A 72,089-nucleotide genomic window follows, 5' to 3' on the forward strand; every position below is an offset into this window, starting at 1 on the left:
AAGGGGGAAGAAATGAAGAACTTTCGCAATGAGGTTGTGTTGAAACAGGGAATTGTTGATAAATTTTGTAATTTGGATCTCATTATAATTAGGTTATGATATTGGCTTTCTTCCCATTTAGATGGGGTTTTGGTTGGCTTACAGTTTTCAGATTGGTGCCTTTGTTCCTGAGAATTAATGCATTAAGTAACATCGTTAATTTTTGCATGCTTGTCTAGGAAATAAATCCTCAATATATTTATAATGCATTAGAATATCCTTGTATTCTTTTATTAATTAAATTTTTGCTTATAATGTGACATTTGACTATTATATATACACACTGCATAAAAGATGTTGAGGAGATAAATGCACATCCAACAAGTAACAAAAATGGGAGAGAAACACCTAGAACTTTTTTTTCCTATTAAAATGAAAATAGCACTTTCATTAAAAGAAAATGATAATAGATGAATAAAAAATGCATCTTTGTTTTAATTATAATTTATCATATTATGGAATCTAAAAGTACATTTTCTGTATTTTCTACTTTTCCCTCATTTTCTCTCCATGCCTAACAAAGCATTAAGGTTACTAGTAAATGTTTCTTTAGATTTTAAGCACTTCCGTGTTCTTGTAAAGTAGGAATTAGATAATGCTTATCATGGACCTTAAAAATAAGGTATATGAGGTAAAAAAAAGATAGATAAAAAAAGAAAACAAAAATATATTAAGTAATGTACTATAATAAAAAAAATATTATGTAAATATATAATTATTGGTAAGATTTTCGCCTCCTCATAAAGGCAACCCAAGGGGTGTGATAGTGTGTAATGTGCTTTGGGAGCTAAGTGAGTCGTACAAATACAGCCTTGTATTTTATTTTAATAACAAATGAAACAAAAAGAAATTGAAGTCCAAAGCTTGTGCAAAGGTAAATTAAAATACAAGTAATCGGGTGCTTGCACTTTTATTATATCATAAATTAAAAAGAAAGTACAAGTAAATGGACATGGAAAAAAAAATCATACATGAACAAATCCGATTACAAAATAAATCAAATAATGTTATTATAGATTACTTGCTTCTACCTACACACAAAAGTGACCGGGTAATTAATATTCATTTTCTTACATCATGTCTGGTAAAAAAAAAAAAAAAAAAAACTCCTTAAAGTGTTTTGTTTGATTATTTGGAAAATTATTTTCAAAATATAACTTGAAAAATATAATATTTTCATGTTTATTTTAAGATTTAATAATATGTTTTCCTGTCTTTTATTTATAGAAAATTATTATTTCATTCTTTTAATAAGTAATAAATACGTTATTTTTAGCTTCAATATATTTTTTATTGTCATGTTTTTATGATTTTTTTTATTTGATCCATTTAACTAACGTGATTTCATAATTAAAAAAAATAGTAACAACTTTAGTAAGTCATATAATTATTCAAGAGTTATCAAGAATTAAAATGTCAAATTAAAAAAAAAAATCAAGGATCAAAATTGACGTGATTAAATTACAAAATTAATACATGATGATTTTTTAGTAGTCAGGTAATCATTTAAGAGTTGTGGAGAGTCAAAAGTGCTGAATTAAAAAAAAAAAACAAAAATCATTAAAAATATGAAAGAAACTAAAATAAAAGATTAAAAATATAAAAAATAAAATATATTTAAGTTTCTATTTTTATAAAAAAAATAAAAAATATCATATAAACTTAACTTGTAGATTTCAATTTCAATAACTCAATTTCTATTTTAAACTTTTCTAGCTATCATTTCCATTTTTTAAAAACGTTTTTATAAATAATGAGTTATAACCAAATATTTTTTTTAATCTACTAAAAAATAATATTTTTAATCATAGTACATTTCTTAAAATGTTATCCTTGTTAAATTGATTACATTCCATGTGAGAATTGCCTATTTAATATCATAAACAAACAATCTTAAAGGTTTAAAATGAACAGTAAAGATTATTTATATTAATATATCACTAAGATATTCCCTAAAGCAAATTATTTTTATTTAAGGGTGTGCGTTTATATAATAATTTAATTAAATATTTTTAATACATAAACTGATAGTTTAATATACTGTATTAAAAAAATTGTTAAAATAAATTTTAAAAATGAGTGATAAAAATTTTCATGCAATTTTTATTAATATTTACAAACACATTTTAAAATGACAAACGAACTCTATATTATTTCTTTAAAAAATTATGAATCGTGACATAAGTCATGTATTAATAATATATATATTATGTGTGTGTGAAAATCTTAAAGTAAAGATATGTGGTATATATTTATTTTTATAACATCTAATAGTTCGCAAATGTCTACACTCATATTTTTTTCGCGAACCTCTCTGCGAAGATGAGACACGCGGAATCTTAATTGAGTAATATTCAAGCATCATATAATCTTTGAAATCACAAACATGTTATATAAAAAATGAAAAATAAAAATTCTTAACACCTACTTTCGTTAAGCGTTTGATTCCAATTTTTTAAATAAAGATGGTTTAAAATCAACTCTAAAAATTAATATACTAATATTTTTAAAAGAAAAATTAATTAATCTTCATTATCATTTATCTATTTATATAAAAATTAAAATAATATTAATTATTATATTTTATTAGTATTTTTAATTTATAAAAAAATTTAAGTATAATAAATAAAATATTTACAATATTAAAATAATGAATTATTTTTTTATATATATTATTTAAAAATAATATATACTGAAATATAGTAGTTTTGAAAAAAATTTAAAATATAAATTAGTGTAAGTATAAAAATTTAAAGATAAAATAAAAAGAAGTAAAATATAATTTTTAAAAAATATTAAAAAATAAAATTGTTGATGATAAATTATAAAATAATATTAAATATTTAAAAATATAAAATTTTTATTGATAAATTTAAAATTTTCTCATACATTTGTAAATTTTCTAAAATTATCATATTTTGGTAATTTTTTAATAAAAAAAAAGTATTGGAAGGCGGTTTCTTTTTTTTTTTTTTATAATCTCAAAGGCAATTAATTGTCCCAATGCTTGAGGAGTAATGCAAGTGCACACACTTTTTGTTTAGATTAAATGACGAAAATGACCTCCACGGACAAGGCGAAGATGTTTCCGCCTTTGTGACTTTGTCAAGGGATGTCTCCTTTTCATTGGCTAAGGAAACGTCAGATTTAGCTCTCACCTAATAACGACACGTGTCAGTCATTCTCGTGATGTTGCCCACCTGATTCCGCTTTTACAGTACCCACGTGAGTCGGAACCGCAATACGTCACGTGACTAATGTCGTTGTAAGGGTCCCATCCAACTGAAGTGCGCCACGTTGCTTGGTTCTAGATCTCAATCACGTGTTCTTGACCGACTATTCAGTTAATTCTTTTTTTTATTAATTATTTAGTTTAATATTAAAAATTAAGATTAATATATTTATTATCTGTCTCTACAATCAGGCAATAACATAAAATATCAATATTATATAATATTTAATTTTAAAAATTTACTAAAATGCATATAATATTTTTGCATAATGTAAAACAATTATTATATTAAATTATAAAAATATTCTTTAATAAATTATTATTAAATTCAACCTAAACTGAGGTTAAAACTTTCGAATAATAACAAAATCTCGTTAACTTTAATGCAGGACAATATTGCTACTAGTTCCGAAACGCTCAGAATTCAGAAAATCTGACGCTAATAGAAAAGTAATAATATCTCAGCATAGTTTGGAACTTTTAGTTTATTTTTTAAAAATAAAGATAGATAGACATCGATCACTCTTCTCTCTACTTTGATAAGTTGTGTTTCCTCTAAGTTTATTATATTGGAGCATCTTCCCCCTTCCCCCTTCCCCCTTCCCCCTTCCCCTCGATTGCCCATCTTTGATTATTCCCATCTTTTTGCAAGGTTCTGGTTAAAAGACTCAAAATATTTTTTTCTGAAATATATTTTTAATATATTTTAATGAGATTTTTAATAATTTTTATTTCAACTTTTTGATCAGTAAGACATTAGTTAGTATATTTAAAAGTATAAAAATATAAATTAATACATTAAAATATATATTTATATATTATATATGTATATAAAAATTAAAGATGATTTGTCATTTTTAATGTCCAACAATTTGGCAGGTCAGGAAATATGATTTCCATTTTGAAATATATCGACAACTATTTTTGGTTCTCATTTCAATCAATCTTATGAGAAAACCAAATCTCCAAAACTTGAATTTTAAACTAGACAGTCATATCAGATATCATTAAATAACTAAAAAAAATAATTCAGAATTATGTAATTTGATTTTTCACAAAAAGAAAAGGATTTTGAATTCTTCAAAATATATTTCTTACACTAGAAGAGTTACATCTACAATGTTACTGCGTGCTTCTAAATTTTGGGAATAACATCTGGCGTTGTCAACTTTCTGGTATGTTATGTTTTTGTGTTTTATCTTTTTTAAAAAGTGGTTTTATCTGCGTTTCATAAACATATATGTGATTTGTATTTGCAGCAACAAATAGAAACTAAGAAGATGAATCTAGGTAATTGATTTTACCAGTGTTTATAGCAAATAATTTTTAAATTATAAAGAATTACAATTTATTATTATTAAAACCTTACGTTTAAATGATTAAAACATTTATAGCATAACACTAAACCTACTTCAAATCACAGAACATGAAAAATTAATGAATAAACTAGTTCAGATTTTGAAAAGGAAATATTCCTTCCCACTTCATAAGGAAATTATCACTATTTGTCAAACAACAATTTTTGTTCTTAAAAAATTCTCTATGATAGTAACGAACAAAGCAAAGTATCAGGGAACGAATGAAGTTCTTACCTTCGTTCAGTAAGCTTGGAAATAGTACGTCTTTGATCCGGGTTTGGTATGCATGAAGACCTGGCGACAGAGAAACAAAATAATATATACTTTAATGTGTTATATATATATAACCTAAGCAGAACAATCAGTATATAACCAAGTTTTAATACATTAATAATTGTCGTAGATAAGATTCGTTTATGTTTCTGAGCAATTAATGAGGTGCAGATGAGACACATAGAAGGACTAAGCCAACTGTGCGCGTAGACTCACTTTGTAATCCCAATTATTTTATTTTATTACCAAGCACTAATGTGTTTTGTATAACCCTCTCGTTTTTAATACATTGTATATAATTTTTTGTTACCTCAATTTATTTCAGTACTGAAAAAATGTGCCCAAGTTAATAAGTGTTCATTTATTTTAAAATTGAGTAAAATTAATTTTAAATCTTTAAATATAATTGAAAAGTATAATTTTTTTAAACTTTTAAAGAAACCAGATTCATGCTCATGCAACTTGGGGAACCTTTCTGGCTGGGTCACTGTCCATCATCTCTTCGGCTCTTTATTCTTTAAGCATATCAACTTTTTATCCTAAATATTCAAAAAATGAAAAAAAAAATCATGGATAATATGCATATGTCTTTGTCAAGGATACCAAGCCCACATTATGTGCTCAAAGCAAAACGAAAAAATAAAATAAAAATCACAAAACCTTTTTAAGTGTTTGCATGGTTACTTTCTTGAAAACTTGGTGCAATATATTCCGACATTAAAATAATTCACAATATATAAGTGATTAACGCTAAGTGCAAATAGAAAGCTCACTGGTTTCTTTCTGCTAAATTATACTTAACATAGAAGTTGTAATTGGGCACACATCAAGTTGTAGTAGCAATTGTGTCCACTGGATTCAGCATAAGATCAATTGCATGGAAGAACATCAACGCGTGTAAAAGGGATGGTTTCCAAGGCACATATTCTGCACTGGAGTAGGGAATAAGTGTATGTGTTTAGGTTTTATTTTTTGAGAAAAATAATTATTTACTTTTAAAATACACTTTACAAAAAAATTGGTAAAAATATTATCACTTTAGACTAAATTAAATCAAATATGGACTAAATTTTTATTTGTATCCACTTCTTATCATTTAAAGATCTAGAATATGTTTGGTTTTTCAAAAGATAATGAAGAATATGGTAATATCACATCATAGAAAAGTCTTAACATAATTATATTAATAAAAAAAATATGTTTTTAATCAGAAAGCAATACTATAAGGTGTGTTGATTGAAATTTGGTCTTTGATTTGAGAACATGAGAGGAGGCATATTTGTGAAAGGAAGATGGTTCATTAATGGGGTGTGAAGAAGAGAGATAGAGATTGGGATGGAGGGCATTGATGTCATGGGAAGAAACAGTTACTGAAGTATCATTAAATTAAGGATGGTCCCGACAGGGACGGTTTGGTAATATGGTATTATAAAACTGGGCGGTTAGGAAGTCTTCTCACTTGTATTGTTCAACTTCCCTTACCTGCAAAGACACAAATACATACCAGAGAGAGAGAGAGAGAGAGAGCACAAAGCAAAGCATAGCGTGGCAGAGGATAAAGAAAGGAACAGACTAGAACTGAAAGAAGAAAAAAAGAAAAACAGAGTACCACTCTGTTCTGATTCTTTCTCTGTCTACACCTCTCTGTTCATCCACCTACCCCAAATCTTCTTCTTTTCAAAGGACCCCGATTTCATATTTGCTTCTTTTTTTGACCCTTCACTCTGTTCCTCAGTTTCTTCAATTTGGTTCATATTTTATTTTCATGGTTTTTACTTGCTGAGAGTGCCAACTTGGAAGATTGGTTTGAAAAATACATAAAACAATGACTTGGAAAAGCAGGGGAGAGTTGCTTCCTAGAAGCGTCATGTCACAGAAATGGGTGATTTTCCTGTGTATCGGAAGCTTCTGTGCTGGGATGGTTTTCACCAACAGGTACATGAACACGAGTTCTCTGTTTTTCCCCTGTCCCCTATTGTTCTCCTATTTCTGATTGATAGTTGCTTCAGAGCTTTCTAGATTCTGTTTATACCATTCTTATTATATTTCATGTTTCAGATCTTTATAATACACGTACAAATTCAGCTAGTTTTCAAGTTCTTAATTCATTGTGAACATGTTCCAATCTTATGTTCATCAAAACTCAAAGAAGAAGTGGAATGGATCTGAATTGGATAAGCTTGAATGATCCTAACCATTTCAATTTTCGTTTTAAGTTGACTTCTAATGTCAAGTCGATTTTGTGAACAATTAATTCCTGGTTCAATTTTCATCGTTGATGTTTACAAATCCATCAGCAAGTTTATTTGAATGTTTTTAAAGGTTAAAAAAATAAATACTGTTTTATCTTAGTTACTGCGCTTATCATACCTTATAGTACCATTCTAACTAATCAATGGTGAAGAAGAGCTCTGACATGTAATAATTGATTGGCACTCTTAGTCTATCCTATGGTAGTTGCAACTGAAGCACTTACTTTTATATTTACTAGTTGTTGAAACGTTGAAATATGGTTCTTTTATTTTGGGATCTGCATTGTTAATAAATAGTGATGGTCCAACGTATTTGGGGGTCCTCAATTTTTTTATTTGCATATATTTTTGTCCTCGCTTATCATACCAAACACAGGATGGCACAATGAAAGCGTTGTAACTAAAGAAATATAATTCAACGTTCATAGTTTCTCTAACAACTTGACATATTTAATTATTCTCAGATTCTGATTTGGGTATCATGTAGCATGTTTGTGTACCTACTGTGGTACTTGATTGACATGGTAACTTGTGACACAGTTATAGTGTTGTTTTACTTATGAGAATTTTAAATTTGTAACAGAATGTGGATTATGCCTGAACCTAAAGGACTAGCACGGACAACAGCCATGGAAGCTGAAAAATTGAATGTAGTTTCAGAGGGTTGTAATTCGAGAATTGTAAGCACTGTCACATTTTTTCCGTGGTTGATTAATCTTAATAATCACGTGGTTGTTATGAAAAACAGTATACTTGGAATTCGATATTTCATAATCATGTCACATGATGAAATTCTTATATTTGTGTTCTGATCTCCTTTAGTTGCAAGAGAAGGAAGTGAAGCGTGACACTAAGGGCATCTATAGGGAAGTTTTCAAGTCACAAAATGCTATACAGTAAGTTATAGACATATTTATATACCATTGTGCTATTGTTGTTTTATTTTAAAATTTTAGTTGTTTTTAATGCTAAATATGTGTAATTGTTTTGAATGTAGAACCTTGGACAAGACCATTTCAAACTTGGAGATGGAATTGGCTGCTGCAAAGGCAGCTCAAGAGTCTATAAGAAGTGGGGCTCCTGTGCCTGAAGATATCAAGATGAATGAATCGTCTGGTAGGAGAAGGTACCTAATGGTTGTAGGAATTAATACTGCTTTCAGCAGCAGAAAAAGAAGAGACTCAGTTCGTGAGACATGGATGCCACAAGGTTCATAATTTGATCCTTGCTTCCTAGTTATTTTTGGTTATGATTTTTTTATATTGGTGGGGGTTTATGACGATGGTTCTTGTGGTAACTTGGAAAATAGGGGAGAAAAGAAAGAAGCTAGAGGAAGAGAAGGGCATCATTATCCGCTTTGTAATTGGTCATAGGTAAGCTATCTAATATTTTGCTACTATTTTATTGCATGGTTGCCGTGCCCACACTATTTTGTTTTGATTTTAATTTTCTACCGGGTATTCAAGGGCATATAATAAAAAAATATATGTAGTAAACAACATTCAATGCATTAAAAGTTACCCGATAATATTAAATATTATATTTTTTAATAAAATTATACTATTGATTAATTTCTAATTATGTGCTTAATCATACATCTTAGAAAAATTGTTGATTTTAATCTCAGTTGGCAATGCTTACATTAGATCATTTAATTGTCTTTATGAATCCAATAAGCATAGTACACTATTTGCTGCGGATATTTATATCAGGTGAATAGTAGATTGAACTTTTTTGTGTTTTTCCCTCCTCTCCTCAGTGCCACATCTGGGGGTATTCTAGACAGAGCTATTGAAGCAGAAGATAAGAAGCACGGAGATTTCCTGAGACTGGTAATACTTTCTTCTCTCATTTTGTCACGACTTGAATAATTACTTAACTAGATAACATGATCACATTAATTTAAAAGGGAAAAATATGCAACATGTTTTCAATCTTAATGCTTTGATTCTGCAGGATCATGTTGAAGGGTACCTTGAATTGTCGGCAAAGACAAAGACCTACTTTGCCACTGCTGTTAACTTGTGGGTTGCTGACTTCTATATCAAAGTTGATGACGATGTTCATGTAAATATAGGTATCCAAATATCTCAATCTCTAATAATCTACATGCTAACTATATAAATCCTCATTCACAGACATCTTAGATCTTTACCTAATGCCAGAGATGGGTTTATGAGTTTCCAATTTCCATGCTGATTATGCATAGTGTCATTTTTGTTGTAATATTAGTCTTCATATCCTATTCAATCTATTTCCAGCTACACTGGGACAAACTCTAGTTAGACACCGATCAAAACGACGTGTATACATTGGGTGTATGAAATCTGGGCCTGTTCTGTCTCAAAAGTGAGAATCATTTCTTTCATCCTTGTTCTGTTCAATGGAAGGGTTCTAAATTTGTAACATTTACACTTCTAGCTTCTTACTTGTTCACTTTCTTGCAGAGGGGTAAGGTACCATGAACCAGAATACTGGAAATTTGGAGAGGCTGGAAACAAGTACTTTCGTCATGCCACGGGACAGTTGTATGCCATTTCCAAAGATCTAGCCACATATATTTCAACAAACCAGTGAGTACTTCTTCATCTCACTTATGGACTATTTGATGATGCTAATATTGTGTTCCCTATGATGGCTTATGGTATGAGTTTGTCTCAGGCACGTTCTTCACAAGTATGCTAATGAAGATGTCTCACTAGGGTCTTGGTTTATCGGACTTGATGTGGACCACATAGATGATAGGAGACTATGTTGTGGTACACCACCAGGTGAAGATATTACCTGTATTTATAGATGATATTCACATATATATGTGAACCATTTATGTTATAAATCAATTATTTATTTGGGTATTATTGTTATTATCAATGGTAAACAATTTCAAATTCTTGAATTGGTCACTCTTGCAGATTGTGAATGGAAAGCACAAGCAGGCAATGTTTGTGTTGCTTCATTTGACTGGACATGCAGTGGAATTTGTAGATCTGCTGAGAGGATCAAAGAGGTACACAAGAGATGTGGAGAAGGTGAGAAAGCTTTGTGGAATGCCTCTTTCTAAGTGGCAGCTTGGACTTCTTCCTAACTCAGGAGGAAATAACCACATCGATGAAATTAGGCTTCAAGTTTTTCTTTTTCTTTTTTTCCATAATTTTGAGAAGTATAGATAAGTTTAATTTTACATGAGCAAGGAAAGAGAAAGGAAGAAGAAGAAAAAAGAAAAAAGGACTTGTCCTGCTGGCCCTTCTTCCTTCTAATGAAGGAGATTGACCATGGTGGCTCCCAGAATTGGAAGCATGGGATAGTCCTTCCCACACATTCTTTTATGCTTGAAGGCCCAATCTATATGTTAATAGTTCCCTGCCTATCAAGCTTCTAATAAATATAGATGTAGATTTGGTTAGATGTTATTGCCTTTCCTTTCATTTAAATCTTAGTTTTCTGTTTGGCAAAGCCTATATTACTCTTAAGTCATTTCTTCATATGGCACGGTATAGATTATGTAATGTAATTCCATAAGAGAAAATAATTCATGATAGCTTCAGCCTACAAATTGTAGGTCACTGAACACATTTTTTAATTGTTCTATTAATTAAATATCTAATGAACTCCAAATGCAGTGATCTAACATCAGAAGCCAATTGTTAATTTTTGTCAAATACCAATTCTACTGGAGCAATATGCAGCTACCCAAAATTAATAAATTAATTGATCCCTATTCCCAAACCAATGTAAAAAGGGAAAAGCTAAAAATGTTCCAAGCTTCAATTTGTCCATTGCCAGTTAAAGTCTTTAAATTCTCATGGGGGAAGTCAGCGTTTCCTAAATTGACCGTACCATTTTCTGCGGTGGTGCATGTTTTATAAGTCACTTAAGACTTTTTGAGATTCTTATGGTGTTGAAAAATTGCAAACTAATGATTTAAAACCAATAAAATAATATGAGATGGAGTTAGGTACCTAAATTGGACCGAATTTAATTTAATTTTTGTTTTTAGTCAACAATTTAGAAAAGTCCAAAGTGCGCAAATTGTAAGTTTAGGGATTAGCTATCTACTCGATCAACTACCCTAGCCATGGTACAAGAACTATAATAGTTATATTTTTTATACTTATTTTTTATAATTATTTTTATTTCCCTTTAAAAAATTTTAATTAATAATAATTTTAAAATTTTAATTTTTTATCAAAGTCAATGATGATACGTGATCGTAAATGAAATAAGACTGAGTTGTTATTATTTTTCTTTCCATTTCTCAGTTATTTATTGTGTGTAAAAATATAAGAACTCTAGGAAATAATGGTGGAGTATTAATTAATCAAATTAAAACCAGCGTAGATCAGGAAAAAGAAAAAGAAAAAAGAAAATACAATGGCTGGAAGGAGTACAAGAAATGTTGAAGTTGCAACTATCATTTTCCTTCTCGGAAACATGTAGGAATAAGGTAAAGGGAAAATAAATATAGAAGTGAGTAAATTGCTGTTTGCATTGATTGTTATGGTACTGCTTCGCTGCAGTGAGAAGTAGAACACATGTGCAGAACTTAATATTAATTACTACTACTAAATAATGCTGCTACAAGATTCCTCAACAACTTGAGCTTTTTGTCCCACTAACTCTTAAGCAATGTTTCAGAAAGAAGATTAGAAGGGGAAAATTAGCACATGCTTTACAAAAAACATGCACAGGCCCAACTAAAATGACCCAGACTAGCCAGAAGGGACACCACTAGATTTGTTGAAGAAAATATAAGATTTTTTTAAAATCGATTCTTTAAAATAATGAGTCACTATATTATTTTTTTTAAAAAATATTTGATCATTAAATTAGCCTTTTAAAAATTATTTTTATCATTATTTTAATCCTCCATAATAAATACTACAGTAACGTTTTACATTTTTTTAAAATTGATTTGTTCCTATATTAGATCTTTAAAAATGATTTATTTCACCACTTCAGTTCTCCAGATAGGTTAATGTGGTGATTTTTAAATTTTGGAGGAACAAATTTAATAACACTTTAGTTCTTAGAATATTAATTTGGTGACAAAATATTTAAAATATTAATATTGTGATGGTTTTTAATATTTGAGGGATAAATTTGTTGACTGAAATTAAAGAACAAGTAAAGTAATGATGCATATAATTATGAAAAGATTCACTTAAGTGTTTTGAAAAAACAAAATGAAGTTGGGTAGAGATGGGTACTACTCATCTACAATTTATAAGGATGGTGTTTGCGAGAAAGAAAAAAAGAGACGAGGCAAATGGTAACAATTTATTTGGCTAACATTTAAGTTGCTTCAGCTCTGCAGACTGAGGAAACTCAGTGAAGTCAACTGCCAAATGAAGTAATTTCAGGTGAAGTTAATGACATATAATAGTTGTTCTTTCATTAGGCACAAAGTGTTTGGCAATTGGTCAAAATGAAGGTAAAATATTGAAGTGACCATAAAGTTTTCTTTCAATTATTACTTCCACACCTAACTAACAATTTGTTTTGAATAGTTGTTCCTCATTCATTTGAAACTAAAATCAAGAAAAAAATACAATACAGATCTTATCCCAATTTTTGTGTTCTGTTCCTCCAGACTAACAGGAAAAGCAGTTTCCCAAATTAACACTAGAATAAGTACAAGAAGAATGTTATCAAGACACTTTCTCATGCACCTATTGTTAAAATTAGTAGTACTTTTTTTAAATAAAAAATAAAAAATCTTGCAGTAAGTTTGGGCTTCATTCTTGAGAGGGCCTTCTTTAGCTAATATGGGATTTTAAAACTTAAAGCCAACTCACGACCCAAAAAAAAATAAAAATAAAACTTTAAAGCCAGCCTCCATTATATTCGGTTTACATTATATATGAATTTTATATATGGTAAATTATATTTAATTTGCCTAATTTTTTGTATAATAAAACAAACACAGAGAAAATATAAAAGAGAAATGCTATCATTGTTGTTATTAATGTTTCTGAATTAATTTTAAATATTTAAAGTATTTATTAAATAAAATATTTAAATAAATAAATAATATATTAACACTTTTCTGGTTAAATATGAAATTTTAATACTCTAAAATATTTATTGCGGTAAATGAGTTTTTTTTTTTCTGCTTTTCAACTCAGAAGGTACTTTAAAAAAAGGAGAGTACGAAAATAACCCCATATCCTTGAAAACGGTTGAGTTTTTTTAGCCGTTTGCTACCGACATTCAAACTTGATTATAATTTTGAAGTATCCTTACTTCAATTTGTTTTATGTTAATTAATAAGTTCGTATCATACTTTAAGAAAGCAAGAACCAAATTTTTGGTACGTAAAATCAAACCTGAGTATTCAAAGAAACAGAGGGGAATTAATTCATCATAAGAAGAAAAAGAAAAAAGAAAATGAAAGAAGAGTGAGGAAGAGAGAAACAATGCTTAAATAACTGCATAAGGCGTGTTCTATTATTACACAGTCTACATCAAACTTCAATAGCTATGGAAAGCATGGATGCATGATACAGAACATGCATAATACATGTATACATGTTCCAATGATCAATCTTCCATACCCTTTATTTCTATCCCTTCAGATTCTTTGTAGGACCCTGATTCATCATAACTCAAAATACATAATTGAATGAAAAATGGAACATACTATTTCGTTTCTAATACATGCAGAAAGAGAAAAATGCGACGTAAAGAAAACAAGTGTAAAAAGAAAAGGACAACCTACAAAGCTTCTTATAAATAAAAAAGAAAACAAAAGAACTCTATACCTCAAAACCTTTGACAAAGCTTCTTCGAGGGGTTTTAGGAGCAGTGGCACGTGATATTGGCACGGCTCAATCGAAAAGCAATGCTCAAAACATTTTGAGCATTGCTTTCTCATTGAACCGAACCAATATCCCGTTAAACCGGTCCACTCTTTCCTTCATCGCTATGCACCCCATCTGGTGTAAATAAGATAATCATAGACATACATAACCAACATAGTATCCATGAAAAAAATTTGAAATTGTTAATCAATATAACAAAAAATAAAAATAAAAGGGCCCTTCATGTTAGGTGTGTGAATGTAACCATTCATATATATAACCATTGATTTGAATGAGTACAAGAGAGTGGGGAAGGAAGTGAAAGTGATCTATGAATAATGGAGAAGAAACATGAGATGGGGGGTCAACATATATTGGGTAGATGTGTTAATGGGCAAAATAGTGAAGAGAGATACACTAAAGTAAATTAAAGAAGGTATAGAGCCATATGAGAGAGCAAGAAACATGGCTGGTAGTGGTAACATTGAAAAGCTGCATTAAATTTTCAACAACTCATCAACTGAGGAAGTTGGAATATTAATTTAAGGAGGTACAGGAATCGTGATAAAGCTTAGAGGAGACAAATCTGTAGCTTTTAATTGGGGCATTTATGGATTATGGGGCAGAGGGAGAGGGATGTTGGTTCTGTTCAATCAGCATTTATGTATCAAACAGTAAAAAAGAACCTTTTGGTTTTGCCTTCTGCTACTTATTTCTATCATACCGAACCTCTCATTAGGCACTTCGTAGGTTCAGTGTTTCCATATCTTATGCAACTGATGCATCTGTATGGTTTTCTCACATGGATACCTTTAGATGCCTCCGGTTCTTATCTGGAAATAAGAATACAAGGATGGTTTACAAGTGAGTAGTTCATAGGTGTTCAAGAACTACATTAAAAATTACAGAAGAAGTACACTGTTATACTCTTTAATCAATATATTGATTTATATTTTACTTATATTAATTTATCAAAGCTAATTGTTAGCTCAAGTAAAGTGGCAAAGAGTTTAATTATTTTAAGTAAGATATTAAATTTTAATCCAATAAATAAACAAAAAAAACAGGTATTAAAAGAAATGGATCTATTCGACTTATTTACTTAGATTGGTTAGGATTCCATATGACTTTTAAATAGTGAGAGTCTTAGGTAAAATTATATTTGTTTAATCAAATTGAAAAAAAAATTTGTTGGATTAATTGTTTTAAATAGTGAGAGTCTTAGGTAACTTATTTACTTCTTTTTAAGAATTTTTCTACTAAATTAATTTCAAGTCATCTTTAGTTCTTTTTTTTTTCTGGATTTTAATATATATTAACGTACGAACAATTAAATTTATGGTTAATTTGAATGTACATTCAGATTTTAAAACAATGTATGGTTTAATAAATCTGTTTGAACTTATTATATTCAATATATTTAAATGAGTTAGTTTATATTTATATTTAATGTATTTTGAAAAGATTTATTTGTTATCTGTTTAAATGAATTTATGCTTTAAAACTATTAAAATTATATTAAATTCATCTATTGTTTGAGTTAAATTGATAGTATAATATTATACAAATAATTAAATTAATTATTATTTTTAAATGTAGAAATCTATTCAGTCCCAATCTGCGATTAATATCTCACAAGTGATCCAGTTTACCAAAACTGGCAAAGCAATTTTATTAGTTATAAACTAGGAAACGTAGCGTCCACGTAATAATGTGGTAATCTACAAAACAAATATTTTAATATAAAATTTGCTGCAAAAATTAAATTAAACACTCGTTTTAAATTTTAATTATATTCAACTATCAAAATTAATTTTGTTAAAATATAAAATAAACATAAGCAGTAACCTAACCTAACCAAATGATTAATGATACATCAATTTACTACATAGGTTTGGCTAAACAATTGTCTCTTTTTGGAAGGCAACTTTTTTTAACCACAAATGGTTGCATTTGTGTGCTAGATGGCAAAAAGGTGCGCAATTAAACTTAATATATCACTCAAGAATACTGCCATTGATTTTTATAGCTAGAAAGGTAGCCTTTACCATACAGAAGCTTTGAAGTTTTAGCGTGGAAGTTTAATTGTAGAAATAGCAGACCCAAGTTAAAAAAAATGGTGAGCGTATATAGTTTTCACGGTTATTAATTTTCACCCAAAATATACATAAAGTGAGTGCGTCTAACTATTATTTTTGCTCATTCATGATATTAAATTTGTGCGGCTGCGGATGGAGTATTCAAGAACAATTAATCTGAAGTTTAAAAAAATAGACTTAAATATTATATTTAATCAAAATTCTTAAAACTATTGAACTGTGAGTGATTCATATATAATTTAATTTTTTTATTCAATCTGAAATGTTACATACTTGCTACCTCAACTATAAGTTTTGTTGACCATTCTTCCTTGCATACACATCCCGCATCAGACATATAGTTATGGCAACTGAACCATAAACAGTAGACTTTAAGTTGATATTTTGGAACCATGTGACATGAGAGATGGATATATGCATAAGATATAGTAGGGTAAGCACTACATGTGAGAATGACACTCTACACTAACTACACTACTAAACAATGCTGCGAGCTAGCATGCATACATCACGTGAATGAGAAGGGGGATGGGAATAAAACTTTCCAACCTTCAAAATTGTGATCATAAAGCACCATATATATATATATATATATAAAATAATAATAATGAGTCATCCATATTTGTGCCAGCAGAGTAACATGACCAAGCACTTTCTCATTATGTAAAACCTGCCTCTATACTCTTTCAAAGTGGCAGAGCATCTCCTTCCAAAGCAAGAACATTGCTTAGCTTTCTCAAATGTTGATGAGTGGTACTGACTCATTTTTTTCTTTTGCCCAAAAAGGGTTCTCAAATCTCACTTGTTTACCTCTCCTACCTATCTTGTGTGTATGCTTAATTGCTTGCATGACATAGTTACCATTTCCTTTTTATAGAGAGAACACATCAAGGACTATGGACTAAGAACAAACGTTCAGATCTTTTGAAATACCGTGAAGCAAGCCACAAAAGTAGAAGGCCCCACAAGCCACAAAGCAAAAAAAATAAAAATCGTTAAAGTTACTAAAATTGTGGCATATTTCATTTCAACGTTAATTATGTCTATTAATTCCAGCTAGCAATGACATGGAAATAAAGTATTATGATTATGAAAAATTTTAAAAAAAGTGACGTAACAAGTTTTGATACAGAAATAATGGAAACAAAAAAGAAAAATAAAAAAAAGTGCTGCAAAGTACTAGGATGAGGTGTAGGGTGGAGGATTTTAGAGTGATGACCATACGAAAACATTAGTGAACACTTGTCATCCTTGTACTCGTATTTGCAGAGAAACGATCAACGATGCACAAGTTTGAATATCGTCCCCCACCGGCAGCTTCTTTCACAGTTGCTTCCGAGCATGATGGACTATTCTTTCATGGCCGCACAAGTGGCATGTTCCGATAGCCTCTTGTCGTGAAATTAACTAAAACTATATTAGCATTTCGAGGAGCAAGAAAATTGGAAAATATTTTTATTCATTATTATTGTTGTAGTTATAAATACTATATTATTTTTATTTTTTAAGATTAGTATACAGAAGTAGTGAAATCAATAAACAGTTGTTTTCATATTTTCTTTTGTAAAATTTTTAAAAACTACAATATATAAATAAAAAGAAGGTAATAGTTTTATTATTAAAAATAAAAACCATAAATAAAACATCATTTTCTCAAAGTAAACAAGTATACTTAATATATGTAAATTGTGTATCTCTTAAAATTATATATATATATATATATATATATAAATTTTAAATTATAAAAATTAAGGATTGTCATTTATATGATAATGTATGAGTAAATAATATATATATATATATATATATATATATATATATATATAGTCGATGTATTTTTATTAATTTTTTAAAAATAAATTAATAAACTCGTTTTTTTTATGAAATGTCATAATAGCTTCACTCACCCTAAAGCCATGCAAGCATGCATCTAGGTATTGCCTATTGTTTGATATATTTATCAATCACACAATAAATTTTGTTAAACATTAAGTTACCTCCATTCATGAAAAAAATTGCACATTCAGCTGACTATAATTTCAATTAAAAAATTTGAAATAACTATTTCAAAATATACATTTTATTTAAAATGTTATATAAAATTTGAATTCTATTTCTATTGTACGGTGAGAATGGGGTCACGAACATGACAAGCCAACAATACTAACGCAACAATATCAATGAGACTAACGGTGAGAGTTTGAACCTTGTGGTGTCCCATTTCGAGAATAACATTTTATGAAACACAAAGAATAGCTTTAAACATGACATATGATCATAAATATAGAATAAATTTTATGTTATATTTAAATACATAGATTAGAATGTCCGATTGTTTGAAATCATAAAAAAAAAATTATATTCTAAATATATTAAAATCATGGTATATCTGTTTGCTTCAAATCCCTTTCCTTGTCCTTAACGAAAATATTTGTCATTGATAATGTATTTTCCCGTATTTTAACATGTATAAAATGAACAAATTATAAATTCTTTGTAAGTTAAAACGATAGAGAAATATAAGAAACGGAATATAAATTTTGGACTTTTTTACATAAATAAAACATTTTAAAAATAAAATTACGCATATATCCTTAAAATTTTTTTACATAAATGTCTTAAATCTTATGCATTAAAGTCGATTAAAAACGACTTACTTACCATAATTCTATTTTAGAAGTCGATTGAAATCAACTCCCATTTTCACTATTGTTATTCCAACAGAAGTCGATTAAAGTCAACTTTCTTGCTGTGAAGAAGATGATTGTAGTTGACTTTCATGCTCCAAAGAAGTCGACTTCCATTTATTGATTTCTGGTTCTTAGAAGTCGATTATAATCGACTTGCATGGTAAAAGAAATTCATTAAAATTGACTTCAGTGTGATTCTGGGAGCCAGTATAATCGACTACTTCATATATATCATTCAGCCTCTTACAACCATAGAGAATGGAAACTAGAGAAAGTGAGATAGAAGAAAAGCAGATACAAACGGATGAAAATGGATAACGATCTATATCAGCTTAATTTTATTGATCATATTGCAAGCAAGTTTAACACACAGGTAAATTAATTTTTAAATATATTTAATTAAATTATAATTAATTATTTTTATATTTAATTTAATGTATTATTAATTATGTAATTATTATTTAGAAAGATGTGTAAATGTTAATTATTATATTGTAAATTTAATTTAATTGTTTGTTATAATTATAATTATTATACTAAGGAATGTAAATTAAAAATCTATTATATATTTTTAATTATTATGATAAATTAGTTTTGTGTTGTAGTAATTTATAATTTATAATAATTTTGTATATATTATTTTATTATTATACATGAACCTTGTATTTTAAAAAGTAGGCGTTATAATATGATGGTCACTCCAGATTCAAGAATGGAACCATTTCTTAGGGAGATTAGTTTTTGGCATGTTGCACAGATGGTTTCAATATTTGATTATTATAAGACACTCATAAGTACACTTGTAGAACGTTGGAGACCCGAAACACACACATTTCATCTTTCATATGGAGAATGTACAATCACTTTGGAGGATGTTGTGTTTCAGTTTGGCTTACGTGTAAATGGAGTCCCTGTGAGTGGTTGTATTTGAGCGTGAGAGAAATTTTATGATATGAATATATGGACATTGTGTGAAAGTTTACTTGGAGTAGTTTCTGATGAAAGTAACATAAATTTTTTTTTCGTAAATTTACAGTAGTTCATAGATACATTTGGAGCATTACCTCACAATGCTGATAGACAGACTATTATCCGTTATATTAGAGCGTACATAATGGTAATATTGGTGGAGTATTGTATCTAGATAAATCAGGATTTAGGATTCATATGAAGTGACTATCTCTTTTAACTAATTTTACTGATATTTCAAACTATATTAGGGTTCTGATATTCTAGCATCCCTTTATCGTGAGGTTTGTCATGCGGTGAAATATAATGTCACCAAGATTGTAAGTTGTTTGCCTCTTCTACAGTCTTGGGCATGGTATAGAATACCTCAATTAGCCCTTAGGCACCATCATCCTCTTACTTTTCTACTAGCATTGAGGTACATATATTTATTAATATATTATTTTTTGTTATTTATATATGTTAAATTTGCAAGTAAAAATTAATTATGCCTATTTCAGGTGAAAAAATTATAGGTCATCGACAAGATCAGATACAGATAAGTTATTGTGATATAGGAAGATCATTGATTCAATTGCCATTACTGAGATAAGATCAAATAACATGTATGTTACTGAATTTTGTTTTAAATAATTATATTTTTTTGTCTAATATTTGTTATTTATTATTTCAATTTAGGTGGATGCCCTACAGCAACAATAAGGTCAAAAATATTACACCTCCTTTCGTGTATGATGAGGCTAATGTTTGAAAATTTGTGATTGCTCTTATATAGTTTACTGTGATTGAGTGACACCCTGTTGATCACGTAGTTCGACAATTTGGTGGAACACAACACATACCAATCAGCCCGATAAATATTGATTGGTTGCATGCTAAAGATAGGAGGGGTGATCTAGATATATGGTTGTTTGATTATCGTGTGACATGACATGCTACATGAGAGGCACGTAGGGACTAACGAGTTCCATATCCTCTAGCTAATGATGATCGTTCCTCTGTCAAGTACTTTCAGTGGTCAGTCGCTAATAGATTTTTGTCGTTGGATAGAGCCCCACAAGATGCAGAGCTTAGGAACTTACCTGATGGTGTACCACTACATGCCCTCAGCACCTAACGTAACACACCCTGATGACATTCCAGATAGACGCTCTTTCATGCGTTGTTTGTGTGCATGTACACATGCTAGTAGATGTCAGTACCATGATGAGGCGCATATATCAGCCAACCTCTCAGCACACGATGTAGAACTTGATGCAAATCCAACTATATAGCATGCCTCACACTACGTATACTACCCGACACCCACATACTCTAGCCACCACGTCATGTCAGGATCTAGCCAACAACAGTACATGGCTGGTCTTTCTCAGCACCAGTTCATGTCGGGCCCTAGCAAACCATGTATGACCCCTAGTTAGCATTTTATGGCAAGTCCTAGTCATCAATTTATGTTAGATTCTTTTCTTTCTCCTAGTCCTATGCAACAGGGTGATATTGCACGACATATATCTTTCAGTCCACCTTTCATGTCAGATGCTGATGTTATGACTTGGCTAAAATTGACCGGTACAAGCAGATCTATGCCACCACTAGATAATCTATATAGATCATCACTAACACATATTCGATCTCCTTCCTTTAATGGTTTATCGGAGGAGGAAGAGTATCAAACGAATGTTCAACAGTAGGAAGCAGATGACCAGTACATGCATGACTAAAATCAGTAGGAGGAGGAACATACACATTGCAGACTTGTACGACAGATTGTATATCGTCGTTGTGCAATAAGAGTCACTTTGCTGGACCCAGACGCAACAGACGTGGCCCATATTCACATATGCTGCATATTTTCTGTACTTTAGAATTTTATTTTTATGTACTTTAGAATTTGAATTTTATACAGTTTATAATTTAAATTTTATGTCTTTTAAAATATTATTTTTATATTGATATCAATAATTTATAAAATTATTATACAAAAATATTAACAAATTTAATTAAAATTATTATTTTTCTTTAATTTAGATAAAAAATTTAAAATATATATATAACTTAAAGCACAATATATGTAACACCAAAATGCGAAATCTAAAAATGCATTACAAAATTTGATTATAATCGATTCTTTTCTAACATAAAATTTGATTATAATTGACTTTTTTTATTGAACTATAAAAAATAATTATAATTAACTTCTGTATTCATGTTTGAAATCAGTTTTAATCAACTTTTATATAATTTAAATTAGGATATTTATGTAAAAAAAAAATTTGAAAATATATACGTAATTTTATATTTAAATTGTTTTATTTACTAAAAAAGCCGTAAATTTTGCCTAATCATGAAATATACATTTCCTGTTGTCATCAATAGTATATATTGGCTTATTAGCATTTTGGCAAAAGTTTTAAGAAACGACGTCGTTATATTCAGCTTTATCTGTTTTCTAATTCCCAATCCTTTCTCTCTCCTCTCCCCCCTTTGCTAAGAAAACTCTTTTATCCGTTTTCATTTTCTAATTTCTTTCCTTTTTTCGTTCCCAATTCGATTCATTTCGTTGCTGAATCGATCCCCTTGCCCTCGTTGCAAACGCTAACTCCTTGATTAGGCCTTTCTTCATCCCTGTTTTTTGTTACATAATAAATGCAATGACTAAGAGTTCATTTAAGATGGAACATCCCCTTGGTTCGTTTCTACCTTTTTTCCCACCATTTTCTTCTGTTCCTCTAATTTTCCTTTGTGGGTTACGCTGAATGGTTTATTTTATGCGACAATTCATTGATTTTATGTTTCCTATATGGTAATAGTCCAGGGCATTTGATATTTGTGTAATCAGAGCAATATAAGACATTTTATTTTTAATTTTGGGATACGAAAAATGGGTGTTGTCCATTACTATCATCGTCTGAACTCTATTCCATAAGGTTGGAAACTTGTTAAACAAAAATAGTATTTAGATCCATATTTTTCATCCGCCCTAAGAAAAGATGGGGAAAAAAAGGACATAAGGTTACACAATTAAGATTATATGCTTTGTTTTAATCTCTCCATTTAGCTTAGTACAAACAATGTGTTATAATATGCTTTGAAATCACCACAACGCAGAAGTTACAGCTAATAATAACATTGAAATAAGTGTGGATCCGTGATCAAACATGAATTCAAACAAATACATATCTTAAATCTAATTTTTTTACTAGTTGGTTGATCAAACGTGATACTTGTTGTGAAAGGTGGTTAGTTGTTGATGTGTGAATGATAACAATGTTTTTCCTTCATGTATGATGTGTTTTGCTTTATCATGTCAAAATGTATGCACTAAACATCGTACCTAAGTGCACATAGACAAGTACTTTCTTTCTATTACTACCAACTTATGTTCTATGATTTGTGCCAGAAAGGAGGCAGGCTGAAGCTGCTCGTATAAGAGAAAAGTATCCTGATAGAATTCCAGTAAGAGTCTTTTCTTTTTTTTTTTCCTGTTCTTGTTGTATGCATATTCATAATAATCTCACTTCATTATTATTGATTTGGTTGATCTTTTGGGTGTAGGTAATTGTTGAAAGGGCTGAGAAGTGTGATGTTCCTGATATTGATAAGAAAAAGTTAGTTTCTTCTTCTTCTTAGAAAAAAATTATGAAAATTGACATAGTTAATCAGTCCTTTCTAGTTGAAGTTTTACCATGCTTTATCTGGTTGAAGTATTAACATGGTAAACAGAGGCAGAAGCAGAAGCCTTGTGCAAAAAAAAAGAAATTACAAAATGAATTGGAAAAACAAGGATCACTTCAAAATTGCATTAGATTGATAGATTGTTTTTATGGTTTCATTGGTGAAACCCCACTAGCAGATTTCATTATTTGAAGCAGTAAAACCTGTCTGGTCTGATAACAAATGAAAGTGGAGTTTTGGTTTAGGCTTCAGTGATAACAAAGGTAAATGTTGAATCCCGTGTGAAAAACATGGACTGAAGTTATCTATATGCTTAGTCTTTGTTCTAATTGAAATTTGATATGCTTATCATTTCGTGTTCTTCAACAGCCTTTTGGTTTAGTGGCACAGCCTTCATTATAAAATATGAGGTTGGATGCTTTGGTCTGTTCACACAGCATCCCAAAATTAAAGTAAAAATTGCGTTGGAAATGCTCTTCAAATGCCAGAGAAAATAAGTAGCAAAAGTAGCTTTAGACCATGGACCTTTAGAAGATTTGTTCATATTTGATATAATCAATGCTTTCATTTGCCTATTACAATGGTAACTGTAGATGCATTATACTTTTATTCTACTTGGAATATTGACAATCATCTGAATGTTCTATTCATTGTAAATTGAGAATACTAATATTCCTCCATTCACCCTCTTTTTTTCTCGCTATACTCTCCTCTATATTCATGGCATATGTTATTGTTTCGTTTGGTTGATTGTCAGGTATCTGGTTCCTGCTGATCTAACCGTAGGTCAGTTTGTGTACGTGGTGCGAAAGAGAATCAAACTGAGTTCCGAGAAGGCCATCTTCATTTTTGTGAAGAACATTTTACCACCAACAGGTAATATACACAGACCCTTCTTGGTTGTTTACTTTATAATAGTTAATTGTGCTGTTAACTGGTGAATTGAGTTGTTGATTTTTGCTCATGCAGCGGCTATAATGTCTGCATTATATGAGGAGAATAAAGATGATGATGGATTCTTGTATATGACTTTCAGCGGGGAGAACACATTTGGGTTGTTGATGTGAAATATAGAAGCCCCAAATATGTCACTTTTTTTTATCAACGCGATAAAAGTGTTCACACTCACGTACAAACGTGGTTTAGAATTTGTGCTAACTAACATGTTTGACAATTTTATGTTATAATTGATTTTTTCTCTAAATTTGTGTTAGGAGGGTCAACCTCATAAATTGTAATTTTTGCATGAAGTTAAAAGATTAACATTAAATTTACGTCAAAAAATTTAAACATAAATCGCATTATTTTAAACTCATTTCTAAATAAAATCAAGTTCATTTAAACACCCATTAAGTTATCAACTAGTTTCATTGAGGGTAAAAGCCAGACTCTTGGTGTGTACTCCAGTTTGCTATGAAATGAGTTGCACCAATGTTTCAACACCCAATTTTCTTCAGGTCATTTTCGAATTTAAGCAGCATTTGACATCATTTATTTTGAACATTTTTTTCTTAAACAGAGAATTTTTGTCAATACGATTTAACAAAGAGTATATGAAGTAAAGACTTCTTTTTATATAAATAAAAAAAGAAATAAGTTAATTTTAAAACTTTTCCTTTCTTCTCTGTTCCAAGTTACAAAATCCGATAACTAGCAAACTTTTAGTTTAAAAAAATATAAATTTAGTAAAGAGTTTCAACTTAAATTTGAGAACATTTTTAACTTCAAAATTGAAAAAGCTAATACCTTTAACTATAAGCGAGAAAGTTTGTCGATCTAAAACAAAAACTGATGTACTGGACAAACTCAAAATTTCACTTATGGCTAAGCTTACGAAGAGGGCCGAACATATAACATCTCAAGTACCATGTATATAACTTTTAATTCAAATCGATAAGTATTTTGGTAATTCAATTCATTTCCATGTTTCACAAACCTTTATAAAAAAATTGAAATTGCAAATATGTGCTGGAATAGCTCAGTTGGTTAGAGCGTGTGGCTGTTAACCACAAGGTCGGAGGTTCAAGCCCTCCTTCTAGCGTTTTCATTTATTTTTCTGGTTATAGCCTTCTTCTCTATAAAAAGAGCTTATCCCCTTGCGAAACAATGATTGAACCCATGGCAAACGTGGTTGAAAGCAGAGAATGGTACTTGGCTGCGTATTCCACTCAAGGTGTTCCATCCTCTCAACATCTCAAACTCCGCACAGTCACTCTCTCACTAGCCTCTCATTCAATCCCTCAAGGTCACGTCGCCGTCGAGATTCTCTTCATCTCAGTTGATCCATACCTTCGCACTAGACTCACTGGCATCCTCGACGGTCTTTACATTCAGCAATATGAAATTAACCAGGTATTTATATATATAGTACTTAAATCTATTTTTCTAAACCATGGAACAAGTAATTAATTATAATTTTATGATCTTGGAATAATGTAGGTGATTACCGCATTTGCTGTTGGAAGGGTAGTAGAATCGAAAGACAGTAAATATACGAAAGGGGATCTTATTCTATGTTCATCTGCTCCCGTGGCTGAATATTGTATCATACCCTGTTCTGGTATAAGAAAAATTGATGCTACAAGGGGAATTTCGTTGCCGGATTATCTAAGTTCCCTAGGTATGATTGAGTGACTAATCTTTTGAGAAAAATTATAATGTCATGAAAATTGCATGATTTGTGGAGAAAAAATGATTAGAAATGTTAGGATGTGATGTGATTAATCAACGAGCTAGGATTAATTACATGTAGGGATACCTGGGTTTGCTGCATGGGTGGGGATAGTGGTGTTGGGAGACCCAAAACCTGGCTCAAATGTGTTCATATCTGCTGCCTCCGGTGCGGTTGGTATCAGTGCTGGACAGTTGGCTAAGATTCGTGGTTGCAGAGTCATCGGAAGCACTGGCTCCGACGAGAAGGTACCTTTACCAGATATACCTTTTTAACACAATGCTAAAATTTATTAATAATTATAAAAATATAAAAAATATTTCAAAGTAAAAAACATATAATTTATGTAATTTTTTTATTTTTTAAATAAAATGTCTTCCTAACATTCTTTTACCTTTGTTATTATACAACAATATATATTCTTGTGTTCACTTTATTACTTATCACGTGTTCCATTTTGTTTTCTTTAAAATTAATTTCACTTTATTACTAGATGGGTTTCTTTTCTTTCTTTTTCACGTGAATCTCGTTGTAGAAAAACTCACATAAAAGGAAGCAATCTTCTTACGTTTTTTCTTCATTCCTTTTCAAGGTCGCCATATTCACTAAAAAAAATTTTTGCACTTAAGGTCATCGTTAATTATTCCCTCTTCCAACTATTTTTTAGGATCTTGCTAATCAAGGGATTAATTAAATAATTAAAACTGATAAATTTTTATTGAAAATTGTGTTGAACTACGTTAAAAATTACAGAAAAGGTATATTATTTTTTTTTTGACAAAAGTTTCTATTTTTAATTCTTATTGGTTAACATTTGCCTTTTTTAAAAAGGGTTTTTGTAATCTTTTTAAACTTGTTGATACGAAGCTTACTTTCCTGCTCACTACCCCTTGTCTGACACATGTAGAACTGTCATCAAATCGGGTCAATTGGTATTCAAAGGAAAGGATATTTGTAGTGGCGCAGGTGCTTAAGCCACTTCTCGCCCAATAAATTAATATTACAAAGTAATTTAAAATATTTGAAAAATAATATTGATAAATTACGATACTATTTGACTCAAATTGACAATTCTTTATAAAATATTTCATAACAATATAATTCATTTTGAATACATAATATGATATATCTCTAGATTTTAATTTATTAACTTAAATATATATAGTTGTCAAAATTATATGTGACTTGATTATTGTGCTTTTGCTACATGCACTGGTCATGCCATGACAAATTAGATTTGAGCACCTATAAATATACTAAGAGGAATCTCATTCTTTCTGACACACCGGAGCTAAATCTGACCTGACACAGCCATATGGGCAACAACATGGAGAGATACCATACTTATTTAATGATATGTAAGATTAAATGCGCGTTTGGATGAGCGAAATATTATACGCAACTCTCTTCCCAATAAGCTACTCTGAGTAGCTTTAAATAAATATGCGTTTAGATTCTTTTAACGCAAAATCAAACATAATAGAAGGGTTTTTTTTATCTTTCTTTCTTAACCTTCTAGGCTTTCGTGTTTCTTTCAACTTGTAGTTTAATGGTTGTATTCTCAGGTGAAGCTCATTAAAGAGGAATTTGGGTATGATGACGGATTCAACTACAAGAAGGAAACAGATTTTGACGCCGCTTTAAGCAAGTAATACATCTTTTTTATATCCATCAATTCCTTCTCTCTCAATTGCCATAGAGCACCCTATTATATATTTAATTTTAATAAATTTAGCAGTTTAAAGTTTTCTAAAATTTCAATTTTACATTTTGTAGATACTTTCCTGATGGCATTGATGTATACTTTGATAATGTTGGCGGTAAAATGCTTGAATCCGTACTGAACCATGTCAACAAGTATGCAAGGATACCACTTTGCGGGATGATATCTCAATACAATAAGGTGAATTGAGGCCATAGTACACCTTCATTACATAAATACATTTTAAACATTCGACACGGTCAGGCAAATAACTTAATACATCATTTATTGAATGAGGGCGTATCACATGAAAACTTATTATGTCTCACGGAAATGCTTATTAAAATACGTTAACTTGCAAGATCCGATTCTCTCAAGTTTCAGTTTCATTGTAGAGTGACAGTTTTAAATCTAAATATATTATTTAATAAAAGTTAATATTATATTAATATAGTTTTACTGGAAAAGATTTAATGCTGTAAAAGTGACACTGCAGAGAACCTGTGTCATAAGTTATTTTTATATATTTGATTAAACTCCTTGGTCGGTGTTGGTATGATAAGGACTGATAAAATACATTGAACTTATAGGATCATATCACTTGCCTCGCTCAACAATTTTATTTTACTTGTACAGAAGTTTTGGTTTATGAATTAATTACTAAGAGTTAAAAAATGTTGGTACAGGTTTGGACTGAAAGAGAAGGCGTAAGGAATCTTTTGAATATGGTGGGAAAGGAGGTGAGGATGGAGGGATTTATGCTGGAATCGTATTGGCATCGTTTTGGAGATTTTGCTAAGGATATGGAAGGATACATAAAAGAGGGAAAGGTTAAGTCCAAGAATAAAATAAATATTGGAATCGAGAGTTTTCTGGAGAGCTTAAGCTCCCTATTCACTAGCTCTAATATTGGAAAAGTTGTTGTTCAAGTTAAAGCCTAATACTGTCCAGATATTGAACTGTCTCTCCCATGGTTTTGTCGTTTGATTTGTTTTAAACTAAGACTGCATATTTAATTATTTATGTGTTAAATGTAATCAGTATTTAAGATTACCCAGTAGAATTAGGTATTTTTATGCATGGGTTGGTTTGTTTTAGTTTAAGTCATTGAATTAAGTTAAAAATAACTTATTATATATGTTTTAAAAGTTTTTATCTTGTTTTATATAAAATTTAAATTTTATATTATCACTAACTAATTAAAAAAATTATTCTTCGTAATAAATAAATCAGTTTTAATCATTTATATGATTTTTTTGGAGTTTCAAATATTTTACGTTTAATTCGCCACATTAAACAAATAGCATAGAGGAGTTGAATTTTTATTTTTCTTTTTTGTTATTTTAATTATATTTTTAATTTACAATTTCATTTTAAGAAACTTTCTTTTAATGCATTTATTTTATTTTAATGATATTTGATTGGCTATTTGTTATTCATTAGGCTTTATGGTTAGTTTATTGTTAATCTGAATTTTAAACTTTTTTATTTGGTAGTGATATTCACATATTTTCTTTTTAAACTAGCTACATATTAAGGTTGAAGACGACGTTAAAGCTAAGTTTGAGGACAAGAAATATAACAGAGTGGTTACATGTGTCCAATAATAATAAAGCAACTTTAGAGAATGATGAAAAGAACTATAAATTTCAACTCACTATAAAAGGGAATATTCTATAAACTTTTCTTTTCTTTTTCTTATGTTTGGATAAAATAATTGATAAGTTTGAGAATGTTTAATAGTTCTCTTAAATATAGAAAGCACACTTGTATGGTATTTTTGGAGTATAAAAATTTGAATATTCAGAAATTTTATTATTTTTATAGTAACATTAATTAATCTTAATTAGAAATATATAAATTATTTGAGTTAAAGATATTAAGAATAAATTGTCTTTTTTGCTTACTTTGTGTATGTTGGATTAGCCATAAAATCATGAAAAATAAGCCTAAAAACATATAATGATTATTATAATTTATTTTCTTTTTCTTTATTTTCAATCTTTTTTATTTACATAAATTTTAGAATTTACTCTTTAACCTCATTAAGGTAAAAAAAAAAAAAACTAGTTAAATTAGAAAAATGATTAAGACAATTAAGCTTTTATTTGAAATTCTTAGATTATGATTATCATTAGTTATCTCTTTTGAGCTTAATGATGTTAAAAATATTTCTTTGACACTATTATTTTGATTGTAATATATTTTATAGGTAAAATTGAAAAATTAATAAAGACAAGGAAAGAAAAAAAAGTAGAAATTAAAAAAAAAGATAAATAAAATGAAGAAAAAAACAAAGAAGAAAGTAAAGGAAAAGAAAATAAATAGAAAGTAAAAGAAAAAGTTTCAGAATTAAAGTAGTTAGCAAAGCTAAAAATAAAAATAAAACATATTATCTTAAGCCTCTATTTTGTTGTAATGGATCTAAAGGTTAATTAAACTTTTTATGTATCTTTTCTTTCTTTTATATATCTAAGTTTGAGTTAAAACTTCTCACTAAATTAAACTAAATTTCTTTTATTTTATGAAATAATTAGTCAAATTAGTAAAGATTTTCAAGTTTACTAGCAAACTTGTAGTAAAATATGTTTAAGAGAATATTGAGTGGATTTTCTCTTTACCTCATTAAACACTTAAATTAATCATTCAATTAATACATTATATGTAAAAAGTTAAATTTTATTAAATTATTAACCTGAAAGTTCGTATATTGTAAATATGTTATTTGTTGCATATTAATATTTCTTAGGTTCATTAAGATGAGATTTAATATATATTTTTTTTTTTACTTTTATTGCTTGAGTACAAGTAATGTTTAAGTTTGAGAATTTTGATAAATTGTCATTTTATTATTTTATCTATGAGATTTTAGCCTCTTTTTTTTATTGAAATTGTTATTTTACCATTTAAATTAACTAAATTTCTCTTAATGTTATTGTAAAAAATAGTAACAATATAACTTTATTAAAAAATGTCAAACATAAAAAAAAAACTTGTTAAAAATGAGTAAAGAATGAGTGCATCTTGAAATTGAAATTGAATTTTAAATTTAAATTTCAAATTTTAAAAATGAATTCTAAATTGAATATAAAGTTTGAATTTACCATCAGAAAATCATATATTTTTCTAAAAACAAGTTATATTTTTGTTTAGATATAAGTCATATGTTGCAAAGAGATAAAATATATTTGAAATCGACATCTTTTATGTATTTTACATTATATACAAAGGGTCTTATACAAAAATATACTTTCACATTTAGCGAATTTGTGCTTTTTTTCTAGCTAACTTTGAAGTCATATAGAAGTAGAGATCATTGGTCACATACTTTATGCACATACTTAGACACTTGTAAAATTTGTTACCTTTTTTACTTAACTTTTAGAGTGAAGATTATTAGTGAAGACAAATGATATTTTTTTTAAGTTCAAGCTAATGATCCAAAATACTTTTTAGAGACAAGAATTTCATTCATTTTTTTCCTTCAAATTTTTTTTAGTTTGCATTACTTTTTTAATAAATATAAATTTTTTTATAATTATTTTTTGTTTTTATTTCATTATGGATAACTAAAGTTATAGTTAAAATTTTAGTAGATCATTTGTATAATTTATATGAACATGTGATTAAATTTATAAAAATTGATGTTAATCTTTTTAATTAAACAATGAAGCATTTTCATCATTATTATTATTATAAATAAAATCATCATTATTAAATAACATTAATTTTTATGAAGTATTTTTTTTTCTTATCATGGCATTTACTTTTGATACTTTGAGAATTTTTTTTATTTTAATTTTAATTTTAATTTTTTATATTATTTTTTAATTTTTAAAATTAAAATTTTCATTATTTTTTAAACTATAAAATTTATTAAATTAAAAATTTTAATAGATCTTTTGATTTTAAAAAAATTAATTTAATAATATTTGTAAAATGCCAAAAAAAAAAAACTTAATAATATTGATTATCTTTCAATACAAAAATTTAAGATATGAGTTCTTTCACGTATGATTTCAATTTTTATTAATTATTGGTTTAAATTTATTATAGTTTACAAGACTATAAATTTCAATTCTTATTTAGTAATTTCAGTTATAATTTTATATTTTTAAGTAAATTAAAAAAATTTAAAACTTTTCACAAATCGTAATTATTTTATAAGATTAATTATTTTAATAATTTATCATAAATATAATTAATCATTAAAATAATCAAATTTTTTAACTAGTTCATAAACCTCGGTTAAATTCAATCCTTAATGTTGTGGTCCCAACCTTCCAAATACTTTTGTTGCCCAAAAATTGAGTAATCTTTTTTTTCCTTATTTTAATATATAATTAACACCCCAGCTACTTTGAGATTGTGAAATCCATTTAATATGAAGTTTTTTTTTTAAAAAAAATAATTAAAACAAGCACACAAAATTAATATGCTTTAATTCACGCGAGAAAGGGTGCAAAAGTTTATTTTGAAGCAAGACATGGTTTAGAGTGCTCATTTATTTCTCCACGTGACATGTTCAAATCCAATGAAGTTATATACAGTGATTGTAGACCTGTAGCCTGTAGGTGGTCTTTCCTTTTAATATTATATATTATTATATTTTAATTAACATTTTAGTGTGTCAAAAAGTATATAAAAAATTTTATGTAATAAATTTTAATTAAAATTATAAAATATAATGTATGAATAATATCAAATGTTATTTTGAATATAAGTTTATCATTTATTAATTTTTATCATGCAGGAGGCATATATTAAAAAAGGTATTTTGATATTAGTTTTTAAAATTGATATTAAGTGTTTAAAATTGAAAATTATTTAAATTTAATAAGACTCATATAATGTAAAAAAAAAAAACTCTCAGTAATATTGATATATCTTTAGAGAACTTAGAATTTATTTTCCTAATCTAAATACAAACATGCAATAATTAGCTAATGCCAGCCTTAACTGAAATTAGAGATACTATCCTTTTAAATTTTTTTTAAAAATAGTATCTTACAACTATAACAATTATTCAACATATATATTAAAGAATTAATTTAGATTATATAAATGATTAATAAATAAGATTAAAGAGGCGTAGAACATCCATCCATCCATTAAAAAAAAAGATGGGCACATATTAATTAAATAAAAAAATTGTGGAAACAATTATGGCTGTGTAGGCCTTTGCACTATTTTCCTCAAAGTATTCAATATTTTGTTGGTTGGGGTGGGAGGACCAAATATACTTGTGAGCGTCTTTGTGCATATAATTTGTCTATAAAAGGAGCATAGGCTCAAATATGATTTGCAAAACAAGACAGAGCAATACTTATGATAAGCATGGGAGAAGAAAGCATGGACGTGGTGGAATGCAAAGAATGGTACTTAGTATCATATGCTCCAAAGGGTTTACCAACTTCCTCTAATCTTAGACTCCGCACTGTACCTTTATCACTTGCGGTTGATTCAATCCCTGATGGCCATGTTGCTATTGAGATGCTGTTTTTCTCTATAGATCCCTACCTACGCAGCAGACTCAATGGGACCGTAGATGGCCTTCACTTTTCGCAGTTTGAACTCAATCAGGTATACGGAGTATACATATATTATGGAGGAGCTAGTAATTAATTTTGTTTTGATCAATATTACACCTCTCTAAGATATATTATCAAAATAGTTTTTATAATGACTTGGACATTCACTATCCTGTGCTAAGAACTTCACACCTTCCATATTTCCAAAGCGTGAAAGAAAACATCAAGATCTCGTGTCTGCTTGCCATTGTACAAGGTTATGAGAAGAATACTAATTAACAACACTTTTAACACACTATTTTCAACATGCAATTTTCTATTATTAGATGAAATTAATTCATGGAATAGTCACTAAATAATGATTTTAACTCGCTGAATATATAAAACCAAGCTTCACATTATTTAGTGTGGCATTCTTTTATTTAAATTACTAAAAATTGATATCATGTATAATGTCATTTATCGTTATTTTTATCTTTTATATATGTGTTATATTTTAAAAATATATTTCAACTATTAGAAGAATATTTAAAGGTGCCTTTTTTTAGTGTTTTAAGAAATATTTTTTAATGGAAACGTTACAGGCGATTACAATATTTGGAATTGGACGAGTGAAACGATCAAAAGACAGCAAATATAAAGAGGGGGATCTTGTTTTGAGTGAAAATTTTCGTGTTGCTGAGTATTGTGTCATTTCCTCATGTGATATCATTGGAAAAATTGATGCTACAAGTGGGATTTCATTGCCGGATTATCTAAGCTGTCTAGGTGGGTTGATAAGGGTCTGCTATCTCAATATTTTCAATATGTTTACAATATCTCTTTCTAGCTGTTCATGTGTGTGTGTGTGTGTGTGATATATGAATTGTGGTGATTGCATTGCAGGAGTACCTGCATTTGCAGCATGGTTGGGAATTGAGGTGTTGGGAGACCCAAAACCTGGCTCAAATGTGTTCATATCTGCGGCTTCTGGTGGTGTTGGAATGATTGCAGGTCAATTGGCGAAGCTCAGAGGTTGTAGGGTCATCGGAAGCACTGGATCTGACAAAAAGGTAACTCTTTAATTAAATTTAAAAAAGGCTCCATTTTGTTAGAAAACATATATATAAAAAAATATGAATATAAATAAAGTGAACAAGTGATTACAACCATTTGATGCATGTGCAATTGGAATTACTTTTATATTTTCAATGTTCCATTTTGTTTGTTTTTATAAATGAGAATCGAAATCCGAACTCAACCGACTAACTTTCTCGAACAAACAATTAACTAAAATAAAAATTAATAGCATAATATAACAAATGGTTCGTTTGCGATTACAGATAAAAATGATTATATAAATAATGTATTTTTACAATTTTTCATTTATTAACAAAAAGAAATGTTATAGGTGATATTATTGTTTCTATCGGTGTAGTTTTCTTTTTTCAAATATTTCTTTTAATATAAACTTCTTAGTCGTGAAAGTATCTTAATTAAGTTTAACTTTAGAGCAAGTCATGTTAAAATGCTCGGATGAAAAGTTAAACAAAACACTATAAGTTAAGCAACATATATAATTACCCACATACTTAACTTAAATAGTTTTGTTGCTTTCAATTGTTACTTTTGTTATTACCATTTCTTCGCTGAATTTATTGGTATTTTTCAATTATGGTGAATGATTTCTCAGGTGAAGCTAATTAAAGAGGAATTTGGGTATGATGATGGATTCAACTACAATAAGGAAGAGGACCTTGATGCCGTTTTAAGCAAGTAATCAATTCTCCAGCTCCCAATTTTGCACCGAGACGCCAATATGTCAAAATTGGATAAATTTTAATTTCACGAGGTTAACCAAATTTATAGGTCCAATTTTGTAGGTTCTTTCCTAATGGTATTGATGTTTAGATGCCGTTTTAAGCAAGTAATCAATTCCACAACTCCCAATTTGCACCAAGACGTCATTATGTTAAAATTGGATATATTTTAATTTCATGAAGTTAAGCAAATTTATGAGTGCAATTTTGCAGGTTCTTTCCTAATGGCATTGATGTTTATCTTGACAACGTTGGCGGCAAGATGCTTGAATCTGTACTTAATCATGTCAACCATTTTGCCAGGATACCACTTTGCGGGATGATATCTCAATATAATGAGGTGAACTGGATCTATATGACAGTAGACTCAATTTTTGAAGTGTGTGTGTGTGTGTGTGTGTGTGTGTTGGGAGAGAGAGAGAGAGAGAATCAAGGTTATAGTGAGTTTTACCTAGATCTTATATATGGATTTCATATTAACCATAGGTCACAGATAAATCGAAGTTTAAAAATATTGGATAAATGCCTTGTTATAGTATAATAAAAAGTTACTGAAGTACATAAAAATCGTGAGTATAGATAATTAAATATTATGAAAGAAAGTTTATGTAAATACAGGTTTTTGAATATACATCCACAATTATTTTAGAATTCACAGCACCTATCACCTTCAGTTCCAGTGACGGATCCAAGATCCTAAAATTAGGGGATGTAAAATATAAAATAATATTATTAATAATAATTTATTAAAATTAAAAAAATTTATGAAAGTTGAGGAGCATTTACCTCCTCTCAACTGAACGTGGATCCGCCACTTACCTGTCACATGCATGTCTCCTATATTTTACCAATAAAAAAATGACTTTAAAGAATCTTCTTTCGAAAATGGCAACACTGTCTTCACAGAGATGCTTGTCTCAGGCCGGGCTTCTATATATCATTCCACGAGTTATCACTTAAGAACATGCCAGTTTTTCCTAATTTGAAATTTTTAAGTTTAATTAGAAAACAGGTTAGTTCCCTGATTTATTATTCATTGGTTTAAAAACAAGTGGCTCAAAATTTCCAATTTTCATCATCTCATTTTAAGATCATATTTTTCATCTAAATTGCATAGGGTTGGTGAAGCTGACAAAAATATTTGTCCAAAATATACTAGGCCCAATTTGACATGGTGAATTGAATGTTAAGCTTTTGAGTATAATCTATATGTTTTGTGTTTTCCAAGAATTTACCTTGTATATATATATATAACCTTGTGGTGTAGGTTTGGACAGAAAGAGAAGGCGTGAGGAATCTTTTGAATATGGTGGGAAAGGAGGTGAGGATGGAGGGCTTTATACTGAAATCACATTTCAACCGTTTTGGAGAGTTTGCTAAAGAGATGGAGGGATACATGAAAGAAGGCAAGATTAAGTCCAAGAATAAAATAAACATTGGAATTGAGAGTTTTCTAGACAGCTTAAACTCCTTATTTACTAGCTCTAATATTGGGAAACTTGTTATTCAGGTTAAGGATTAGTGTCCGTACAGTATATATGCTTGATCATGATGACTGTGATTTTTATTTTTTATCGAATGATGGTGATGTTTGAGTAATTGAGACTTTACCGTAAGATATTTGTGCTCTCTCCTAGTTTGGGACTCAATACAAATGAAGACGGAGGAGTGTATGTTACCATTACTTGATATTGTGTTAAGGAGTTTGAATTTCATCTATTATTAACTAGTGCAAGTTTATATCATCTTTGAAATAATTTAATAATGGCTTCAAATTATCGATGAAGTTCATTTTTAGTCTAAGATTATTAAAATTAAAGTTTTCTCAGCACAATTGGGGGTTAGGTTCACATCAATAACTGGTAAATTAGTTGACAATTGGAAGACTAACTGAAACGTTAAAGAAAAAGAGTGAACAAAGGTTGCTAAAATAAACTAATAAATTACATGTAAATATAAAATGAATATTCATACAATTTTTATATATAAATTATTTTTTTGAATAACAATATTTTTTTAGTTAATTGTTGTTTAGGTTTTTCAATTTGATTTTACGCTTATAATTTTTTGATTTAAATATTTTATTAAAAACTTAAAATAAGTAGTGTAATTATTGAGATTTTTTCTTAACGCATCACAAGTGAACCGTGTTGTTTGCAAATAATAATTGATGAGATACGGGATATCGTCTTCATAGAGTATAATAAATTGTATTAATTATTAAAATCTAAATTAATTGAGCATATATATAAAGAGATTGATTGATGATTTTTATTAAATTGTATAAAAATTATAATTTAAGAACATAATTTAAAATATAGTTAAAATTAAATTAGAGAAACTAGGTACAAATTTCATCTATCTCCTTCTTTGTATTGTAGTGATTTATATATATATATATATATATATATATATATATATATTATTTTCATTGATATTGATGCAAAATATCAAAATTAGATATTTTAATTCTTTGAAAATATACTTTTAAAATAATTTCTTAAAGGCTAATTCCTCGAATGATTAACAAACTATTTAGTACTAAGATCAAGATTTAAAGTAATTAATAACTTGAAATTTATTCCTAAAATAACCAGTTATTTAGTAATCTAAATAAGATCTGCATTTGAGCAATACCTTTTTAGATATAACTCATATCTAAGCTCAAAAGCTATTAGTAAATAGATTCAGCCATTAAACACAAAATGAAATCACCAAATCAATAGAAATAAAGACTACTAGAAAAGCGTCATTTATAGACAGATTTGCAGACGAATTTGTGATTTTATTGTTTTTGTAACTTCTGAAAAATTCATCTATAAATCTGTCTATATTACAGACGAATAAATATCCATATGTAGTTTGCCCGCAATTTTGAATATGGGAGGGAAATTTGGAGCAGGAATTACAGATGAATTTTTCCATCTGTAAATATGACCCTGTTTAACCGACTTTTCATGTTGCTATTTACAGACAGATTTTTCCATCTGTAAATGAAATTGATGAATTTACAGACGGATAAAAATCCGTCTGTAAATGGACTTTTAAAACGCATCGTTTCATTAAACCATTTATAGACGGATTTTCCCGTCTGTAATGTCTGAAACTCATAAAACTGCGCCTCCTCCTTCCCCTTCCTCATTTTTCATAAATCTCTCTTTCTCTCTAACCTCTCTCTGTCTCTCTCTAGGAGCTCAGTTTTTTAGCTTTTGTGAGTGATTGGAGCATCCTTTTGAAAGATAATTTGCATCATTGTGTTCCTGGTATGATACTCTAACTTTTAATCGGTTTATTTTTTTTTATTTTTGATGTATTTTAGAGACTTAAAATTTCTAAGATAGAGTTGTAGGATTGAAGATTGTATGACTGGGGAGAAGAGCGTAGAGGTCCTTCTCCGAACCTTATTATTGTGTGCTGTGAGATTGTTTGTGTTTGTGGAGTTTATAGAATATGCATGTTGTGGAGTTACAAGGGGATGTGCTCTAGAACAGTTTGAGATTGTAATATGTATGATTTTTATGCATTGATTAATAGATTGTTATATAATATATAGATTATTTGTAAAGAAAATTTAACTTTTTGTATTAAGTACGTGTAAACAAATGTAAGGAAATATTAATATATTGGAAAGATTCTGCCGAAAAAATTTGTTATATTAAGTTTAAACAAATATAGGATATATTATTGGAGATTCTACCAAAATTTACATTAGAAATTTGTTTTATTAAGTGCAAACAAATATAAGAAAATATTTAATATTATGAGAGATTCTGCCAAAATTTACATTAGAAATTTATGTAATGTAAAATAAAAGGTTGATACAATATTGTGTATTTAGTCTTTAAACATGTATTATATTTGTTTCAGATATGGCAGGTAAAGGTAAGAAAGGTATTGCTCAATGTCATAATCGTGGCAACACTGCTTCACCCACTGCTCCCACTTCCACCTCCACACCAGCTACTATACAGACCTCGCAGGATAGGGGACAAGAACAGCTTATCATGGTGCCCAACCCTGGGTATGTTGCTCCTCTCCCTTCACTGCTGACTACACATGCCAAACAACCTCCTTCTACACATTGCACAGATGAGGGATCCACTGCTGTCCTAGCTGTAAGTGGGCAGCAATCGTCACAGACCCAAGGATCATCGAGATCGCTTCCAACTTTAAGATGGGATGAGTCTACTTGGTAAGTTAAATTTAAAATATGAATAATAACTCTATTTGATGTGAATGTTATAATAATTGTATTATTTTATTGTGTGTTAAGTTGGATTCCACCACAGAATGGTCTCCACCAGGTGACAGATACCACTAAGAAGATGTTTGATGCGCCTTACACAAGTTTTGCAAAGGTGCCTAAGGATACAAAGATGGAATGGTTCAAAGATTGGAAGGTAATAACAGTTAATTAATTTCAGTTAAGTGTAATTAGATATTGTTTCTTGTAATTCTTCTAATGAAGTTGTATTTATGTAGAACAACTTCTCCATTCTCCCACAGGATGAAAAGATGATTTTGCAAGGCATGGAAGAGTCGCACTGCAAAGCTAAGACAGATATACAGTGAGGCCCGTTAGGATCCATCACCTGCTGATTGAATAGCACCTAACTTCCTTCATGTCTTGCAGGAGTATTGGGGTACGGATGAGTTTAAAAATCTTTCCGTAAAGAACAAGACAAGTAGGGCATCCTTAAAAGGAGGATCATTGCATACTGGTGGTTCTACGACTTTGACTGGCACTAAAGCAAACTTGATATGTAATTTTTAATTTTCTTTTAAAATTTATTTTATTCAATCTATAATTGATGAGTGAGACAGTAATTTAATTGAAATTACAGGAAAAGTCACTGAAGAGACCACCTACACATGGAAAGGTGTTCAAGGAGACACATACTCGCAAGGGAGATAAAACCTTGTGGGTTGATACACGATCTCAGGCCACATATGTAAGTCATCCTTATTGACACTATATGTTATTATTAATAATTTATTAAATAGTTTTCGAGACTAATATATAATTATATGCATTGAACTATATAGGATGATTATGTTCAAAGGCTTGAGGAGACATCTTCTCAAGATCCAGAGTAAGTTCATGATGATACTATATGGTTAGAGACGGTGGGTGACCTTTATAAATGTCGCATTTACGGCATGGGGAGCTGCTTTGCAGACTCTATGTCCCCTGCATCTGTCATTGGAGATGCCCCTTCTCTTGTTCCTGAGGAAGTGGAGGACATAGTCCGCACTCAGGTCCATGCCTTCAATGAAGAACTGCAGAAACAAAATGAAGAGATGTGGAAGAGCAAGGAAAGTGCACGGAAGAAGAAGTGGGCGAAGAAAATGGAGAAAAAGATAGAGAAGAAGGTGGCATCGAGGATGCAGAGGGAGGTGCAGCAACAGATGCAGCAGATGCATGCATACTTTGAGCTCATGAGAGCAAGCACCTCTACACCTCTTCCTCCTCCTCTACCAGCTCCAACACCACCAATCTTTAGCTTCATGCGTCATTCCTCCTCTGACTCCTCCTCTACTTATGACGATACTTTTTTGGCAGATGATCACACTGATTATTAGTGACATACAATATTATTTTATTTTTTATATTATTTTTTTAGATGTTTACTTCTCCATTTGTAATGAAATTTTAATTTTATATTTTATAAATAATTTTTTATTTTTAAATATATAATTTTATAGTTTTTATTATGCTTATAAATTTGTGATAATTAGGAACAACGAGGAATAATTATGTTTATTAAAAAATGAAACAATTTTTTTTAAAATTTCATAAACGAATTACAGACGAATTTTTAAATTTGTTTGTATTTACTTACCAACGCGCATATTACAGACAGACTGGAACCGTCTGTAGTGCTAAAATCTGTCTGTAATAATGAAAAAATTTGTCTGTAAATCTGTCTATATTTTCAGGTTTTCTAGTAGTAGAAGAAACAACTATATATATATATATATATATATATATATATATATATATATATATACATATGTGTGTGTGTGTGAATCACCAAGAATACATCAAGTTTGGGAATTTACATTTAATCCCACAAGAGTTTTAACTGCTCATTGCAGTCATAACATCAAATCAAAAAGTAAAAATGACTTGTAGATCTTGAATCTGAGTGTTCCCACTCGTTTTTGATATTCTTAGCCTTTTTTCTCCCTCTAAATCTCTTATTAAAAAAGTAACTTTTTTCTAAAAAACATAAGTTGCCTTTTATATGAGTATGGACGAAGCTATTCTGGCTACACAACACCATACTCGCTGTAGCGAGAGCTAGAAGTAAAAAATCAGTCATTTTGTTGCTTCTCACTGTATGTCTCACTATAGTAAAAGAAGACATGCTTGTTACAGTGCCAATATTCTCGTTGTAGCCAGAAAATATGTCCATAATAGGATTCTCTATTTGCTCCTTGTTACAACGAAAGATTTTTCGTTACAATGAGAAGAGCATAGAATCACATTTTTTTCAAAAATAAATCTCCACTACAGTGACGATTTCTCGCTGTAGCGAAACCATTAGAAGCACATCTTCTTTCAATTTCATAATTTTTGCTTTGAGTATTCAAATTTTCTTTCTGTTAAATGTTTTTTCTTAGATTTAATCAACAAAATATATCGAAAAGAAATTAAAACTCTTAAACTTTTATTCTTCTTCTTAAATAAACAAGTAATTATAAAAATTTAAATTTAGAAAAAATTGAATAAAAAATTCAAACACTCAAAGTATGAAAAGTATCTAAAATATCACCTAAAACTACTCAATTTATACATTTATAAGTAATATTAAAAAATTATTAAAAGTATAATATAAGTAAAAAGTAGAGTTTAGAATCCTTTACTTACATTTTTTTTATGGTATCTCTAAAATAATAAACAAAATACGGATGTGTATAAAGGAGGAATTTATTGAAAATAGAATGCTACCATAAATTATGACTACGCATTACGTTAAATAAAACTAGAAATGTTTGAAGTTATTAAGGTAAATTTTTTATTTATTTTAATTAAAATATTATAGACTAATTAAATAATTTATAAAATAACTGAAGTTAGTAATGAAATACTTACTAAATGTTTGCATTCAAATGCACGAATAACTAAAAACTTGATTTTGTAAAGAAAATTAACTTTAACATTAATGTAGGCATAATTTTTAATATATGATACTTTTCTATACATGGTTTTTCAGAATATAGATTAAATTTCCTTAGCATAAAAACCGTATTATTTTTTAGAGGGCAAAATATAAAATAATTTTATTAATGTGTCTCTAAGACTACATATTAAGATACATTACATATATTTTATTAATATTTTAAATTATTATAAAAAGTATGCATTAAATATTTTTTTAGTTTTTAAGATAATAAGTATTTCTATTTTTAATAAAAAAATTAACTTATTAATCTGCCTTTAGACACATTAAAAAATCAAATATAAAATTATTTGTTGAAAAATTGAGAGAAAATACATGTAAACATAAAATAAGTTATAAATTTGTTAACATCTTAAATAACTCTATATTTCTCAATACTTTTATATAAAATATATTTTTTTATTAATCTAATAGTTATATTATAAATATATACATTTAAGGCCTTAACTATTTTTGTTAAATCTTGTAAAAATAAACAGCTTAGAAGTATATTTTATAAGATATAATTTTTTTAATTGGTGGCATATGTATTTTAAGACAATATTATCAAATAAAGTTACATAATAGTGAAGAATGTTTTTTATTTAATGTTAATGCGATCTCTACCTTGTTTCTCTCTCACACACAAATGGGCTTCAACTGAGAGGGCAACACACATGACATTTTAAGAAAAGAGAAGGGGTATCGTGATGAAGGAGCACAAGGGTTACATGGTTGAGAGCATCATCAGCTTCAAAAGATGCGTGAGCGCAATTTAAGTAGTTTCTTTAGGATTTTGCATATGTTATGGACAGAGTATAAAAAACACTGTTTTACTCATGCAATCTACGTGGTTTTACTCATGCAATCTAACATCTCACGTTGAATCATTTTGCAGAAGTTGAAGTTTCAAATGTAAGCTTTTCAACACTATAAAAAATTATCATTGATTAATAATGTAAGATCATCGATTTTTTAAAAACAAAAATTGAAGTGATAATATAAATATTTTGAATTATAGTAATCATACAATATATTATATTAATAAAACTTATTAATATGAAATATTAATATATATTATCAATACATGTAAATATTAGTATTCTGCCTTATTGGAAAGAATGTACGTTAACAATTTAACTTTTTTGTCAAATAAAAACCATATTAATAACAATTGAATTAACATTTAAGATTTTTTATTCGTTATAAATGACAAATTTTTTAGTGGAAAGAGCTAAGGTCACATCTATTTTTCGTTTTGTTGGGCAATTAAATAAAGCATTTTATTCCGAGTTAATTTGTTCCAAGCTTTTCATAAAAAAATAATTAATACTAAACATATTTACATGACCCAGTGAAATGCATTTTTTAAAATTATTTATTTCTGCTTATCGCTATTGGCGTGCATAAAATTAAATACAATAATATGGCTCTTTGAATACTATTTTAAGCTTTTCAATGAAACGAATAGGAAAAATAAAATAAAAGGGTTTCATGACTCATACTTCAAAGTCCAACTATATATAGTTTTGTATATAAAATAGGGCCCAATCATGTGTTAATTAAGCATAAAAATGTTTCTTTCTTCTATTATATTTGTTTTGCTTATAAAAAGAATGTTCTTCCAATGGTAAAAAATTTAAGCAGATAAACTTTTGTGAAAGATGCCGACACCTCTCCTTATTTCCTGTACACGAATGATGATCTATGGAGGGAAATAAGCGATGCATAGAAAGAGTAAGATTGCGTGAACGCATTTATCTTCAGGGGTGACTTTATTGTCATTTAGTTTTAAATATTTTTTAATTTTATTAATTAAATTAATAATGAAAAACTTAAATAAAAATTTATAATAAAATATGAGTTATAACAGATACTTTCTATTTTTAAGAATTGTTTATTCTTTTGCTATTAATATCAGAAAATTTTCTCTATATTTGTTGGTTTTAAACTAACATTACTTGTTCCCTAATCACAAATTTTAGTGGTTTGAACCATTTCATTTTAAACCAAATAAAAAATAAAATGAAGCGAAAACCCAATTAGTAATTAATTAAAGCAAAATGGATATATGAAGATATTGGCAATAAGCTGAATCACTTTATTTATATTTAGCACTGTATGCGGATAGAACGGTTTTCCATTTTCGATGCTTTCATCCCTAAAATGAGCATCAAGGAATCAAGGCACCGAAAGTACAAATGGTTAATCTAAAAGTACAAAGGAGTGTTTGGTTCAACGGATGAAAAAAAAGGAGTGTTAATTTACATTGAATTTATAAAAAAAAAACAATTGTTATATTTTTATAAATATTTTATTTTATTTTAATCATTTTTTCATGTCATTTATTAAATGAATTTTTTATTTTATTTAAATATTTATGGTCAATTTTATATTCTAATTTTTATAAAATAAAAAATTATTAAATAAATACTCAATTAAATAATTAGTCTAATCATACTCTATATATTAAATTCGAATCTCTCTATTTTAAAAAGTATAACAAGAGTTATTATATTTTTTTATTGAACTTTGAATTTTTTAAATTAAAATTAGATTTTTATATTTAATTTTTAATTTAAAAATATTATTTTCTAAATTTAATTCTACTAGATATAATAAAATATTTATTATTAATAATAACAGTGTTTTCTTTTTTTGAAAGTTATAAAGTTTATTAAATTTTTAAATAAATCTTTAATTTTTATCAAAAAAAATTATAAAAAGTTAATTATTTATTTAAAAAAATTACTAATTATAATAAATTTTCTTTTTCGTGTCTTGCCACTAAATCTCCTGAGGAAACAAAAATGGAATCCATGGTGGACTGTATTAAAATTGAAGACCGTTTTTCATTTTCACGGCATAGCTTTGTATATATTTCCGCTTCGGAAATAATTATCAGTTCTCTTTACATATCCGTTTTTAATTAAAATATGACACAGTTAAAGTAATCAAAGTCAAGAGAGAAAATATTATCATTAAAAATTATTGTTAATGAGTACTTAAATTTTTTTTTATTAAAATTTAATAATATTTTATTAAAATTTATTTAAAAATATTATTATTATTCATGAGTATTTATTATTATACTTATATGTTTATTTTTAATTTAACAAAAATTTTATTAATGATATGATTATAAAAGAAAAAATAATATTAAAAATTGTGATAATTGTCATTTAACAGTCACAATAAACACACTTTTTTTATTTATATTATTAATCTTTAAATTTTGAAATGAATAATTTTATCCCTCTACGTTAAATTGAAGTCTAATAATTTGAAAATTGTTAAAATCTCTTGGTGCGCCATCTCTAAAAACCATGTAGGTGTCATTAATGACCTTTCCTTTTTAATTTTAAATTAAAATTATTTTATTAATTGTGCATATTTTATTAATAATTTAAAATATTTTTTAATGTATATTTTTTTTCTACTTAAATTAATTATATAGATCTCATTTATGATTATAAACAGTTTTTATAGTATATATATTATTCAATTAAATTTTTTATTGTTTTAATTTAAAATAATCTGTAAAATACAAAAAGTATTTACTAATAAATTATACAGTTCTGTCCTTTTTATATTTATCTTTTACTCTTTAAATGAGCAATTAATGATGAGGATTTTTAAAATAATAAAATTAGATAGTAAGGTTAGAATCTCCTTTACTTAGTAATATGGGTAATTATTATTATTATTATTAACTATAAAAAATAATAGTTTTTATTAAAAAATATTTACTTTAATTTCCATTTTAATAAAAATATTACTTTTAACTACTTATCTTTAAGTAATTAAAAGTTGATGTTAACATTTTTCTTATTATTATTACAGAAAGAATCACGTTAAATCCACTTCAATCGGAAATAAGCATAATAAAACATGTTAACCAATAGTTTGTCCGTTTTTAGCAGGTGCATGGGAAGTGAAAAATCTAAAGAAGCATTTTCCAAACCAAAATGAAAGCAAAGTTGGCCCACGGAAACTCTAAATTCTAATAATCATGCATGAGGTAATTCACGATCATTGTATGTATAAAAGCATTCTATAAGATGCTAATTAAGTGAGTTGCAACGGCCAAGCTCTTTTGCACTATATTTCTAATTAATGGCACAAGCACTGAACTACAAACAAAAACACATGAATCCCAAAAGTCTTAACTCTTAAGACCAAGTCATTTGAGAGGGTGGGGGAATTTGGCTGGTATGCTATGCTTTGATCCTAGCTAGCTAACCCAATCTCTAACTCCATATACCTAAATAATTTGATTAAACATGCACATTTTAATGTCAATATAGTTCTCACCGCTATATCGATCTCTAGCCCTCTAAATTCTAACATATTCTAATGGGTATTATATACCATGCGTTTACTTCATCAAGAATTTTTAGATTTGTAATCATCACAAAACGCTTAATTTTTTTTTGTCTGTAAGCTATAATTAGCATATGCCTGGCATGTTCTTCCAGCAAGTTCCAAGAGTCCAAGCAAATTCTTGATTAGTGGGGCCAGGTGATGAAGCATCGGGTTGAGTTTCAAGTCCCAATGACTGACTTTCCTCTTTACGGTACCACTCAGGCATTGGCATTTCTGAAGGAAAATGGTTCAGCAGGCTAAACAAATCATCATCCATCGAATTCAGTTCTTCCAATGGATCTTCACCAATCAGTTTCTCCCCTATATATGCATTAAAATTTTCACTTAGGGAATCACTATATATCAACCATGCAAGGAGTAAATTAAAATAAAGGGATCATCAAATTTATCAAACACAATTAGATTGAAAGAGTTTCACCTTTTGACAATTCGGAAGAGCTAAAATCATTCCTTTGGGCTTCATTACTTGTGTTGCCATTGCTCTTCTTCATGGTTGACACCACAGGCTCAGTGCCTCCCACTTCTACATATTCCTGATCACCAGCCATGCTTTTCCTCTTATGAGATAACTTCTCAGCTAAGATTGAATCCTCACCATTGAACTTGTCATTGCGAGAAAGTCCATGAGCTTCCATCACTAGAGCGTCCAACAAGCCACTGTTTCCTTGAGGAGATAATGGTGCAACTTCATAGTAGTCATTATTAACCATGCTTGAAGGTCCCATCAAGCCATCAACAACACCACTTGCATAAGATGAAGCTGGTGTTGCGGTTTGGCTTGAAGATATCTCAGTGGTTGAGCTTGGCACCAAAGGAATTGGATCATATGGAGATCCTGCTATGAAGCCATGATCACCATAGCTTTGGTAATCACGTGAATCAGTTGCGGCAGAACAACTAGGAGGAGCAAAACTCTGGTTGAAAAGGGTAGAGGATGAGGATCTATACGGAGAAACCGGGGATAATGGCAAAGCAAGATTTACATTTGCACGATTTTCATTGGAAAACTTAAATTTCTGGCTTGGATTGGTATAACAATTTGCAGAATCAGGCTGGTTTTGCATAGGATTTGCATTAGAATAATGGTTTTGGTTTGGTTCATTGAGCTTCTTGGGGTAACAAGAGGATAAGAGTAAAGAAAATGATGAAGATGAATTAGAAGGGTATGGTTGTTGCTCCAAGTAGTGTTGTTGTTGTTGTAGATGGTATGCAGTGGCTTCTGCATGGACTTCTGGGGGATAAAGGGGTAACCCTGCTCTCTGGCGCCTTTTCATTCTGGTATTCCAAAAGTTCTTTATTTCATTATCGGTCCTACCAGGTAACTGAAAGTAGAAACATGTTAAGGATGGTGACAGAAATAAGTAGATGGGAATCAAATAATAATTACAAAAAGGGCATAAAAGTTGAGTGTTTTAGCCTTGAAAGAAAACTTTCAAGGTGGGTCCTCATCAAAGTATAGTGTTGAAAGAAAGAAACAAAGATGGCAATTTGATATTCAGACAAAAAGACTGAGGTAAGCTTATAGAAAAAATCCAAAATCGGACAATATGCACAAAACTAGAATTAAAAACAAAAAGGAAAAAAGAGGGGACAAAAAGAGACCCGATTGGAGTTCAAAAGCGAAGAAGGTTTCTCTTTTTTTATGATTGCACCAAAAACCACGAAAAAACAAGCGAAATGATGACATGAACACAGCCCGCAAAGAAAAATATATATACATAATTTCAAGTAAGCATTATTATTATATGAGAGCTTACTATATTTACAACCACCAGCATTAATATTCGATGTGTGTATATATATATATATATATGTATATATACCTGTGCAGCCATTCGAGCCCATTTGTTTCCAAGCTTAGCATGAAGGTCGACGATGATTTGTTCTTCTTCATGAGAAAATGCACCTTTCTTCAAATTAGGCCTTAGATGATTGGCCCATCTAAGTCTACAACTTTTGCCACACCTTAACAACCCAGAATTCTTTTGCACAGAGTTCCAATTTCCTTCACCATACTTCTTCACGTACTCTACCAAGACAGCATCTTCTGCTGGGGTCCATGGCCCCTTCTTCAAATGACCTCTTGCTTCACTCTCATCTTTTGATCCGTTGGTGTCAACCTCTGTGACAGCTTCATCGTTGTTGCTGTTGTTTGAGATTGTTCTAGCCATAATTCGAAAAGAAAAAAAGAGAAGCCAACTTTTTATTCTAGAGCCCAAAATGCGAGGTGGGGGTGGTACGAGAATAAGAATGTGTATGTTGTTGTTGAGAGATATGGGTGAGAGTTCTCTCTCTCCTCTCAGAAAAAAAAGGTGAATAAAAGAGAGAGGAGAGATAAAAAGGATGAAGAAGGGACAGAGAGATGTAAGGGAACAAGCCCTTGTCTTCTCTTTGGCTTCTCTTTTTGTTTTGATGTTCAGACAAAGACAATGGATTTTAAGGAGAAGAAGAAGAAACTGAGAAGGGTGTGTGGGGCCAGCCAAAGGCAAAGGTAGCGTTTGAGGGGTGAATTTGGTGTTAAGATTGGAGAGAAAGAAAGGAAAAGAAAAGAAAAGAAAAGAGGGAGAGAAGGTGATTTGTGTAATGAGAGGTGTGAGCTATCATTTCGCTCCGCGTTGCATGCTTAGTGCTACGTCCATATACGCGTTTATCATCTCAACCTTTCTTTAATTCGCGTGTTTGCATAAGACTATATTTAGAAACGTAAATTTCTAGTTTAATTTCCTTTAATAAGTTAGAAGAATTGCTAGGTTAAAATGAGGTTAGTAATATATGAAAAAGTACTTAAAAAATGTTTTAGAAAGTGTTACTAGTGCTTTTTAAAAATATAAGACTTTAAAATTTTTAAAATTATTTATAATTATCATAAAAAAAAGTTGAATATAATTTAAAAGTTATTTCAAGTAATAATGACGAAGCTAAGTTTAAATATTTTAAAATTTTGCGAATAACTTACACTTTACTCTTATAAAATAATTTAAATTTAAATATAATATATAAATTATAAATTTCAAGCTAATGTTATCAAAATAGAAAATATATATATATATATTATACCTATAAAAATGGCTTTAATATTATTTTATTTGTATAGTATTTTTTTTAATGTGAGAGCAAATGCATAATAAATAATATTTTTTTATTAGATTTAAAGTGTATAATATTTAAAATGTATTTAATTTTGTATTTTTTATTTTTAATAAAAATTTATTTATACAGAAATTTTTATTATATATCGTCGATAGATATTAGAAATACAGTTCATCAACTATTTCTTATGATATTGTTTTATAAATTTATTTAGAGTTTTGTTAATTTCAATTTTTAGAACAAAAATTAATCATAAAAAAAGAGATAATTTTTTAAGACATTTTTCTTAATATTTTTCAATTAAGATTAACAACATTAAATATAATTTTTTTATTAAAAATGATAAACAACATCTAAAAAATAATACATAAGGTTTGTACAAAATTTTATTTACAAAAATCACATTCATTGTATTGACTTAATAAAAGTACAATAAATATTTTTAGGTAAAATTTTATTATTATCATTATTTTCTTAAGCATAATTTTAAAATTTAAGATTTTTTTTATCATTATATTTATCTTGTCACTATTTTTTTATCTTTTCAAAATGTATTACTTCAATTAATTTTAATTTTTAAATAATTAAATTTTACAATGTATACTAAATTAAAGAGACTTTTTAAATAAATAGAAATTTTAAATTATATTCTAATAATGATCAATGATAATTTAAATTTAATATTTAAAATATAAATTTTAACACATCTATCAACAAGAACAATGTATCTTAAATTTAATTTTATAATTTTAACATTTTTAATTTATTTTTATTAAATTCAATAAATTTTTAATAATGATTTACCACATTAATAAATCTATTTTTATTAAATATATATGCAATACATGATATATTTACTTATATATATATATATAATTATTACTGCTTGCAATTTTTTGTCAGAAATATCCTATTTGTCTTTATTGTCCCACTTGACTTTTATTTACAATGATACTTTAGGTTTTTTATAATTAATGCTTTTTCCACTATGTGTAATATGCAGTTTGACTATATTAATGATTCACTCATTAAAACTTTCAAAACAAAAAATATTTTCTTGAAAATGAGAAAAGTAAAAGATATAATATATGGTGCAATAAAATTAAAAATACATGAAAATGATTGTAAAGAAAATACATATGTAAAAGTATAATTATTTTTCTCTAATTAATTGAAGAACGTAAAAAAATAAAATAAAATAAAATAACGACGGAATGTTCCTTAATTAATTCCACAGCTAATTTCATTTATGCAAAATATTATACAAAGTCAAAGAGTAGATAATCTTGAAAAATATGTTTTTAATAACCATTAGATGCTTAATTTTATTATTATTATTATTATTTAGTTAATTTCAAATATAAAAGATGCGTAACAACAGTTACAAATAAAGAATGCTAAGAAAAATATTATAGTAGTGCATAGCAAATAAACAGAAAAATAAAATAAAAATCAGACACCTCCGCTGAGTTCGAAAGGGTTCTTGGAATGGTTTTTTATTTTATTTTATTTATACAATTCGAATGCTTAAATTCATTTTCATTTTCATGAATTTCATTGCTAAATTCAGTTATTTTTAATATATTTATTATCAATTATCACTTGATCTGTAGCCTTCGCTGTTGGGGAAATTTTCAGCCCAGCTCTTACTGAGTTGTTGGGCCCATGTTCTTCACCTTTCTGTAAATTCCCATACAGTTCAAGAGTCAATATTTACGTACTCTCAAAATAAAACTGTTCTCTTTCTGTTCATTATATTTTTCAGTGATCATATTTAACTCTTCTTTGTTTTAAGATTAAAAAAAAAATCATTTTTTAATGAAGAAATCCGTTTCAAAGTAAATAAATGATCCACAATCATATTTAATTATTTAATTTAATTGTATTAAACTATAAAGCAAATAGAGACTTAAAACACTTGAATCAACACTGATTGAGAATATTTTAACCTAATCTATAGTCCTGAATTTGAGTTTTAGTGAATAAAATTATCTATAATAAAAGATAATTGTGTTTTTTTTGGACATTTGCAGCTTTCTTTTATTTACGAGTATATTATGTGTGTTAAAATGAGATTGTGGTGAGAGATGAATAAAAAAGACTTGGAATTGACCATAAAAAGGAAAAGTCTTGGCAGAAAGTTGAATGTCCCTCACATTGATTGCTAAGAAAGTGTTTGGGGTTACGTTCTTAAGTGTGAGTAGGCAAAACAAAAGCAAATCATTTCGTCACTACGGTTCTTGGTCATGGAGGAAGTTGTAGTTGCGTCGGTCTAAGATACGTTAAAAAAATTATAAAGTAAATTTAACGTTAAATTCATAATTATTAATACTTTTTTATTTTTAATGTTTATAAATTTTAGTAACTATGAAATAGTTTTTAAAATGATCATTTATATATACTTTTATTTTATGTTTATTTTATAAAATAGAAAATTATTTAAAAATACAACAAAATTATTAGTAATTTTAAATAATATAAATTTATATTATATTTTAAAAATGTTAATAATAGTAAATTTTTAAATTGGTATCTCATATATTAAATAAATAAATATATCTATATATATAATTAATGAATAAGTGTCTTGTCAACATAATTTTTATAAAATTAATGCATATAAACATTTATTTATTTTTTATAATATAAATTAAAATATTAATAGCTGTTTTTTAATAAATAAAATTAAAAGTAATGGTAGTTAGTCAATAGTCATTGCAATAAACCTTCTATTTAGTTATTTTGTGTGGCACGCACATAACAATGAAAAAATAAAATTAGTTTGATTTTTTAAAAGCACATTGAAGTTCCTTATAGTGTGTTGAGCTTTTTGAATTGGTGTTTCTAGTTTTTTTTTTTTTAATTAGAAAAACATATTTTAAAGCTTTGGTTACATTTAATTGAATTCCCACTCATGCCATTATTGACTATGAAATTCGTAATTAGGTGTCTGGTGCATATAACTGCAATGCAAATAATTTAAAATTAACTATACATAAGCATTCATTGATAAAATTTAACCCGTTTGCCATGAAGAAAAAAACTTATTTTAAATATTTTAGCTGTAAGAGATCCCATAAAAAGGGTCTAACAATAAAAGCTTCTTTGAAAGTTAAATATAATTTTTTATCAAACAAAATATTTCAATCTATAAAATGCATTACCTTAAATTAGAGCACTATCTTTGAAGAAAGGGTTCATAATTTAATTTTTATCATGAAAATTTCTGTAAAAAAATAGCTTATTAAATAATTATGATTATGCTTATTAAAAAAATAAGTTTAAACAAGTAAATAGTCCCAAAAAATATATACCACATAAAAATATTAGATTTACCTATAATACTTAAATAAGTAATTTATCGATAAAAATATATTTTCTTAGAATTAATTTTTTTTCTTTTAGGCCTATAAATTTTTAATTAAAATAAAATTTCATCATTATGCTTATTTATCAACAAAGTAATTTATTATCAAGAATTCACCAATATTTAACATTTAAAAGTTTTTTAATTTTTCTACTTTGATTGTTATGTGAAAAAAAAATCATATTCCTATTGTTCAATATTAAACTAAACACATCGAAAATAAGTTTTCTCACTTTATACACAATGAAAAACCTCTGTATTATCTAAACTGGTAAAAAAAATATCAGTATGGATTCAAGGGAATATAATGCAATAAGTCTTTCTATATTACACAATGCAAATTCTTCTAATGACTTCAAAATTTATCCTCAAAAAATTATATTTTAGCCTTAAGTTACACAATATTAGAACGTACTAGTAAGAGAAAAATAAGGTATAAAACATTATATAAATAAAAAACATTAATTTAAAATTTAATAATAAACTTTATTTTTTAAATATTGAAATTTGACAAAACTAAAATCAAAGCAATATAATTTTTAAGACCTGATTGTTTATTTAAGTTATTTACGTACGTGAAATATTATTTTGTTAATTATTATTATTTAATAATTTTCAGTTAACACTAAAGATTATTTTCAAACAAATAAATTTTTAAGATTAGAACTTACAAAATATTTTTATATGAATTAATTTTGAAAATGATATATTTTTAGAGATTATTTATTTATTAAATTCTGATAAATATAATATTAGAATATTTAAAAGTAACACTGTTGATGATTGAACAGTTAGAATAAATTATCAACTGATTTTACTTTGTCTACTTCTTCCAGATGGCACTCGAATTTGAAGCGTTTGTTTTTCCGTTAAAATTGAAATCTTAGGAAAGTAATTTATTTTTCTTAAAAAGAGGGAGTCTCACTGATAAATGTATAACTTTCGTTACGAAAATAAAACAAACAATCTTTTATTTAATTTAAATTTAATAATTTATTATTTTATTTATAATTAGATTTAAATTAAATAAAATGTTTAAATATAAAAAAATTCTGTCTATTCGACTGTCCTTTTATATATATAGATATATATAATCTGTATGCAACTAAAAAATATTTTATCACTACGAACATTATAATTTTACGTTAACAGTATATTGTGCAGATTATATATGCTATTGTATTGATGAAGTTATATACTAACAGTTTTATTATAAAAATAATAATATACATCATTATGATATTAAATAGTTAATATCAGGCTAATAAAATTTATGTTAATAACTTTTTTATATAAGAAATAGAGCGTTCTAATAATTTCTACTGTTAGCCAAACGCCTGTACAAATACTTTTTCTGTAAAAATATATATAACTTTATTTGTAGTGATAATTGTGATTTGAGAAATACTTAATGAATAAATTTGAGACAAAAGGGCCTATAAATGGGAAAGCAAAGAGCTAGTTGGATAACGTAGCTGCTATGATTTTGTCCAAATCCAATCGTATCTATTTAATGGGGCCACTGATTATGATTTTGTTTGGAGTGAAGACAAAAGGGAAGAAGAGAGTAGGATTATGATCAAATCATCAACTTGTCGCACCATTTAAATAACGCCCAATTTACATGGCTGCTTCAATGTACTTCACCCACATCGAGGAAAACCAAATTAAGAATAACTATGGTCGCTATGCCAAATCAACCAATGGTTTCCTTCAAAGATATGTAACCAGTCTTCATTGAACGTACTGCTCAATCCATTTTAGCAACCCAATTCAACTTTTAAAGTTTATCAGATTAAATTAAAAAGTTTTTTTTACTTAAGTTATAAAATTTTAAATTTCATTTAAATTCGTATTTTATAATTAAATAGATTAGTTCACTCAATTTGGATATAGAATTAAATTATTTTAAATCTAAAATTTATTTCTTATAGTTTGATAGATTTAATTGAAAAGTAATTCATTTTATCAGCTCTAACCAGCAAACTCTGATGAATTCATGATGCTTCTCTCACGTCACTGCATGGATTGATAGATACGAAAAGGTGTAAAGTTTTTTAACTTTTAATGTGAATCAATTTTGTATGGTATCTTATCATTATGGTTCCTTGGAAAAAAAAAGGTCTACAGCAAACGAAACCAAGTCATCAGGGTTTGATTTGGTCCACAACTACCATCTTTTTCCACCTTCTCTAATTTTCTGGGTCAGATAAACTTTTTTATATATACATTTTTACTTAACAACTCAAATTTTAAAACAATTAATTAATAACATAATTTATTATTTGTTATGATGTCCTAATCTATAAACTATTTATTATTTTTTAAGATATAATTATGCATTAATACGAGCGTTTCTTTCAAAAGAGATAAAAAAAAATACTTTATTATTTTATAAAAAGTAATCGTTTAATTAAATTTAACCCTGGGTAATAAAAACTTAAAAATAAGGTAACATAGGTCTATTCAAAGCACCTTCTCGTGAGTCTTACGCTCCAAACACACGAGTTTCACCTTCGTAAAGATCCACATTTCATAAAGATGCACGTTATCATGATTGGTAATTTAGTACACACCCAATGCTAAATCAACTACACAGAAAAGGGGAAGGAACACTTGTATATAAAGCATAAACAATACACATATATTTGAGAAATATACCCATCTATTACTTATGATTGATTTTTATGATAATTTTAATTGTTTTTTAGTTTATATTACATGTGAAAAAATGAAAAAAAAAGTTGAATTAATTCAATTTATTATATTTTAGTCCATTCAAACTTTTTTTTTCTTCATGTGAAACCTATCCAACCTGATGAGAACAACAAATGAGAAGAAAGTGAAGTGAAATAAGGGTTAAATTAAATTTAATTGATTAAAAAACCATAAATATTTTAAAAATGAAAAATGTAATTATTTTAGAAAAATGAGGAGAGGGCAGGGCTGGCACTATCTAGCTATATATGTATGGATGGAGTGAGTTGGAAGAGAAAAGAAAAGGGTAATAGACCCCACATGAGGATGCATCTTGAGGAATAACCTAGCTATTCTCTATACCTCGAAAAGGAAGGATTCCCCTTCATTAATTCTGCCGTGTCCCCTCCCTGCAATCACTCTCTATCATTCTCATTATTCTTCTTACTCTTCATTCTCATCTATATAGCTCTAAAGTGGCACAATCCCCCAAACCTCACATAATTGATCATTTATAGCTCTATATTTCCATTTTTATGGGGGAAATCCTTACCTAGCTTCAAACAACAAATATTTTTGGATAAAATAACTACCCATGCTTGGTTTTAGTAGTGTTCTTTACTAATCAAATTTAAAATTTTATCTTGTAATATATTATAACATTAAATATAAACATTTTATTAGAATAAAACTTTATTTTTAATTAACGAACAACACGAACAACATTTAAGTTTTTTCTAACTTTTTCCTTCCTCTTAGAGCATCCTTCCTATTGAATTGAATGTCAATGAATAAAATTTAAGTAAATTCAAAACTTGTGATTTTTTTGGAGGAAGAACATCTTTCCTTATGAATATTTTCTCTTATCAGTTTTTTGGGTGTGTGCTTATTCACATATTAACTAAAGAACAGAATTCACATATCAAACAGTTAAATGTTTTAACAACTTTAAAAACATCATTGAATAATTTTTATATCTTTGATATAATAAATATTTTTTGTAATTAAATGTTTAGTTCTTTTAATAAAAACTTTTACTTTCTTAATTAACTAAAACAAATAAGCACATTAAAAAAACCATTATTTATTCATGATATATAAATTAACTTGTACAGGCTAACAATAGATATTAGAGACATTCAGTATTTAATATGAGTTGATGGAGGAACATCTTCTCCACTGGATGATCCAATAGAAAAGAAAAAATACATACATTTTGTTAGTCCCACGTGCCACGTCCTATTTTAGAGAAGAGCTCTTTTCTCCCGATAATCTGATATGGAATATATCTTAATTATTTTCCACCACTTTACAACAGCATGCTTAGCTTCGCATCATTATGCAGCTAACAATAAATGGCGAATTGAAAACTAAAGTGTATCATATACATACACAAGATCAACCTTATTCTCCTGCACTTCTCTTCATGCTTTCCCTAGCTATATCATTTGTAGGATTAATATTATTTTATGAATATGATTAGAAAATACAAAAGTAATAATTAATGGTTGGTACAAGCTCTAATGGCCGACCTGATAACGCCAATATTACCTACTGCTGATGCTTATATGCATTATACATAATTATGTATGCATTTTATCATGTAATTGCTACACTGGCTATGTCCATATATGGTATGTTATTCAAGTTAAATTTACTACTAATTGTGTAAGGATATAACTAGTATAGCTACTTATTGGACCATACTATTTAATCTACCTCTTTTGATCAGAGAAGCAGGAATTCGGATTAATATTCATGGTGACGATGTTTTGGTTCAAGGATTACCCTTTCTGTCCTATCTATGTTATTCAAGTTAATGAATATATTTCTTAGGAAATCAACATGAGATAAAATTAGAAGGTAGGAAGACGACAAAAGGAAAAAAATTAAGAAAAAAAAAAAAAACTTGTATCTAGGAAGGGAACAAAGGTAATTAGTAGCAAGCAACCAAACTTGGTATATTATGTATGTATAGAGTCACCCAGTCACTCTTAATTCTTAGATAAATTCCACCATGAAACTTAATGTCTTCTGCAATTCTGCTTAATTAATTGATTTAGTGATTTACCATGAAACTTAGTATAATTATAATATCACCAACTAAACCAAATGGTATATTATGGCTCCATATAATCTAAATACACCTTCTATGTATACATGTATAAGCTTGCTTTTCATGATTCATCTATAGGAAGAGCTTAATTTGTTTTTCTGCAGATGTACAAAAAGAGAATCAGGGACTTATGCATCTATAAGAAGCAACACAGCAGAAGAAGAAAAGGAACATAAACGAAGCAAGAAGGAGAAAATCAGAACAAAGAGAAAACAACTACACAATTAAGCATTGAATACACATACCGGGGTTTGAAATTCCGGGGTGTAGGAGATGGAAAGAAGTGCAAAATAAGATATTGACGCGGCTCAATCAAATTACATGGCTGATTTTTCATATCAGTCATGTTTTCAAATTGAGGCGCGTCAATACCTTAACATGTTTGTGCTTCCTACATAGCACTTTTCCATCACCTCCATGGATGGCTGACCCTTGTAAATAGCTAGAAAGCTAGCTAACTCCATAACATCCTCTCCAATTAATCTTTTACTATTCTCCTTCTTTTCCTTCATCTTTTGAGAGAAAGCAAAGAGCATAACACAAGTTGAGGGTGGATGCACCTTTCTCCCTTCTAAGATCTCTCTTCTACTTTGCAAAACACATCATTTGGAGCCCATAAAGTGGAAAACGTCATAAAAACCAAACCGGCTAGTGCTAATGTGCGACTGCACTGTTTGACTAATGACCACTTTTCCATCTTCACGAATGGAAATATTAATTAAAATTTCATCCTCAATTTCAAAAAAACACTTAAAAAAAGACTCACCAAGTGTTTGTGTGTATAGTGTATACTACCCTCCCTCTAGTGGCTTGGCATCCACGTACTCGTGTATCAAAATTTCCAAAGTGCCTTGCAAGTCGCAACAAAATGTTGCCTCCAATGCATCAAGACTCAGAGGGTCTTATTGGAATTTCATCTGCATGGATGCCTTCAATGAGGCGAAATATAAGGTCATGATAGAGACTCAATTTCCATGCCCTCCGCTGTATATATATACATATTAATTAAGTTATTATGAAATACACCAACCATTTTGGACCACTGACGGTGCCACAACGCCTCCTAACATTTGGAGAATATATAAAATGGGGTTTTGTTATAAAAACTATATTTGTGTGATACTTTATTTTTAAAAATTATTTATAGCTACCCATATGCAATAGTAATACTAGACACACTTTCATTTTTTTATAAAAAAAAATTACTGTATCCTTGTAGGATTTCTAACATGTAGTTGGTTTTATTTTTATTTGTGGATATATTTTATAAAAAAAAACATAGCATTATTTTATTCTTACTTTTTAAGAAATTACAAAATAATAAAAATAACGAAAAGTCTTACTTATAATTATATATAATTTATGAAATTATTATCCAACTTAATTCGTATTCTCAAGATTAAGTTTTAGTAAGTGCACCCATGTCAAATACTTAGAAGTAGAGTTTTATTGCTTCTAATAAAATTATCCAGTTTAAATAAAATTGTCTCATACTAAATCTATAAAAAAATCTGAAATTATTATTTTCACGTTATACACACCTTCCGATTTCCTCGCTGGGCCACTACTCATTTTAATGCCCAGCCACCAACTAATTTGAACCTCAAACTTGGGTTACTGGAATTCAGATTACCACTTTATTGAAAATAGACAGGCCTCTTATACATTATTAGCAAAATGATATATTAAAATAGTTTCTAAAATTATCAAACGTTAATTATTTTAATATATGTAGTTAAAATTTCAGATATGAATAAAAATAACCATCATTTAGAAACGTTAGAAACTAAACTAACTATCATTTGATAAATTTAAAAATTAAAATAAATTTTTTCTAATTTTAAAAAATAAAATAAGAAATTAACTTTATACTAATAATTTTTATTGGGTAGTTTAATGTAGTACTCATTATTCTCCGCTTTATATTAGAAAAATATTTTAATATGATGATATTTTAAAAGCATGATTAAAATTCAAATACTTAAATTTAATACTAACAAAGTCCTACCAATTAAACTCTTGCTTTGATTTGAAATATATTAAACGTTAGACATTTTAGTTTTTAAAATATTAGAAGTATCATGTTAGCATTTAGTTTTCATCTTCTTTAGAAATTTTAGTCACTCCTACATTGTTAATAGACAATAACTCTGACATATATAATTGATTATATAACAAAAATAACATTATATCTGATATAATATATATTTTTCTTTTAATTCTTAAGATTGTTAGCAGTCAAATGTTTTAGTCTCTAAAATTGTTATTGAATAATTATTTTAGTCCTTATTTCTTGAAATTTTTTTATTTATATCTTTTTCTTTTTCTTCATTCTTCCTTTTTGAAAACTACCATCGCCATCAACTATTTGCTCAATATATACTATCAATGTAAAAAGATTGGCCATTCTCGTGAGGTGTTTGATCAAATGTCAAAAAGGAATTTGATTTCTTAGATTGCTATAGTTGTTGGGTATGTCCTATTGAATATTATGAAGGTGAATAAATTATTTGATGATATGTTGCAAAGAAATATGGCTTCTTAGAACACAATGATGCAAGAGTTTGTGGAAGGTGGGGATTTGAGTTGTACTAAGGTGTGTTTGATGTTATGTCTAAGAAGAATGTTGTTTCTTTCTCATCATAATTGATGGGTATGCAAAAGTCGATAGTATCAAAGTTCTTGTTTGAACAAGTTACAAAAAAATATGTTCTTATTTTACTACCATGATTGATGAGTTTGTGTTAATTAATCTAACATCTATTTTGGCTTAGTTGGGATTATTAGTGTTGGATGGCAGTGACTTTGTTGCCAATGAAAAATGCAGAGGTGAGGTAGTTTTTGGTGAGGAAAAATAAAGGAGAAGTAAACGAATAGTTCTTATACTAGAACTAAAATGGAGGGTGATAATTTTAGAGACTAAAATGCTTAACGAATAACAATATTAAGAACTAAAATAAAATAAAAATATATATTATACTACATACAATATTATTTTTTTCACAAAATCAATCATATATGTCATTTAACTTAACATGTTAGTAATTTATTATTGTCTAGGTATGAGTTTAAAGACTAAAATGTGTAGCAAAAAAAAAAGTTATAGACTAACGTAATATTTTTAAAATTTTAGGAACTGAAATGTTTAATACTTATTATTTTCAAAACTAAAATAAGAATTTGGTCTAATTTTATTAACAAAATTCCACCACATCTAAACGAAAAATAGTCAAAATTTATATATATATATATATGTTGAATAAGATTTGATTGTTGATCATATGAAAAAAAAATTATTCGAAGAGACAAATTATTTTAATAATTTTTATGCATTGACTAAATATAAATAAGTCAATACTATTTTATAAGGTTTATTTTTTATAGAATTAACTTTCAAAGATGAATTAAATTTTATATTCTAACATTAAAGAATTATACATACATTAAAATTTAAATATATGATATGCATCAATTACATAAAACTCAATGAGGTCTTCACCTCTAGGTCAATCATTTAAGTTTATATTACTATAAGTTATACCAACTCATAAATTATTCAATAATTTTTTCTTATTACTACTGTTATCGTTGTTATTATTATTATTATTTCTTTTGCAGCAGAAATAGTGTCACAGGCTGGCCAAAGCAAAACTGCATGACGCGCAAGTTCCTTTGATTTAAACAGAGTCAAATACTTTGGGTGTCACCTACCCACCTAACTCATAGAAATCAGCCTTATATCTTCAGTTGTTGTGTGAACCTCTGAAGAGGTCGATACCCATCTCTTTCATGTTTGACAAAAGAATTGTGGTTTTGTTCTTCCTATTATTCATTATTGCTGATCGTGCGAGTGCTTTCTTCTCAGCAAAGGATTCCAAATCCCTTAATGGGATCATATACTATCTTGTCATTCTCCACCCATAACATTGGACGAATTATTACACTATCAGTTTCTATTAAAATCAGGCTTCATTAAGTGAACAATATGATTTTCACTGTTTCAGCTTGATTAATTTACGAAAACCCTTCAACCTTAAATTATTAGTCCAAAATCTTTGCTCAGTTTCTGAACGTGAATGTCACATTGTTTTTGACTTTTTTCTGCTTACTAGTAATTCAGCTATTTATAAGTCAATAGCTTATTATGAGACCAGAGAAAATATATATAACGTGCCCTCTAGTCTTTTTAGATACATTACATAAATAAACTGAAAATTCTGGTGCGGCAACATTGCAAGGGAATGGATAATTAAGATTTAAGGGAAAGTTGACACATGCATTAGCTTCTACGGTCAAAAAGTACAACAATGGCGCCGAGGGAGTTTATCTATTGTTATTCTAATTTATTTGTAATTACTTTCAATTGTTTTACCATTTTTAAATATATACTTTTTTAAAACTTAATGAAGTCAATTATGGATTTTGTTTTTATTTTTATATCTATATAATTTTCAACTGTTTAATAAAGTCAACTGCATATTAGGATACATTTTTTGGACGAAGAGATTGAAAATATATAAAGAAGAAGAAATGTAAATGATAGTGTTTTTTTCAATTGATTTAAGAATAAACAAATAAAAAGAATTGAAGACAAAAGTTATATACAATTAAAAAATTCTTAACTATATATTTCAATTGCTTTGCTAGCTTCTTTCTCAATCATGGAGGCAGCGTTTCAAACACAATGTCATATTTAAAATTATTATCATGTCATAATCATAAATTTGTATAAAAGACTAATTGGTTTGATAAAAAAAAAACCTCACAACTTAATTAAGTATCATATTAAACTTTTTATTTAATATAAGACTTATTGATATTTTTAAAGATGTAATGTCATTGAGACTAAACATCAAAATGACATTGTCATATATAGATAAAATAGTATTTCTATTTATTCATTAAAAGAGATATATTCTTTGAAACTGGAATTAATTGTTTTTAATATCTAACATAATGGAAGAAATGATTCTTAAAAAATGATAAAGTATATAAATTTTTTTTAGCAAAAACTTGTATAAAATGTTCTATTTTTGCATAGACATATTTTGTTAAAAAAACATAAAAATATTTTAATCGTAAATGAAAATATCTATTGTGTAAGAAAAACAAAAAATAAATTTGTATTTTCATTTGTATAAATTATATAAGAACAAAATTCTATATTTATGATTCAAATTCTCTCTCTCTCTCTCTTGTGTCAATTGCACCATGTAATTAAGTTATTTTTTACATTTTTACTTGAGCAAAAATTTTTCACTTGTAGGGCTGTAGTTAAAAAAATTTGAATTCCAATAGTTTAACAATGTAATTACTGGTTGGCTCTCCTTCACATATTAATATACTTGCTTTTACACATGCTTTGTTGATTATGTATATTATTGTTTTTGTTTCCTGTATTTTTATCATCTTATATATAATCAAGATGTTCTTTTATTATTGTGATTTATGACACATTTATGCTATTATGATTTATAATTAGTTTTTAATCATTTTTTATTATGCTAATCTCTTATTTGTTTTAATTTGATTGGGTAAATTTTGATTTCAAATATATTTTTCTTTTCAATTTTATTTTTCAATACAAATTTATTACTTAATATAACTGTTGTATAATTTATAATGACAATCGCTTTACACTTGTAAATAAGATAAAATATTAAAAATATTATAATCTATTTTTTATTAAAAGATATACTAAAATAAGTAATTGTATCCTTCCTTTTTCCTTATAAAATAAATAAAAAGATAATTATTCTTTTTCATTTTTCCCATCTTATGAATCAGATAAATTATTTAATAGTTTGTCTTATTATCTACGCTTCACTCCTCTTTAAATAAATATATTATATATAAGTGGTTGGTTTGTTGCAATCAAATAATCATATTTATGGGAAAGCCAACGCTGCTGCAGATTTGCTCTCCAAACGGGGCCCTCTCTTCGTATGGTGCTATTACCTTTGAATTTAATGATGTTTATTTGTTGACTTTATTATATTTTTTTACATATTTTTTTTTATTTTATAAATTAAAGTATTAAATAAAAATATAATTATTATTTAAAAATATTAAAAAATTAATAATTAAAAAAACCTGTAAGCCTAAAAAATAGATATTTTTTTTTAAATACTCGTTTTATTAAGCTTCTTTCTTGTATTATATATTTTTGGAATCCAACTCCTTGGTTATTCTTCTTCATGACTTTTATTATGTTGGTGCTAAAATGTTTTAAATTAATTAAGAATTGAGTTAGAATATTTTTTATAAGCACTTGTGTAGTCATTTTCTCTTCTACTTTGAGCTAGTTATTAGAATTGAGTTAAACTCAAATCTCTTACTAATAAGTTAGTTTCGTTTTTTCTCCAACTTATTTTTCTCACCAGAGATAAAAAAAATAAAAAATATTTAAGACGTGTTTAGAAAAAAAATGAATTGGTTGATATAAAAATTAATTGAGAATTTTAAAACAAAGTAGTTTATAATTTTTATAAATTTTTAAACGAATTTAATTATCAAATTAAGTACATAAATTCTTATATGATAAAAAAATATATATTAAGCGTTTATTTAGAAATAAATTAATTTCAGCAAATATTTGCTTATCAAGCGATTACCCAGACCATCCTTAATCAAATAATAGACACAGAATCAAACAAATCATAGAAGCTACAAGCAAAGTAACAGAGGGGGACTGCATTTAATTATCCAAGATACAATTTTTATTTTTAATAATAATTATTATTACTACTATTATTCTGGCCATCGTTTTCTCTCCCTGCATATCCCTCCTTTGATCAATTCATATATTCCTTGAATCCCCAAATTTCTTGTCCCTATCTGTTTATTTTAATGCAACATGAATTCTGACCAAGTGTTCTTCTCCTCAACACAAGCAAAGTTTTTAACTTTTCTCTTACTTGCACTTTAGATTTTAGTAATGGTTTTGGGTCTCAGAGAACACACTTCAACGAGGGAGAATCGTTGACCCTTTTCTATCTCTATGGCTGCGACAACATCTCTTGGTGTAGCTGAACTTGCAAGTTCTCAACTTTGCTGTCAAAATTTGAGGACAAGACGCTCTTCTCTTGCACTGAAGAGAACACGCAAATGGGTGTACCCTGGTGGGGTGTGTGTTGGTGGAGCCATGAGGATTTTGGAGGATGAGAATCCATGGAAGCCCGGGAAGATAATGGCGCATTTGGTTGATCATCATCAAATGGATGGTGATGTCTCCCATGGATCGCATAAGGATTTAGTCTCCCTTCCAAGTGGGCTTTTTTCAGTTTGTCTACTATTATTCACTTTCTTCAAGATGGTTGTAGGAGTATTGTTTAAGGAACTGTGTTGAAAGTTTGTGAGCATTGAATATCCATGTTGGATTTAGTGTATTCTGTTGTTTTTTGATTGCTTTGTATGATTGAATGAATGAATTCTGGTTTTATGTACTTATATATATATATTTCAAATGGTTAATTGGACTTGCACACTTCTTTTGACAACTTTTGCAAGACCGTGGTTGGGTGCATATTAGTTTTTGAACTTGATGCAATAGTGGCTTATTACGTTTTGTTATCAGTCATGATAAGGAGTATACTGGGCCCGGGTGAGAAAATATAAACATTGACACTTTAGCTTGGAGTATAGCATACACAAGTTTTGATTTGGAGTCACTTAATTTTATGCAAGTGAACTTCTGATTCAAAATTAGGAATTTTGCTAACACTGCTTAACTAAAGAGTGGATAAAGAAGAAAAAAAAAAAATTCTCAGGCTGCTTTTAGCTTTTGTTGTTATAGTCAAAGTAGGCCGATGAAATGTGGGCAAGATGATGTGATTATTTGGTGAAAGATTTGGAATTTTAGATATTATTTCTCCCCGGGAGAATTACAAAATAATGAGGAGGGGACTCTTACTTTATTCTATTTTTTGCCAATATGAGGAAGGAACTTGTTGAGAATGTCAATATCAAATATAGATAAGAACCAGGTCTGTTGATTAAAATTATTTTTTCACACAACTGTTCTTGTGCTTTTTTTTTTTGGGGGGGGGGGGGGGTTTCTTTAAACTATCTTACATTTCTCATTACTTTCATTCATGTTCTTGAATGCTGAGAAACATTGTTCAGAATTTGATATGCATCTTACGAAAAAGTTATCTACTCATATAAAGAGCTATAGTGCTATGATGAGACTAGTTGTAATTATTTAGAAAGTTAGAGATCGTATTCTGTTTTCTTTTCCATCTAATCTCATTATTGTTTGATTGTATGCATTGCCATTTTATAATTTGTTACGAGTTTTACTGGCAGATCTCAGATTTTGCAACTACTGTTTTGTCACTAATTGCAGAGCCATTATCCATATCTGATATTGTGGCTGCTTCTGATGGTGGTGCTAAAGTACGAGTATCATATAAGGTATGATCACAATGTATGTGTGGTTGGCTGCTTGCCACCGCATGATTTGATACCCATGGTTCATTATTTGCTTGGATTATTGGATTAGGGGATACCAGGATCATACGGTGAGGATGCCGCACTCAAAGCTTACCCTAATTGTGAAACAGTTTCATGCAATGACTTTGAAGAAGCTTTTAAGGTTTGACAAAATCTGTAATATTCTTAAAGCTAATCTTTGGATAAAACTCTAATATTCCTTATATTTAAAGATTTGTTGCAAATGATTTTCACCTTCCAATTCAACATGCTATATGCTTTCCCAATGGCAAGGACTTATGGCCTTCAACAATGTCTTTCTGACTACCTTCTAAAGTTATATGTGTCGATCCTTACCCATTCTCCCCACTCATTTTCCTACTAAAAAAATGTCTGACAGGCTGTTGAATTATGGATTGCTGATAAAGTTATCGTTCCAATAGAAAATACGTCTGGGGGAAGCATTCATCGTAACTATGATTTACTTCTTAGGCATAGGCTTCACATTGTTGGTGAGGTGCAGTTGGCTACTAACCTCTCGCTTCTAGCTCTGCCTGGTGTCAGAACAGAGTACCTAAAACGTGTACTAAGTCATTCTCAGGTCAGCCTTTATGTTGCTGGCACTTTTTTAAATGTGGTAGTGTAGAATTGCTATACTTTTATAAGAAACCTATTGTTGTCGCATCTGATTCTATGCAACATTAGAAAGTAATAGATTGCTTTAGTTTTAAAATTTATATAGCATTTCTCCGTCCATGAATGGACCTGGAATTAAATCAATTAATTTTCAAAGTACAGTTGAGTTTTAAAGTTTCAAACTGGTTGAATTGTTTTCTTGAAAGCTGGGTAAAAATTACCATACCCATTAGTGAAACAACAAGGAGAATATAACAAGTATTTCACATTGTCTAATTTGTTTGACAGTGACTAATTTTGAGCAAGTAGTCTGTAGAACACTTAGTTTTCAAACCCACATTTGGGTTTTGTTAGTTTAAGAATGGGCACCTTCTTGATGTATTACTGAATCTATTTGTAGTATTTTATAAATAATACACAAGTGTTATTGAATTCCTGAATGTATACTAGTCACAATAGAGCTGTAAAAAATTGAAGGGTTTGCTTTCAGGCTCTTGATTTGAGTGACAACTTCCTCACTAAATTAGGTGTTGCCAGAGAAAATGTTGATGATACAGCTGGTGCTGCTCAGGTAATCTATCTATATATCTTATGTGAACTCATAGTTCCTCTAATGTATTTTTGTAAAGAATCATTTTGTTTTCTGCTTTTCTTAATGGGCACATGAGATTATAGATTATAGCTTCAAACGGTCTGTATGATGCTGGTGCAATTGCAAGCATTCGAGCTGCGGAAATCTATGGGCTTAATGTACTTGCGGAACGAATCCAAGTAAAATCCCTTACCAATCATCATTTGCAAGAAATCTTCAATTTACTTGTTGCTTGTTACCCTTACAACAAGCAATAATACCAAAGCTTTGTGGTTAAGAAGTTTGTGTGCTGCATTTTTCTGATCTGAGTGATAATTATAAAGTAGCAGTGATCTTGTTTAAGAGTATAAACATAGTAATATAAAATTATTTGGTGCTCCTTGAGCATGAAAATCTCTTGCTATGTACCATTTAGTGTGTGTACTGCCTCAATTATAACTTAAAAATGCATCTTAGATTGGAGACAGTGACAAACCATATAGCTGAGTGTACATTCTATAAGGCAAAGGCAATAGTATTGGGGAAACCGTTATGAATTATGAAAGTGTTATCAACTACATATTCTCTTCTAGTGTAAATATAGTTGTTGAGTGGAGGCAGCGTGTGGATCGCCTATGGCCTTTCTAGATTGTCTTCATCTCTGCCTTTCTTCCAGATAATCCAGACCTCTATTGTCTCTAATTTTTCAACATGTTTGAGAATAATTTCCCTAAAAGGTTATGCTGTTAGGTGGAAAGGGTTTATATCTGTCAGGAACCCAGAAACAGAATATGAGAATATAATGCTTTTGAATATTGAATCACAATAAAAAAGGAGATAATTCCCCTCCAAGAGTTTCCCCTTTCTACAACTGAGCTGCTGCCCAATTCACAAATGGTAGCATAACTGAGTGAATCCTTCTACCTTTGTTCCCCCTATTATGTATTATTAACCCCTTCTAATTGACTAACTATTCTAAGTTCTAACTGATTGTAAGTAACCCCCCCTTCCCTTATATTCTACTCCTAACACTATCTAACTACTTGTACCCTTTCTTTATTGTGTTTTTCTTTCTCATTTGTTTCACTTCAGTACGGGAATGATGTAGATGACTGGATGCTTAGATCCATTTTGAATATCTGCTAACTAGTCTCCTTTCTATCCTTTTATTTGTCGTCTAGGAATATACTCTTTACACCCTTGAACAAATTTTAAGTGAAAAGCTACACCCATATACTCCTATGATAGCATATGAATTTTTTTAAGTTGAAAATTTTCTTAAATGGGTTTAAGTTAATAAGGTGAAAATATTACTGATATAATCATAAGCCAACTGCTGTGCAATTGCTTTGTGTTATTCCTTCCAATGACAAGTATATGTCAGACAGAAATTAGTCACTACAGAAAACTTATGTTATAAAGTGTATTAGACTCGTTCTTTCTTTCATTGGTCAACAAACAGCAAAAATAGAGGCTGAATTTTATGCCTTCATATTACTGTAAATAAGAAATGCTTGTGTTGGTTTCAATGCCTTGTACAGGATGATTCTGAAATCATCAGTCGATATCTTGTGCTAGCAAGGGATCCTATAATTCCAAAAGCTGATAAGCCCTTTAAGGTAAAGCCCCTTGTGATCTATATCATGTCACAATCATGCTACAAAAGAGTCTAGAATCTAGTATTCATTATTTTCAGACAAGTATTGTGTTTACACTCGACGAAGGCCCTGGAGTGCTGTTCAAGGCTTTAGCAGTATTTGCATTGAGGGACATAAATTTATCCAAGGTATCTCTGGAGAAAAACCCTTCTGCCTGTTAGTCTAGCTCGTTACATAATGATTACAAGAAAATTAACAATTTGTATTGTGAATTCAGATTGAAAGCCGGCCACAGAGAAATCGGCCTTTAAGAGTTGTGGATGACTCTAACACTGGAACATCCAAGTGAGTTAGGGTTTTTTTTCCTTTTAATATCGGAACACTACAATTGACAATTGCCTTTCACATCATATTGCTGCATGCAATGCCTGGTTCAAGCTAGTCGGTCTTTAATTGCAGCAGTGTTCAAACATGCCATCTAATTTTTCACTCCGAAATTGTTTTCTATTGTGGATGTGCTATTTCCTTTTCTCTTCAATTCCTGAGCTAAATAGTTTATGGCAAATAGACTCTTAGATTTATTGAACACTATTTTCTTATATGTTGATGCAAACATTAAAATAACCTATGGTATTTTTCAATTTAGGTATTTTGATTACCTTTTCTATATTGATTTTGAGGCGTCTATGACCGAGCCACGAGCACAGACTGCTTTAGGACATCTACAGGTTTGTTCTTTGACATCTTATTTTATGATTTGAATTATTTTTCAATTCTTCTGTTTGCTCTTATCTCTTCTTAAAATTTTCATTTGAAAGAAACAAGGGAAAAAGTACTAGATAATATTGTTCAATTGTTTTAAATACAATCTTAGTTTTAGTTTTGGGAAGCTCTAATAATTAATTAGCCACTTCAATTTTCTTGTATTCAGTACCTAATCACATATCAAAACCATTATATGTCCCTACAGGAATTTGCCACATTTCTTCGGGTGCTTGGTTGCTATCCCATAGATACAACCATATAGATTATACTTTATAGCTGTGTGCTGTTATATCGGTTAAGTTTTCAATAAATGTCATCACATTAAAACCTGAAACTTGGAAGAGGATTGGGAGCTAACTTCATGTCCAAGTAAAAGAAGAGCTGTCAGAAATCAGAACGAAATGTATATGATTACATTTGCTGATCCTAGCCTTAGAACTGTTCGTGTTTGATGGTCATTGAAGATGATGTTCAAGAACTCTTTCAAGAACTCCAAGAAGGATACTGAGGTATAAGGGTTTAGCCAAATATGTACTTTTCTTTCGATCACACATTGTCAAACCTAACAAAAGGAACAAGAAAAAGGAAAAAAAATTCGTTGATGCATTGTTTCACACTGAAATAGCGGTAATCAAGAAGAACATGTTTGGTTCGCATCTCAAGTAGTCGTATCTTGTCTCGATTCTTGTCGTAACATCTTTCACCCACCAAGGTTGTGTGTTTTTGTTATATTCTGACCGTATTATAAGCATTTTTTACGTAACGACTTATATAATAAATTTAACTATAAAAATTATTAAAATCAGTCAAAAACAACTTATTTTAAAAAGTTATATAAATAAATTTATTAAAGTAAAATAAAATAAAATAAAAATTATTGTCGTAAATTGTTTAAACGTTCTTTATTCTAGTTGCATAAAGCCTAATATTTTATAATTCGAACCTAACAGAAGAAAGAAAAGATCACGCTCTTTCGGCAATGAATGAGAACATGCTTGATTCGCATATCATGTCGTTTCGTGTCTTGATTCTTATTGTAACATCTTCCAAGCCGCCAAGTTGGCACGTGTTCTTCCCATATTCTGATCACATTACGAAATTAAAAGTATTATAATTTCTTATTTTGCAAAGATTAAGTAGGAATGCTTTGAATGAATAAAGTATTGAATGTCTATTTGGGAGAGTTACCCATGCTGATATTTGGGTCATTTGTATGTTTAATTCATTTTAAATAAATAATTGTTTACTTCTATTCACTTTTAAAGAAATTTAAAATTAATTTGGTTTTTTTTTTCAACACAAAATTATTTGGTTCTATGTTATACGTCATGGAGTCTTTGAAGTTGGTTTTTCTTGACAAATAGATGGTAGGTGATGATGAATTTTGTTGAAAAAAAAAAACAAGGTGAAGATGAATTTGAGGTATAGATAGTCACTTGAAACTTGATCCCCTTCAATAAATTTAAATTACCATATTAAAAATTTAATTAGGATATATTGATGGTATAAATTTAATTAGGGTAAACGTAAATGATGATTAATTAAAAGAGTGATAATTTTAAATTTTAATTTATTAAAAAATAATATCTTCTATTTGATAGTATATCAGTATTTTAAAATTTACTTTTAAAAATAATATTTTAAAAAAATACAATATTAAAAATAAAATTATATAAATTGATAAATATAAAAAAATTCAAAATATTCTTATTTAAAAGCATAAACTTAAATTTATAATATAAGAATAAATATTCATTTAAAAAAATTATTGTGAATTATATATATATAAAACCTGTTAGGTTTAAATTAAATAAAAGACCCAAATTAAATATAAAAGTTTTTAGATTTATACTTATGTAAAAAAATTATATCCATATATATATATATATATATATATATATATATATATATGTTAAGATCAAATCACATTATATATTAAATTTAGTAAAATATTATATTTGACTCAATTTAATTTCTGTAAGTTCCCCGTCAAAATATCAATTAAAAAATAATGTGCACGTTCTTGTTTTCTCCATTGAGTTTTTGGACAGCACATAAGTCAAAGTATCAAAATGTCTGGTTACTTTATAGTTAAACATAGGAGTGATCTCCTGTCGGCAGTTGAAAATTCTTTAATATAAACCATCTTTAAAGTACATATTATTTATTTGTGG

At 28.5% G+C, this 72,089-nt stretch overlaps 6 protein-coding genes and 1 non-coding gene across 8 annotated transcripts; 6 read left to right on the forward strand and 1 right to left on the reverse strand.

Annotated features, from left to right (window-relative positions):
* Positions 1-6,365: 6,365 nt before the first annotated feature.
* On the forward strand, positions 6,366-10,778 carry LOC113854102 (probable beta-1,3-galactosyltransferase 2). 2 transcript variants are annotated; one of them, XM_027484957.1, is made up of 11 exons: positions 6,366-6,837; positions 7,738-7,834; positions 7,977-8,050; positions 8,152-8,363; positions 8,464-8,527; positions 8,914-8,986; positions 9,111-9,231; positions 9,416-9,503; positions 9,602-9,727; positions 9,816-9,925; positions 10,067-10,778. In XM_027484957.1, the coding sequence occupies exons 1-11, from the start codon at positions 6,728-6,730 to the stop codon at positions 10,213-10,215; spliced, it is 1,224 nt and encodes a 407-aa protein (XP_027340758.1). In that variant the 5' UTR covers positions 6,366-6,727; the 3' UTR covers positions 10,216-10,778. The 2 variants fall into 2 exon arrangements, with proteins under 2 accessions (XP_027340758.1, XP_027340759.1); XM_027484958.1 differs by having other exon boundaries at positions 6,422-6,837; positions 7,986-8,050; positions 10,067-10,609.
* Positions 10,779-22,363: 11,585 nt separating this feature from the next.
* Positions 22,364-24,454, forward strand: LOC113854602 (autophagy-related protein 8C-like). The gene is made up of 5 exons (XM_027485702.1): positions 22,364-22,400; positions 23,113-23,168; positions 23,268-23,320; positions 24,145-24,263; positions 24,357-24,454. Exons 1-5 carry the CDS (start codon positions 22,364-22,366, stop codon positions 24,452-24,454), a joined length of 363 nt encoding a protein of 120 aa, XP_027341503.1.
* A 900-nt stretch (positions 24,455-25,354) lies between these two features.
* TRNAN-GUU lies at positions 25,355-25,428 on the forward strand. Its single transcript has one exon. It is a non-coding gene; the product is annotated as a tRNA-Asn (tRNA).
* A 67-nt stretch (positions 25,429-25,495) lies between these two features.
* LOC113856121 (2-alkenal reductase (NADP(+)-dependent)-like) lies at positions 25,496-28,839 on the forward strand. Its single transcript, XM_027487802.1, has 6 exons — positions 25,496-25,739; positions 25,827-26,007; positions 26,140-26,306; positions 27,624-27,706; positions 27,835-27,961; positions 28,447-28,839. The coding sequence occupies exons 1-6, from the start codon at positions 25,506-25,508 to the stop codon at positions 28,699-28,701; spliced, it is 1,047 nt and encodes a 348-aa protein (XP_027343603.1). The 5' UTR covers positions 25,496-25,505; the 3' UTR covers positions 28,702-28,839.
* A 4,242-nt stretch (positions 28,840-33,081) lies between these two features.
* Positions 33,082-36,612, forward strand: LOC113855915 (2-alkenal reductase (NADP(+)-dependent)-like). The gene is made up of 6 exons (XM_027487546.1): positions 33,082-33,343; positions 33,876-34,059; positions 34,177-34,343; positions 34,964-35,046; positions 35,304-35,430; positions 36,358-36,612. The coding sequence occupies exons 1-6, from the start codon at positions 33,089-33,091 to the stop codon at positions 36,610-36,612; spliced, it is 1,071 nt and encodes a 356-aa protein (XP_027343347.1). The 5' UTR covers positions 33,082-33,088.
* A 10,094-nt stretch (positions 36,613-46,706) lies between these two features.
* Positions 46,707-48,813, reverse strand: LOC113856063 (transcription factor MYB101-like). The gene is made up of 3 exons (XM_027487692.1): positions 48,466-48,813; positions 47,061-47,964; positions 46,707-46,942 (listed from the first exon to the last, which is right to left on the reverse strand). Exons 1-3 carry the CDS (start codon positions 48,811-48,813, stop codon positions 46,707-46,709), a joined length of 1,488 nt encoding a protein of 495 aa, XP_027343493.1.
* A 15,934-nt stretch (positions 48,814-64,747) lies between these two features.
* Positions 64,748-70,573, forward strand: LOC113854629 (arogenate dehydratase/prephenate dehydratase 1, chloroplastic-like). The gene is made up of 11 exons (XM_027485755.1): positions 64,748-65,180; positions 66,260-66,327; positions 66,416-66,508; positions 66,746-66,946; positions 67,472-67,552; positions 67,657-67,752; positions 69,094-69,171; positions 69,249-69,338; positions 69,428-69,495; positions 69,797-69,878; positions 70,121-70,573. The coding sequence occupies exons 1-11, from the start codon at positions 64,913-64,915 to the stop codon at positions 70,175-70,177; spliced, it is 1,182 nt and encodes a 393-aa protein (XP_027341556.1). The 5' UTR covers positions 64,748-64,912; the 3' UTR covers positions 70,178-70,573.
* The last annotated feature ends 1,516 nt before the right edge of the window (positions 70,574-72,089 follow it).

Source organism: Abrus precatorius, unplaced genomic scaffold (genome assembly GCF_003935025.1).
Source record: "Abrus precatorius isolate BTA unplaced genomic scaffold, Abrus_2018 Scaffold11, whole genome shotgun sequence".
Classification (NCBI taxonomy): domain Eukaryota; kingdom Viridiplantae; phylum Streptophyta; class Magnoliopsida; order Fabales; family Fabaceae; genus Abrus; species Abrus precatorius.

What these genes read in the sequence shown, in the direction of transcription:
- LOC113854102 (XM_027484957.1), top strand. Translation starts at nt 6,728, where the DNA reads ATGACTTGGAAAAGCAGGGGAGAGTTGCTTCCTAGAAGCGTCATGTCA. An exon ending in TGAGACATGGATGCCACAAG is followed by an intron (nt 8,364 to 8,463) that starts GTTCATAATTTG and finishes CTTGGAAAATAG; the next exon opens with GGGAGAAAAGAAAGAAGCTA. An exon ending in ACGGAGATTTCCTGAGACTG is followed by an intron (nt 8,987 to 9,110) that starts GTAATACTTTCT and finishes TTGATTCTGCAG; the next exon opens with GATCATGTTGAAGGGTACCT.
- LOC113854602 (XM_027485702.1), top strand. Translation starts at nt 22,364, where the DNA reads ATGACTAAGAGTTCATTTAAGATGGAACATCCCCTTG. An exon ending in TAAGATGGAACATCCCCTTG is followed by an intron (nt 22,401 to 23,112) that starts GTTCGTTTCTAC and finishes GATTTGTGCCAG; the next exon opens with AAAGGAGGCAGGCTGAAGCT. An exon ending in AGTATCCTGATAGAATTCCA is followed by an intron (nt 23,169 to 23,267) that starts GTAAGAGTCTTT and finishes TTTTGGGTGTAG; the next exon opens with GTAATTGTTGAAAGGGCTGA.
- LOC113856121 (XM_027487802.1), top strand. Translation starts at nt 25,506, where the DNA reads ATGGCAAACGTGGTTGAAAGCAGAGAATGGTACTTGGCTGCGTATTCC. An exon ending in AGCAATATGAAATTAACCAG is followed by an intron (nt 25,740 to 25,826) that starts GTATTTATATAT and finishes GGAATAATGTAG; the next exon opens with GTGATTACCGCATTTGCTGT. An exon ending in TTTGACGCCGCTTTAAGCAA is followed by an intron (nt 27,707 to 27,834) that starts GTAATACATCTT and finishes TACATTTTGTAG; the next exon opens with ATACTTTCCTGATGGCATTG.
- LOC113855915 (XM_027487546.1), top strand. Translation starts at nt 33,089, where the DNA reads ATGATAAGCATGGGAGAAGAAAGCATGGACGTGGTGGAATGCAAAGAA. An exon ending in CGCAGTTTGAACTCAATCAG is followed by an intron (nt 33,344 to 33,875) that starts GTATACGGAGTA and finishes GAAACGTTACAG; the next exon opens with GCGATTACAATATTTGGAAT. An exon ending in GCACTGGATCTGACAAAAAG is followed by an intron (nt 34,344 to 34,963) that starts GTAACTCTTTAA and finishes ATGATTTCTCAG; the next exon opens with GTGAAGCTAATTAAAGAGGA.
- LOC113856063 (XM_027487692.1), bottom strand. Translation starts at nt 48,813, where the DNA reads ATGGCTAGAACAATCTCAAACAACAGCAACAACGATGAAGCTGTCACA. An exon ending in GGGCTCGAATGGCTGCACAG is followed by an intron (nt 47,965 to 48,465) that starts GTATATATACAT and finishes TTCTACTTTCAG; the next exon opens with TTACCTGGTAGGACCGATAA. An exon ending in CTCTTCCGAATTGTCAAAAG is followed by an intron (nt 46,943 to 47,060) that starts GTGAAACTCTTT and finishes ATGCATATATAG; the next exon opens with GGGAGAAACTGATTGGTGAA.
- LOC113854629 (XM_027485755.1), top strand. Translation starts at nt 64,913, where the DNA reads ATGGCTGCGACAACATCTCTTGGTGTAGCTGAACTTGCAAGTTCTCAA. An exon ending in ACTTTGAAGAAGCTTTTAAG is followed by an intron (nt 66,509 to 66,745) that starts GTTTGACAAAAT and finishes AATGTCTGACAG; the next exon opens with GCTGTTGAATTATGGATTGC. An exon ending in ATACAGCTGGTGCTGCTCAG is followed by an intron (nt 67,553 to 67,656) that starts GTAATCTATCTA and finishes ATGAGATTATAG; the next exon opens with ATTATAGCTTCAAACGGTCT.